Raw genomic sequence first — 61,796 nt, 5'->3', positions numbered from 1 at the left:
TGATGTAAAACACTAGAATCAATACGGTGTCCGAGTTTACACTAGTGAATTTGAATTGGGTACAATAGACATGTATCAATAAATCAAATGTCCGCTAAGAGCCGACTCGGACACCGTATTCAAATTCACCAGTACAATGGCCATCTCAAGATGCCTATTTTTGGTGTCATTAAACAAAACTGGAAGCTTCAAATCAATTAACCGGATCAAAAGTAAGAGCGACATCATCAAGTTTTGAACCAATAAGCAAACGAACAAAAATGCAATAACATCGAATAGTGAATCTAAACTCATAAGAATCAAAAACAAAATGAAAGAAACTCAAAACAGTTTTTGGGTTCATTGATAAGTGTGTGTCAAAGAGAACAAATTGGGAAGGAGACAAATGGACTACAATATCTTTACATTTAGAGGAATCTAGAAATGGGTTCCTAGAGTATGTCTTTGTTTCAAGCTACAATTCGTCCATGTGTTGGTTTATAATGGTTGGTCCAGCCTAATGGGTTTGGCATTGTTTGGGCTCAGTTTTCGGCTTGGACTCTATTTATCATTTATGTTTCATTATGAATTGGGCAGCTTGGGTTGGGTTATGGCTGATTGGGCTGGGCTATGGCTGATAGGAAATAGTAGTACTAATTTTTTTTTTTGGACCTGGGCTATAGCCCAGGTTAAGCCCACACGTGGTTCTGCCCCTGTTGGTAAGGCTGTGCACCTAAACTCAAATGTATAAATCTAATTTGAACAAGAACCAATATATCGACGTAAATATATTGTGAATTAAAACACATATATAAAATTAATTAGTATTTATCATGTTGATTTATTTTGAGAGCTAATTAATATTCCAAAAATAAAACAGACTATTTAAAGGATTGGAGAAATACTGCCTTAATTTAATTAGTTTTAAGTGACTGCCAATGCCTCCAAACATCAATATACACACACATGGAAGATAAACCAACATTGAAAGGATAGTTTTGCTCTTAAAAAGTTACCCTTTTAATGTCCAAATAAATAGGAAATATATAATTAATGAACTTTTATGATTGATTTTTTAACCAATCAGAATTGGGCAGTCCTGTAGCCATTGTCCTTACCATTCCTCTTGCAAAATATTAATGGGGGCATGCATTTGGAGTAACTAGTGCACCATCTCAGGTAAAAATATACTAAAAATAAAATAATATAACATATATGATATAAAATCTATACTTGGCCCTCCTAAGAAAAAAAAATTATTTCTTTAATTAGCATTTAACAAAAGATAGTTTATATATAATTTAAAAGAACGTGATATTTAATTGACGAACGTAACATTTAATTGACGACTATAGAATCTCGATTTAATATGATTATCTTAAAATTTCAACTCAAATATCGTTCTTTCCATAATGTTATTATCTTAAATCCTTCTAACTTTAGTACAATTTTTTCCATAACCTTTATTATCCTAAAATTCCATCTCATACATGATTCTTTCCATTACCCTTTTTATTTATTTATTTATTTATTTTTATTGGAATGCTTTTATACGAATTCTATAAGAAGTTAATTTTTACAAAATCGATGATTTAATAATTTAAATTCTTATTTTATTAATTTGTTTGTGTTTTTTTATTTTTATTTTTAATTTTTATTATTGTTATTGTTTTGTTAAATTTTCAATTGTTATTTTTTTTTTAAAAAAAGAAGAAGATATTTTTGTTTTTTTTTCTTTTCGGCTAATAAAGAGAGTTATTTAATTTAATATTTTTTATAATTTTGACATAAATCTTATTTGTGTTTGTTTAGAAAGTAAAATCATTTATTTTAATTTAAATAAATTGGAAAAAGTTTAAATAGATATACTTTTGTATGAATATAGTAAATAGTAAATTTTTGCCTACACATATATTCAAAAGTTCTAACTAGGTGGTTGTTTTTAATTTTGGCCCTCCCAACCTCAAGATCCTGCCCCGGCCCTTGCTTGTCCATGTTGCATACGGTTCAATGTAAAAGGAAAATGGAAATTGATATATCAACTTGGGATTCATATATATATATATATATTTCTCTTTGCAAGCCAAAACACTACTATACAACCATATTACATAAGCCATTCTCGGCTAATATGAGGATACCAATAGAAAAACATTTAACAACCATAACTGACATGAGGTCATTGACTGAAAGCGTGATAATAGCCTGGCTAGCAATAATTCCTGTTCAACAGATATGAAGTCAACTTTTGCCACCGTGATATCAAGAATGATGGAGGAAATTGCGATGAGAGTAGAGGAGGACTCATCGATTGCAGCAATCACATTCGTCGCAGCACTTGCAAAACACACGTCATTAAATGCTACCAAAGCCACAAGAGGAACCTCTACTGTAACTTCAAACACAAAGCACAAATAATTTGCGAAACCCACAATACGAGTGAGTGCAAAAGTATCAACCCAATCAGTTATGTGGTTAATATTTTCAATTTGGGCCGAGAAAATAGCTGAGCCCACCATTTGAGTGATATTAGAAACTAACAATAAGAGAATTGTAGAAAGTATTTATAATAAAAAAGGATGAAAGCTTAAATTCATTATTTTATCCTTACCACAAATCATTTTATATTTTTTGATCGGATTAATTTGTTGGACGCAGTTGAAGAAAGGGAAGATACAAGGGACGAAAAAGACAAGTGAATGATTGAGTGAAGAAAATGAGAATAGAAGATACGAGTGTATATAGACACACACCCTTTTTACAATATTATATATGAAGATGCAATATTCACACCATATATATAAACTTAATTAATTATAAGGTATTATTCAGGGTTTGGTAGCCACTTTTTTTTCCTGGCCTATCATTTGTCTTCAATTGTTGTCAATGAACAGTAGTGCGGTACTAAAGTTTGTTACTTTGTGAAAATCTTATTGATATATCTAGCTATCTTGTTGCCGTAAAAGATGGCACTTGAGCAATTTAATTATGTATATAAAGCGATGTGAGAGTATCTTCTTCTTTTTTAATATTGAAAGAAAGCTTCACGCTTCATAATCTAAATATACAGTAGAATCTTTTATTAGTGCACAAGTCATTTTCAATTGCATATTTTTATGCAGCGGAACTTCACATTACATATTTTATACTAATTAATAAATTATTGATATATATCATGTGATGTGAGAGAGAATTCATATTAATTATTCCTTCATCTCAAACAAAAAGTGTTATACTTTCTTCTCTTTTTTTTTTTGATATGTCCCAAAATAATTGTCTATTTTTTTTTTTCAAAAAATATATTTCACATCTTTTTATATAATTACTTTAAAATTTAAAATTTCAAACTTAAATGTTTAAAATTTAAAATGGCAAGTTAAATCATAAGTCTCACATCTCCTTTTAAAAACTACTATTTTTAAAAATAATATTTAAATTGAAACGGAGAGAATAATATATATATATATATGATTTTGTTAAAGAAGAATTCTCACACAATTCTTATTAGCACGATCTCCTGTAATAATAGGCTATCACACAAAAATCTGTTTTTGAATGTCAGAGACGTTACCCTGATCTCCAAATTATCGTTTTTACTTCCTTGTCGCATTTCTTGATCCGTATATATAGATATTTAATGAACCATAATGTGAAGTACAGATGGCATTTTCGGTTCTTCCACTACAAAAAGCACTTAAAACCTAATCCAAACACCACCAACCTTTCGTAATCTTATTGGAACACCGAAAAAAGTGGAAGAATGTAAATGTGATGGTGGTGCAACGTCCAATTGATTGTTTACTAGTTTCGGTCGGTAGTTTCAGCACTATCATAACCATATGATGAAGAAATTTCATAATTATGTTAGTGGCGCTGTCGAACACGCACCGTGGCACCCACTTTTTACAATTAAATCCATTACAACATATGGAACATAATATTTAATGTATTGTAATAACTATGCCTTACCAACAACATTTATTGACACCTAAGTACATATTAGGTTACATGAATTAATACTATTTGTAACACCCATTTATGAATGGTCTTCATCGCCCTTAAGTTCCAACTGTTACAACCAATATTCTATAACACTCTCAGTTCATTGATCATTGACATAGTAGCAATATATGTTAGTTAGTTCAAGTATAAATATGCATTAATTCCAACAAGACATGTTCAAAGTAACTCACTCAAGCAAGAAATAGGATTAATTCCCAAAAAATTAGAGTTTGGTGATCAATTTTTTTTACTTAAGCAAGAAATAGGATTAATTCCCAAAAATTAGAGTTTGGTGATCAATTTTTTTTTTTAAAAAATTCTTTAAAATAATTATAAACTCACAAAAAGATAAAGAGTAATAGTGCCAAACTTAAAAAATAATTATGCGACCATTTAAGTTTCAATGCCCTCAATCCTTCAAATGAAATATCTTCTCAGTGCAGATTCGGGTGTGCTACGAAAATTATGTTCGAAAATGAAGTTTTTTATTTTGTTTTGGGGAATAGGAATCTCCCAAAGATTGTTTCAACTGGACTAGTCTTTATCAATGCCATTCAAGGCCCTCAAAAGAACGTCTAATAAAAACAGAAGAGAATCAAGTGGGTGGTTGGTGACTGCGCTCGCAGTGCCATGCCACAGATGGACGTGAACCGCGTGGGTCAGATTCCGGCTGAGTGATGGTGGAGAATCATTTTTTCCTTTATGTTGTTTAGAGTCCATTTTTCATTTCCTTTAATGCATCAAAGTTCTAATGAGCAATTACAACTTACTCTTGGAAAATAATTGAGTCTGCTTGATGATGAACATTAGGTATTAGGATCCCTTTTAAGTGTAAATATATTTTTTTTAGAATCACGTCTATGAATATAGTTCAAACTTTACTCGATTCATATTGGAAGGCAAAGCCTTGTATAAGTCTTGTGAATTAATTGGGAACAAATTCTCAAATACCGTGATTATCAAAAAATAAAATTAATTTTTTTTTTTTTTTTTTAATCTGAGTAAGATTGCTCTAAAACAGTTTTATTTTTATTTTTATTTTTATTTTTGACCATCAAAATTTTATTTTTCCATTAATTTAACTGTCAGTGTAACTATAAAAACTTGAAAAAATAATTATGATGAGAAATGTTTGAATATGCGAATTAGTCATTTGTCCAAATAATGTCTATCGATTTGCATGAGGATGATCCACCCTCTATTTGACTTTAAATCCCGAAATTTGAATATTAAGCAGAAGGGAATCATCAGACAGTTGGCATTGGCAAAGCTACTTAGCTAGCTTCCATTGAGTAGCACAAGAAATCATAATTATTTTCGGAATTTTACGTAGGGACTATAATTACAAAATAACAATTATGATAATTTTGTTAAGAAGTCTTAATCTCTCTTTTTATTATTGCTTCTTTTGTAATTTTGTATTATAGTTCTTTAGGTGGGCCCAATTTACAAAACCAAAGAAAGAGAAACAAACAAAGCTAAAACACATCAAAACAAATAAAACTAAGCAGAGAACATCAACATTCATAATTAACCTATACCACTACAAAAGATCACTACATACAGTCCCAACCAAACGTACACATTAACTTCTAAACCTATATACAAATTGGATCAACCGTAAAACACATATGCATATAATGCCATATATATATATATATATATATATGTATGCACTTCTTAGAACACAGAATCACCAAAAACTGTAGATAACAACGATCAATATATATATAACATATTAGAGATAGAGAAAGAGAGAGATGCCTTTGATCGTAGGTTTTTGTGTAGCATTAATTTAGCTTAGAACAGGGCAGTTGTCTTTGAATTAACAGCATAGCTTCTGCTTCTTGGATAAACATCAGTGTTGACCTTGATATCTTCACCAAACTCACAAGCCTTGTCTTCATCAATCCTCCCAATCCCAACACTCTGGCTCCGAGGCACCGCATCCACTCCTCCGGTGACCGGAGAATGTTGTCTCCGTAGAAGATCCAACTCGATCTTGTTGCCAAGACTCCGTGTAGAAGCAACCTTGATAAGCTCCCTGAAATCCTCGTCGTTGCTGGATTTGGAGGAGTTGACACTGAAACTCTTGGGCAAAGAGGAGACTTGGGCGGTAGGACAGCCCATGACGTTGTCGTAGCTGACCTTTCCGGCGCACTGAGTCATGCTTTGAATGTACAGGTCCCTGGCCTTGCTCAACACCTTAATGGGTGCCTTCAAGCACCGACTCAGTTTGGTCTCTTTGCTACTACTCTTCTTGGACATCTTCTCCTAGCTACTCTCTATTAATTGCACTCTTTTGATAAATACTGTAATTAGATTATGATCAGTTATATATATATATTATGTATACAGAGTTGCTAGGAAGTGAGGATTGGAAAAGAGAGAGGAGGAAGAGCTAACGAAAGAGTTTGGCTTATTTGAATGCAATAAATGTGGGGAGAAATATATTGGGTGGAATTGTTTGTTATGGTATGAAAAGAAGGAATTTGGGTATAATTTCTAAGTCTTACAGTAATTTGGAAAGTGATGGGATGGGGCAGAGGGATTTGTAGAGGTTGGATGAACAGTTGGATGTACGAGTGGAAATTGTCAATGTAAAGCCGGTATTGGATTAATTTAATCTAAACAGCCGGGATAAGAACACGACACATATAAAATGACACACACACACACATATATATGGCTCCTGGGGATTTAACAATTCACACCAATGTTGAATATTTCATCCTGATTACTCTATTTTCTTGTACTGATTTTTTATTTATTTTATTTTTTAATCAAGAAAATGAAAAAAAAAAAAAACATAAAGCAATTGTGGTTTATTAATTTAATTTATCTAGTTTGTTGGTTCTTGGTCAAAGTATTGGCAATATTGGAGCTTAATCTAAGTAGATAAGATGGTTGAAAATGATCTTACTGATTGGTGATGATTGTTGATTGTCCATGATGTAAAAGCAATTTTAATCTGCTAGTTTCTTACATTTTTCTTTGTTTGTAGATCCAGCTGAGTGTTTTTTATCCTGAATATTTTGGTCCACATGCAAATTCCCTTATGGTTCTGTAATCTATATACCTTGTTAAAAAATAAGTTCACACATTTTCATTTGTACTCTATGGAAACTTGAGTTTTGTAATATATATATATATTTGAAATTCCAACGACCAATGCTAATATAAAATAATATACTCCTGTATTACGCGTTACAAACTTACAGCAGCGACCTAACAATTAACAAAGACAAAAGTGATGGACCAAGTAACGCGCATTGAACTTGTTGTACTGATTGAGTATTGAAAACATGACACTAAATTTGGTTAGATTTTGGGACCATAAAGGTTTCATCAAATGCCGGTCCTACCAATTGATTGTAAATGTCCGTGGTCCGTGTTCTGTATGTCTATCAATTTGTAAATTGTAATGGTTTAAAGCAAATAAATGCAAGCTTGCATTGAATATGTGTGTTTCCGTACAGTAGGACTTTGTGAATCAATGGCCCCTATCTCACCTCAGATCTACAACAAGTGGGTGGCCGCCCCTCTCCTTTTACCTCTGAAATTAGGGTTTATCTTATCATCAAACATTATTAGAAATGCCCATAATTGTACGCTCAAGTTTACAGATAACTTGAGTTTTATATCTCCTGCATTTTCAAATATACACTTTTATATGGGGTCATTACTTTTATAACTTTAAGAAGGGTAAATTAGGAATATTATAAAAATAATATATTAAAATTTGAATTTTAACACTTATTTTGTTACATCTAAAAATAAAAAGGTGAACATGTTTTTGTAAAACGCAAAAATGTATATATATTAATGCTCCGAATCATGAGATTATTTTTGAGATATGAATCAAGATTTGTCTTATCCGTTAATTTTATTAATTCAAAAAATACTTTATAGAATAAAGCCATGTTAAGTTTTATTTGATTTCATAAAATAAGATATCGTCAATAACCAACCTAAAATCTTAACGGTTCAAGATAATCGAGTACTTTAAAATAAATGTAAAAACCAGGGGAATGCAAACCTAATAAAACTCCCTACAATTCCTACAATTCATGTGATAATATAAATAATTGAGTCTAAAAAGTCCTCGAAAAGTTAGTGATGTGTGTGATGAGAAATAATTAATTAGATATCATTTTCATCAATGAATTAGAAACAATGAAAGCGATAAAATGGTTCTAGATTTGATACTATAATTTTAATAAGGACCAATAAAGCGATTGCAGCCAACATATCAATTTATCTGAAGATAAAACATGTCTTTATCAATCCTACAGACTCACTGTCATTCAAATTTTATTTAACTAGCTTTATCCTCCAAACATTAGCTGGATCTGTTGAAAATCATGATTAAAAATTTTCAGGTCGGTGAAATTATATTGAGAGGCCTAACCATAAGAAAGTAGGTCTGCCAAACCACTCACATGAACACATCCGAAATTCAACATATTACGGTACAATATATCATTATATATATTTTTGATTTCTTTATTTATTTATTTTTCTGATTTTTACATAAACTATGTGTGCATTTATGATTGAACGAAGAGAAAAGCTACCCTGCATATATTATTTCTTCAAAAAAAATTAACAACATTGTTAAGTACTTCTCCCTATAAAATACAAATATACCTTTTTTTTTTTTTTTCTTTCTTTTTTTATTTTTTATTTTTTATTTTTTATCTGGATATTGAAATATCCATATTTTTTTCCATAAATATGAATAAATAATTTTGTCAAAAGATCGCTTCAATCCAATAATCTAAGTCAAATCTGAATAACTCCAAATATTAAGAGTTGTTAATAGCGGGTGAATTTTAGGACACCAAAATGATGATTAAATTTAGTACTTGATGGAGTAATCTCAGTAAACATACCTACAAACAAAAAAAACAAAAAAGCAAAAAGGAAAATTTATTGTGACCACCAGGCTTTTCTTCTTTATTCTTTCATTGCTCATTATTGAAGTTATGGACGACCCCAATAAAAAAAATTAGGAATCAAATAAAAATTAAAGTCAATAAAATTTGAATAATTATGAAAAACATGGACCGTCCAACAACATGGAATATATTGAATTCGGAATGTTGACTACGACCTTACTCACTCACCCAGAACGGGAGCTAACATAGAACCCAAAAAGAAATTACATGCGAGATTAAATTATTAAACCAAATAGCAATATTCTCCAACAAAAACTAGATAATGTACTATATTATATAAATTATTTCTCTTCCTCTTTACTATATTAATAAATTATTAATAAAACTTTTATTGGACAAGATATTTAATTATTATTTAAAAGTCAATGTGGTTCATGGGTTTATTATCATCGTACAGGAAAGAATTATAAAAAATACCACTAGTAATGTTTAACACCAAATCACTTTTACTTTGAGCTGGTCCTCCTCTCAGTGATCAAAATGAAAGACTTCTCTTAATCCAAATGATTAGACAACCGTTAATGATGAGAGCATCTCTACTAAACTATTGTACCAAAATCCACGTGGCATTGTTGGATTATAGAAGCCAAAAGTCAAGAAAAGAAGAAAAAGAAAAGAGAAATAATTATAAGAGAATCACTGCTGCAAAATGGGTCATGATCTATCAATTCATTTATATTAGTTCGTAAAAAAAATAAATATAGATGAATCTTTTTAAAATATGGATTAAAATGGGTGACACATAACTGCCGTGGCAAAATGGGTCATGATCTATCAATTCATCTATATTAGTTCATAAAAAAAATAGATATAGATGAATCTTTTTAAAATATGGGTCAAAATGGGTGACCCATAATGGATTAATGGGTCACCCATTTTGACCCATATTTCATCCATTATATAAGAGACACAATTTTACGTCATTTATTTGACTCAAATTCACCTTTTCTTTTTCTCTAAAATTCTCGATCCCAAATTCTCTCTCTCCCCTGGTCTCTCTCTCTCTTTAAAATTCTTTCTAAGATTCTCTCTCTCCCACTCTCTCTTTAAAATTCTCTTTCATCATCCTCTTTCTCTCTCTAAAATTCTCTCTCATCATCCTCTTTTCCTCTCTAAAATTCTTTATAGTACTATAGTATTGCTCTGCTACGTCCACAATACATTTTTATTCGTGTGTATTATATATATAGGAATACCTGATTTTTTCATTTAATTATTTATTTTATAAAAAGCTTAATAGATTATTTCATATATATAACTTACCTTCATGCATGTCTAGTCATAAAATAAAATAATATAAATTTTAAAAAATATCAAAATAAATTTAAGGATTTACAATTATCGATACATATTTTTACAAGCTTTTATTCATCTAAAATAAAAACTATAATAATGAAATTATCCAAAATAATAGCATTTTTTTTCCTAAAACGAGTCGGTGGGTCATGATGGGTTGACTCGGCCCATTTTGACTTAAACTCATTTTTAACCCATTACAAGCGAGTTGAATATGAGTCACAACCCATGTTTGACCTATGCCAAACCTGACCCAACCCCCTGTTTGCCACCCCTAAGCATCCCCAATGCAACATCTCCACTTTCATTTTATTCTTTCATAAAGTTTAGTGCCATGTCAGCAATTGCGGTGACATGGCTGTATACATTTTTTGAAGATTTATCTTCCTTGTTGTGCAACCCATTTTTTATATTCTATACTTATCTATTTTATTATTTTTAAAATTTATAGAGACACTATTCATACACAATAAATTTATTTAAAATAATAAAAGGACACAAATGTCCCACCATTCTAAAGGGGCCATGATGTTGTTGGTCTGACCAGGCTCTTCTAAATAGTCTGGACTTTTCATTATGGGCTTTTTACCCCACTCATTTTAGGCTTCTGACTCGTAGACACCTCAATGCATGTACAACAAATGAAGGGCCAAGGCCCAAAAATTATGTGTCCAGCTTCAGCACGTGATCTGTTGTCAGGTCAGGTATAAGTATAAAACAAATTAAATTTGCAACATGTCATTGTTTAAAGTTTCAATTGAGATCTCAGTGTCAAATGGAGAATTTTTTCAAGCTTGCAAATGAAGTGAGAGTTAGAGCATTGAAGCGTCGTCCATTTAAAAAAATTATGTGACTTAGATCTCCTTTAATAGTATTGAAGTCCAATGTGCCCATTCATTGTTATCTCTTTATTAATTATTGTGATAACAAATGAAAATATTAGCCTTAAACTTCCAAGCAAAATAGGAGTAAAAAAGAGGCAGTACTTAAAAGTGAACTAAAACTATTCCAATTTCCAATGAGGTTTCATTTTTTGTCTAATTCTTTTTAAGTTAGTCATCATTCATTATTTTTGTCTTTATTCAATATAAATGGATCATACATTCTCTTTTTTAAATTTATTTATAATAAATCATTTCTTTTATTAGATTTAATTTTAATTTTCTTTATCACTTCATTCTATATATATTAATTTTGGTCAATATGTGCCACACCTAATTTCTTCTTAATTGTTAGATTATTAATCTTATAATCTTTCAAAGTTATTCTCAACACCCATCTTAACGTTGTATTTTTGCTACATGAATGTATTATTGTTGTTCTTTTCTATTTTATTTTATTTATTTTATTTTTTATGTCAACATTTTGCTTATATAAACTAGTTGGTCTTATACTTTCTTTGTTAACTTATTTGGTATAAGTTTATTGCATAAAACCTCACTAGCATTCCTCCACTTTATATATCCAATCTATTCCACTTTTATTGCCTACAACATCATCCAACTCTCCATCTTTCTGTACAATTGATCCTGATTATAAAAAATAATTACTTTGTGTAATGATTTGGTATTGATTTTTTATTTATATATTATCATTTTATATAATAATTACTCAAAAACAATTCATTTGACTTAATGTAAGCTATATAAATAGTTGGGATGGGTGCTACGTATTGTGTTGACATAACAAAAATCCTTCCACAAATTAAATTTATTTTCACATTTTTAAATTAAAATTTATTTATTCAAAAATACATATATATATATATATATATATATATATTATCAACCAGTGAGTGACCTAGCGGTATCAAGTCCCTACTTCTCAAAGAAAGTTTAAAAATTCAAGTCTTGTTTTAGTAGGAAACATGGGTGTTTGAATATCAACTAAGAAAAAAAAAAATATATATATATATTAATTGGAATTACATCTTAAAAGTTGTTTAAATATGATGCACACAGTCCTTAATAAAAAATCCTTCAAGAAGTGGTTGATGAAGCTGGAAAGAAGTCAATAAGTTTTCGAGCGGCGGCATTAACCTTACTTACTTTCAAGCAAAGCCTCCACCATGAAAGCGAAGCAATCAAAAATTTATTTATTTTTAAAAATTCATTCAAACTAATTTTAAAATTGTTTAATCAATGTAATACTAGTATTTAGAAGGTTATTAGGGCATGCGATTGGTAACCACTTTTAATATTTTCTTTTAATTATTATTTTAACTAACAAGAGTAAAAGAGAATTATTAAATTTTCATTTGGCAAAACGTGATGATAGGAAGAAAAAATTTAGTACAATAGATTATAAAATATAAACAGAAACCAGTGACTGAGTGACTGAAACCATTGGCAAATTAAGAAGATGTTACAGAAGATCGAGAAGAGAACGAGACTAAAAGTGCTGACTGGAGACTGGGCCTATAATTGGCTCATGAGTGTGTGGAGCCCACAAAAGACCCACGTGTACCCAGAGTTGGGGGTATTACCGAGTCATGTTCGTTCTCGTGCATGCATACAAACTGCAGATAAATTGACCGGGCGTATTCCGCATTCTTAATTCAATTCAATTACTTGTGAAAATCTGCAAATGAGTTGTTAATCACTATAAATGGATAAATAAATACTACGTAGTAGATTATATTACATTACCCAAAACGAACCAATACCATGTTCTTACTTCGGTGATTACCTTAGGAAGTTGTTCTAGACCTTTAATAATGTTAGAAAAATTATATAATAATATGTTTGATAATGTTCAAACTTCCAAATTCCATCTTACTTTGAAAAAGGATTTCTCTCTCTTTTATTACTTGGTAGGAAATAAGCACGTGCATAATTAAAATTTTATATTCCATTCATTTCAAATTAAATTTTCTTTTTTAGAAATTTAATTATTTAAGAATATAAATTTTAATTTTTTTATTATTATAATTATCAAAATATTCATAGTTGGTCGATGTGAATGTAATTGTTTAGTTTTATAACTTCAATGCAAGAAGGTAAAATTGGTCATTTATTTTGGAACGATCAAAAATAAAAAATTAGACTTTTTTTGGAACAGAGATAGTAATAAATAAATAAAGTATATATATTTTAAAATATATATACACTCACAAATATTAAATATTGATACAATATCTTTGTATTAAGCATTACAATTTACAAATATGATTAACACTCACAAAGCTTTTATATTTTGAGGAATGCCAAGGATTGAGTTGATTCTCTGATTGGTTGTAAAATCAATCATATAAGCTCATTAATTAAATATTTTTTATTTATTTGCATATTAGAAATAGTAATTTTTAAGGACAAAATTATCTTTTTAATATTGGTCTTTCTTTTGTGTGTGTGTATATATATATATATGATAACTTTTGCAATAAATTACAATGCATGTATAGATATATAAATATATAAAAAGCTAAATTTCAGCTTCAAATATTTCTTTTTTTTTTTTTTTTTAACTTTTGTGATTGGTTTTACTAGGGGTGTGCCAAAAAACCATCAAATCGAAAAATCAAACTGGACCGGATCGAGTCGGGCGGTCTTATAACGACCTGAACCGGGAGTTCGAATCGCTAACCGGGTCCTTAACCAAACCCGAGGACACACTAGGGTTAAAATGGTCATTTTACAATATGAGAGGATAATAAGACCTTAAATTAGTCAAATGAAGTTTAAAACAATTATTCTAGACATTTCATCTTGTTCGAAGAGGTTCTACAGTCATCGGTTATGAATTCTCAAAAGTATCCTTACTCGGTTTAAGGGAAATTTTGACACTGTTCCACTAAAATAACTATAAATCTCGACACGAATGGAATTTGAAGATGAGGTTCTCATTGGAAAGCTAACTCAAAATTATTGAAAATGGACTTAAGAATGACCCTTCGAAACGAAGAAGTTATGACCGCCTGAAGTCAAGCGTACCAAGCTATCAACTAAAGAAGTCAAATTAACGCACTGGGGGACTTGAACCGGTTCAGTGGGGCTAAACCTATTTAAGATGGGCAGTGTACTCACTGAACTAGTTTAAGATGGGCAGTGTGCTCACCCTTGAACCAAAGGTCCCCCTCTGAATCGGTTCAAGATGCCCAGAACCTTAAAAATGCCCCAAACAGCTTAAAATTATGATCTTGTGCATATAGACACTACTTTGGTCCCTTGATGACCTTACTCAAAGCCCAAACCTGGCCCAAATCTTCCATTTGATGATGAAATTAACACAACTAGGTAGTAATACATTTAAATAAAGCCATACATGAGTCCGTTACACCATTAAAATTAAACAAATCCGTTATATATAAAAAATATGGCCTTAAGGCCTTACATGGATATTGAAATCATAATGAGACAAGAGAATGGTTTCAAGACCATTTTCAACCATGTGATATATACAAAATGACCCCTAATACAATTTTCAATTTAAAAGGGTGAAATATACATTGAGTACAAAAAAATCCAAGTTCGTCAACCCGTCTAAACTGGTGTTGGATTGTCGTCCGCCACTTCTTTTCCTTATCCTGAAAAATGTTAATAATATAGGGGTGAGTAAATTGCTCAGTAGGTGGTGCCTAAGACACATCTCTTGTGACCCCGTGAACCCAAACAATGAATGGAAGTAAAGGTAACGGGATCATGCCATGCCGGGGAAAAATACCATACAATTTTAAGGTCATAAGTAACAATATCGTGCCATGGAATGCAATGCCATGCTATGTTGCTCTCCACTTTCAAAATCCATTCTATTCGTCACTTTTCAAACCATTAACACAACCCGTCCCATGGTGACCCCATGGCGACACGAGAGAAGGATTGGCTATTGTCCTTGATCCATAGTAATCCCGTAGCATCATTTGGGGCCAGTTAACTCAACTATGCTAAGGTGATCTCCCTAGTTCCCTCTAGGTCACAATAACGCCACGAACCCTAGGTAACCACTAGGCGTCCAAGTTTTCGTAAACCCTTTTATCAGACTTTTTCCCAAAAACCCATTTCTTTCCATTTCAAAACAACTTTCCCATTTTCATGCCCAATGTCATACATGAATGCATCATGCTTTTCCAATGACATGTCAAGTGTGGAATTCATGCTTCACAAGTCAAATATTCACCATATAACATACTTTGCAAGGAATTTGTAGAACTACTACTAATCATGCTTTCACATTACTAAATCTAACCATATAGACAATTAGGCATGGAGTATGATCATTTAAGCATGCTTTTGCATATATATATCAACCAACACATAGTCAAATAATTCATTCTCATCAACTAGGCAATTACACAAGAAATTTACTCAAGTAAAACATGCTATATGTCAATCTATAAGGAATAGTTCACAAAAATCAAAGAGGTTATGTATTAGAAACCACAACCTCAAAAAATGCAAAACCCCCCAATTTGAACCCTCAAATTCGAAATTCCTAGGGTTGACCAAATGGTGAATTGCTCTTATCAACGTGTAGATCACAACGAGTTTTTCGTTTTGCTGCAAAAGGCACCCAAAAATTTCAAAAAATGAGAAAGTAATCAAAGATTGAAATTTGATGTGAAAAGAAAAAAGAAAAACAAGAAAATGAGAGGGAGAAAAAGAGCTTACGGGAGAGAGAAAGAAATGAGGCCAAAATGTGGCCTCTTGGCCACTAAACAAAGGAGTGGTGGGTCCCACCACCACAAAAATATCTTTTTAATTTTTAATTTGCCACCACAAAATTGTATATGCACTAATATAATGCAACCACACAATTTAACTTATGCACAAAATAATTATATATGGTATGCAATAGATCCGTGACACAACTCCCGTACACAAAAATTCCAATAGCGGGTCCCACCCGGAATCGTCCGGCCCGAAAAATAAAAAAATGCTGAAATGGTAACTATTGCATTTCCAAGAGTCCTGAACTCAAAGAAATACCCCAACTAACTCTCGGACACACCTAGCACACTCCACGATGTTCGGCACGCAAAACGAGAAAAGACAAAAATGTCCTTGCAAAAACAGAAAATTCCAATAAATGGAAAATGGTGAAAAACAGAAATATTACAGGTCTAGGCCGGTTTCATATCGGTTCGGTCCGGTTACGATTCTAAAATAATAGAACCGTGAATTTTTGGTTCAACCTCGGATTAAGGTCCTACAAAACCGTACCGGCCCAGACCGAACCGTTATAATATGTTTATATATATATATAGTATCATGAGCCAACATTCATCACTATCTGATTTTTTTTTATTTACTTTTCTTGATCCCAATGTTTTGATTTTTGTGTATATTCCAACATTCCTCCACTATCTTTTTCTTGTGTTTTTTTTTCCTCACTTTGCCTTATTCATGTCTTAGTTGTCATCGTCGCGGTATCCAGCTATTGATCAATCTCTCTCATGCAATCTTCGAAATTTGGTCATTACAGTCGATCTTTTATCGCTGCCATCGGTGACATCCTTTCTCATACTCTCTCCCCTTCTCTTTTACTTTCAATTCACAGATTTCTGAGTCTCACAACGTATTTGCGCCTCAAGCACAACCAACAACGACAACGAATCAAGTTTCTTAGTTTTCAACCACGAATTTGTCATCTTTTTCAGTTTCAGCAAGATTCAACCTTATTTTAATTTTTAGGGTTTAGCTTTTGAGTCTATTTCACCCATTTTCCCCTCTTTTTTTCTTTTTCTATTTTAGTCTTGCATTCGGGAATGTGAATGCTTTTATTGTTATTTTTGTTGTATATACAATTCAAGGGAAAGAAATTCAACTAGAGCCGTGGAACCGAACAGAACCAACCTATTTTTTCACAGTTTGGGCTGGTTCTATTTCATAAATGGTTTGGTTCGGTTTCAAATTTTTTGGAACCGTAGGGAGTGGTTTGGTTCCAAAAATCCTTAAAACCGGACCGTGTGCACCCCTAGGTTTTACAACTAATGTGAATGGATAATTGCTACCTTAGCATTTCTACATTTTATTTCTTTTTTCTAAAGAAATAATAACATAAAAGAGAAGACACAAATATATATAGTAATCAAATGGGCAATAACGCAGCTTCTAGGTACAAACTTGGCCCCCAAAGGGGAGGTCAGGGATTAAAAATATTTTACAGTAAATCTTGCAAAGCTAAAGAGAAAGTTTTATATTACCTCCGTCTCATATTAGTTGTCCATTGTGAAAACTTTGATTCACAACTACTTTTTATTTTTAAGTCATTTGAAGTTAATTTTAGTCATATTATTTTTATATATTATCTATATCCCATATTAGATGTCTAATTCGGTAATTTTGACTCACAAAAATTGTGAGTCAAAGAAGTGGACAATTAATATGGGACTGAGGTAGTATAAGATAGGAAGGAAACAAGGAGGGTAATTGTCCAAAATTGAGGGAAGACGAGAGAGAAAAAAAAAGGATTATAACTAACAAATATACAATTTACATTTTTAACCTTCCCAAAAGTTTGTTTATTAAGTCTACTGCATTAATGAAGATATATTAGTATAAATAATTGAGGAAGGGAATGTGTTTCCTTCAGTAATCGATTGTATTACTTGTATACACATGATCTGTAGCCAGTTTCTAACATCTCCCTATATAAAATATACACCTATTCTAACCTGGCTATAAAGTTTCTTATCCCCGTAGAGGAACTATATCTAACATGCTTTATTTATACCAAGTTCTGATTTTAGTTTTTAGGCCATTAGTTATTTCTAAAAGAGTCCACAATCCTTCTGTCCTTCAAAAGTTTTAATGAATGTAACAAATTCAACTGAAATGGTCATTCCCTGAAGTGAACTCACCCAATTAGTCCTTCCAAAATCAAATGGTGCGCAGACGAATTCTTATACAAGTATCTCACACTAGGATGGCAAAATAGTGTAATACCCCTAATTTTAAAAGGGTAATTTCAAAATTTATTTAATTGTTTTAATTACATTTTTAGTTGATTATTTGTTTAATTGAATTAATTGTTTAATTTAAAATGTGTGCTTAAATGGTGTATTTCAATTAATTGTTGTATGAATATTGTTTGTTTAAATGCTACCTGATGATATGTAAATGTGTTAATTGCTGTGTTTATTTGTATTTAAATGTTTATTTGTATTTTATTTTAAAGGATGGATATGGATAGTAGCAATGGACCAACCATTTGGGTCCCATGAACTACTTGAATAGGAGGTTTAATGTGTATGGATATTTACCCATGAATAGTTGTATTTATATATTTATGGGAATATATATGTATAATGATAGTTTTATTATTATTATTGCTATTATTATTTGTAGTATTAATAATAATAATATTATTAGTATTTTTATGGATAGTTAGAATTATATATATATTATAATAAAATATATTATATATATATGTAATAGACTTGGTATATTTATATTTTCTTATTTTTCTTTTTCTTCATTTTAATTAAGGTAATTTGGATTGGGAATATGATTTTATATTTTATAAGTTGGATTGGGAATAGGATTTTATAGTTATCTATATATATGTGTATTGGGGGTTTGTAAAATGGTTAGAAAACTATATTCATGTACAGAATATTAGAGAGAGAAAAATGAAGGTTTTGGCAAAGAAGAAGGTTAAAACAAGGAAGAAGAAGACTTATGTTTTCAATCTGAAAATCATAAGGCAAGTTCTTTTCTAACTCTTCTCATTTGATTCGTGTTCTATACATATCTAGATTAATTCCATGATTATTAAATTGAATTAATCAACCCAAATACATGTTAAAAATCAGATTTATAAAGCATGATTGTGTGTTAATGGGTTTGTGTAATTTTTGTATAGATTTTTCATGTTTTGATGAATTGATGCATGAACTGTGTTCTATGATGTTAAAAATATGTTTATATGATGTATAATTACTATTGGGACATTCTGGGACGTTGATGTAAAGCTGTGGATCTCCAATAGTGGAGGTTTAAAGGGTGTTGCTCGTTTGGAACGGAGAAGAAGAAGAGGAACAACCGCGGAGATTTGACCTACCAGTATAGGGGTTTCGGTGAACCGAAGAAGGGCTATCGGCTGACTGGTAGTAGGGTTTTGGTTAACCGATATGTCCAAATTGGCAGACCGGATAGGGGTTTTGGTCAACCGACTTGGATTGGGAATGGATGTTTAGGATTTTTGAGATATTAAACTGTTGGTTGTTTAATTGCGGTTTAGATCTATTTTAAATATGTTAAAAATTGTTAAAATAGGTTCATGGAGTATTTGTAATGCATGATAAATATTAATATGCTAAGAGATTGAATAATATGGAATTTAAATGAATTTACATGTTGTTAATGGAGAATTTAATTGTTTAAATTAATCTAGCAATTGTAAGGATGTGTATATGATTTTAATCATGTGTTGTTAGAATAATATAATCATGTATATAAATGATTTTGATCATACTTTATTTTGGACTGTTTTGGATGTATAACTATTTGTATTACATCAATTATGGATTTTTATGGATTTATGAACCATTGCTAGGATATAGGGGCATATTATGGATGGATTAATTAAAAGAAGTTAAGTCCTACCTATTTCATGTCAAGCCACAGAATCAATTGGGTGACATGCCGTTGAAATAATATGGTTGGATAGTTTCTTTTTATTGAATAGGATAGACATTATATATGTATAAATATATGTCATAATATGAGTTTGAGTATTAGGATCATAGTTAGGGTGCGTATATTGCTTAGGATGAATAACTGGATACAATTGATAAATATGTGCCCTGGTAGATCTAGGTACTCATGCCCACTTTATGTGTGATTTGCATGTTACCTACTATTCAGGTTGAGGCAAACCTATAATTCAGTGAACGTCCTATAATGTGTATCTATATATATATGGGCTATTTAGTTATTATTGATTTAACTATGATTTATACGTGTATTGGGTTTCTGTTTGGGATGTAATAGATTAGAACTTGTTTATGAGCCTGACCATCCATTATTTTACAGGTGTTTGTCAGTTCTAGACTTAGAGATTGTTTATATTGAGCAGAGACTGTCTATTTACTCTTCTGATTTTTACATAGGAGTTTTAGTTATATTTTGGCTTTCTAGGGATCTACACAGTATGGATTCCCAAGTTGTATTACTGGAGGATTAATTGTATCAGAATAATTAGTTAATAAAAATTTATTCTCGTTTTTAAATATTAGATTATCATTTTAGTTTTCATTTCATCATTTTTATCAATTCTTATTTATCATTTTGCATTTTGTGTTCGTTTATTGCCAATTTGTTTTTGATATCCCCGTGCTTTCTGGTGTGGGCCTGACCAACCTACACGTGAAAATTCGGGGGTATCACAAATAGCCCGTCTTACCTGCCTATTTAAGATTGTTTTAGAGGCTCGTTTAACGGTCATGGGTGGTATGGGTGAATGTCATCGAGCCCAAGCTACATACCTCGTTTATAATGTACAAATACTAGTACATATTTATCTATATATCTTATGTTATATACAAAACTACCCTAATTATTGGAAGGATGTTGATGCGTTTGGTGTGCAGGAATGGAATACCCATTCTAACCATTCTTTTGTTTGGTGTGCAATTTAAAGTGGGAATGACCATTTTATTTGAATGAAAATTCATTCCACAACTAAACTTATGGAATGGTCATTCCATTCCCAAGTAAATTTTATTTTTTTAAAAATCAACTTCCTAAAAAAATCATCATATTCCAAGTCCAAAAATCACCATTACCTTCTACTACAACCACCTCTGCTTTTCACCACCACCACCACCACCAACTTCCACCACTACCACTTCCTTCCACCGCCACCACCACCGCTGACTTTCACCACTGCCGCCACGGTACCACTTTTCACCACTGACATCGCCTTCATTTGCTGCAACCACCACCATCGCCACCGCTATCGTCTTTCATCATCACCATCACTACTACCGCCATCGTCTTTCACTATAGCCACCATCTTTCACCACTACTATCTTTCGACACCGGCACCGCCTTTCTCCACTGCCACTACCTTCCACCATCGTTTTTCACCATTGCTACCACCTTCCACTGCTACCACCTTACCACCTTCTATCACCACCACCGCCTTCCACCGCCACTTCCTTCACCGCCACCGCCTTCAACCGTCGCTATTAACACCACTACCTCCTTCCATCACCACCGCCGCTACCACCTTCCACCATTTTCACCACTGCCGCCTTCCAACACCACCACTGTTTTCCACCTCCACCACCATTGTCACCGCCACTACCACCTTCCACCATTTTCACCACTACCGCCTTCCAACACCACCACTGTTTTCCACCTCCACCACCATTGTCACCGCCACTACCACCATTTATTTTTTAAAAATTATAGAAAATATCATTTTGTTAATTTAATTTATTTGTTACTAAGAGGGATGTTTTGGAGAACTCGATCAATTTAAAATTTATTCCATTCTAAATTTTAAATTAGTCCAAGCAAATACCAGAATGATTATTATTATTTCATTCCTACACATTTCATATTTACAACTAAACAATAAAATGAGAATGGCCATTCCTTTCCATTCCCACTTACATACCATTTAATTTCTGCACACTAAACGCATTAGTTTTTACGGGTATAATTATGTAAATTTTGAAAATTTTTATTTGGTTTATATTCTTAAACACAAGTTTTAAAATTTTGAGTGAAATATTAGGGAAAAAAAGAAGAGGGATTTAAATCGGGATGGGACGAGAAAACTTAAACTAGAGTAAGAGCTGACATAAAAAATTTAATTGTTATTTGATAATTTTTCAACATTTAATTCTAAACTAATTAAGCGTTTGTCTAATTAATTAATTGCGTTTGATAATGAAATTTGAATATCAATTAAAAATTAAATTGACAATAATTTCACTTATCATGCACAAAATTAAAAATAAATAAAATTTTCTTTTTTTGGATTCCATATTTATAAAATTTTAACACCGTCCCTATTGAAATTACAGAAAAATCACACTATTGCCCTTACTTAATTGGTTTGATTTATTTATTTTGTTGTTAAAAATCGCCTATTTTACATAATTTTTTGGGTTCGTCCCAGAGGGGCGGCTTGATTAATGGGGCCTTTATGTATATAGATATTCAGTTTGTACTTTGTATATATGATTTATAAAAACTCTAATGTTGCGTTTGGTGTGCATGAATGGAATGGAATGCCCATTCTAACTATTCCTTTGTTTGGTATGCAATTTAAAGTGGGAATGGCCATTCCATTGGAATGAAAATCCATTCATTAGAATGAAAACCCATTCTACAACTAAACCTATGGAATGACCATTCCATTCCCAAGTATTTTTATTTATTTATTTTTGTACAAATAAACTTCCCAAAAAACCCTCATGTTCCAAGTCTAAAACCACCATTACCTTCTACCCCAACCACCTCTGCCTTTCACCGTCACCACCATTACCACCCTTCCACCACCACCACAACCATCGATTTTCACTATCGCCCACCGCTTTCCACCACTACCACCGCCGCCGCCTTTCACCACCCCCACCTTCCACCACTACCACCGTTATTGCATTTCACCACCGCCACCACTTTCCACTACCATCGATATCGCTTTCCACCATCGCCACCACCTTTCACCATATATAGTCATCACTTTCCATCGCCACTGCCACCACCGCCTTCCTTCACCACCTTTCACCACCACCACTGCTGCCGCCTTCCACTACTGCCACCTCCACTGCCTTCCACCACTACCACCACAGTCACTTCCATTTGCTTCCACCACCACCACCACCACATTACTGCCATCGCCTTCCACTACCACATTACTGCCATCGCCTTCTACCAATACCACTACCTACACCAAAATTGCTGTCCTCCTCCACAACCATCGTCACCACCATCCACCACTACCACAATTTATTTTTTAAAAATTACTATTAGAAAATGTCATCTTGTTAATTTAATTTATTTGTTATTATGAGGGATATTTCGGAGAATTTAATTTGAAATTTATTCCATTCTAAATTTTAAATTGGTCCAATCAAACACTAGAATGGTTATTATCGTTCCATTTCTACACATTTCATATTTACAATCAAATAATAGAATGAGAATGATCATTACATTCCATTTCCATTTTCTTTCCATTCCTACTCATTAAACACAACATAAGTGTGCGTTTGGTTGCACAGAATTAGAGTATTGAAATTGGAATTGAAAAAAAATTTGGTTCAATTTTCTTAATTGTTTTTCTCAAATTCTACAAATTACAATTTCAATGCTCCAAGTCCATATAGTCGAACGCACCCTAAGTTTCCTGCCTATATTTATTTTTTCTTCTCCTCAAAATTCTACAACCTCCTAAGTGTGAAAAAGTGTCTTCTCTATTTCCTCCCCTCGCTCAAACTCTCTCATAATCTTTCTTTCACATGAGAAATTATTGAGTACTATTCCAGATATTGACAATGAATTAATATTTTCTTTCATAAAAAAAAAAGAATGTTGATTGGCTAGGCATATTAAAGTCGGGACACTTGTATGAAGAATTAATGCATACAGCCTAAGCAGGAAGAAGACAATGGCGTCCAGCAAGTAGTTTGAAACTGATTCAGTAACCATAATATAACACCAATAATACAAGCTTATAACAAAAAAATTAAGATGCTGACCAAATATGGTGCAACCTGTAACGTACTATCATTGTCACAGATTAGGATTGTACTCTATTCATTTCTCAAATATACAATTTTCTGGGTCCCATGCACGTGTACGTCATATGGACTAAATTGGACACCGCCCATTAGGTGGCGGCTAGTCTCCCCCCCGCCCAGTTGAGCCTCGTCCATTTTGATTGCCACTGTCATGGCGACTCTCTCTCTCTATATGTATATACTATAAATATATATATGTACCTCTTTAGCAACTAGCAACTAATGGAAGGAAAAAAATCAACGAAAGTGAGTAATTGTTTTAGAGACAATAATGGAGTACTGAATTGTTTAAACCCTAAAAATATGGTCAAAACTTCCAGCGTCAGCAAAGCTATAGCCGACGCTCGCGACAAAATCAATACTTGAATTTCTGCTACTGCCCTCCCTCTCTCTCTCTTGGTCGTTGCCCACTTCGACCATCCACTCTCTCTCTACATCTAACAATCTATATATATATGCATCACTAAACACACATATTCAACCCTACACTTCACAAAAAAAAAAAGAAAAAAGAAAAAAGACTTGAAATTTATATACTACTACCATGGAACCATATTCATATACTTCTTCTTCTTCATCATCATCCACCTACTTACATAAACAAGAAAAGAAATTCAAGCCACCATCTTCTTTTCAATCCTCACTCCACTCGGTTCGGAAGCAACCCGCCAAGATGTCTAAGAAACCCATTGCGCCACTCCCGCCAACACCACCTAGAGTCTACAAGGTTGAGCCCGTTAACTTCAGGGAAGTGGTGCAGGAGCTCACCGGTGCACCCGAGTTCCAATCCCGGCGTCTTCAAAATCTGGCACCTCCACCACTCAGCCTTAATTCTACAACAACGAACACATTAGTGTCAGATATTGCTGTGGCTGATAATAATTCATTTTCCAATCAAACACCTTTGTCGGCCACATTTCGTGAATTGATGACTGAAAGTCTGGAGACTCTGGACACCAAGCCCCAGCCACGGAGTACTTTATGGGATAATAATTCACTGGGTTTACTGAGTCCTCTCGGATTCAACTTGTCGCCCTTGTCTCATGCATGGTGTTACTTCCCACTTCTGAGTCCTGGAACAATGTCCATTTTGGAGCAAAGCACAGTTCCATAAATCTTCTACTATTCAACGTGATATTAATGTTTACTGTTTCTACTACTATTTTCTCTTGGATATTACTGGTTCTCGAGCTCAACACTCTAACCGAGAAGGCTAGTCCGAGAGATTTTTCCCTTGGATGCATTATCCTTCCCGGTTAGAGTTTGTTATAGTTTTCGATCATCCTATGCCTCTCATGGATGTTGCCAGAAAAGAGGCAAATTTTTTTTTTTTTTTTTTTCTTTTCTTTTCTCATATTTTATGTATTTTGGGTAAGTATTAGATCATGTACTCTTAGCTCCACTGCTTCTCGGGGATGAAGCAAACGTACATTAGAAGCACAATTTAGTACTTATGTTTCTTTGTCATATGGTGATTGTATTGTAATGATGGTCAGTGACTTCTGCTGGGCATTAGATAGCATTTAAAAAAAAGAAAAGAAAAAAGTTAAAAAATCTATTCCATTTTCAGTCCTGTTATGTGTTGTATGTACGAATATCTAAAAATATGGTGGAATTATAATTGTTCATTCTTATTTTATCAATTAATAGAGCATAATTACACACACAAACACACACTTGTAGTGTGTTAAGTGTGTGAAGCAACAGATGTAGCTTGTACCGCCTTTGGCTTATTTTATCCTCGTAGGACCTCTTATAAATGCTTATTTTGCTTCTTTTATACGTTTGCTTACCCGTTCAACTAAAAAAAATACTCCGTATATAGCTTAGACAGCAGACAGGATATGGGTTGACCTTAAACATTTCTGCCACCATATTCATGAATCAGTAAAATGTCGCCATTGATCTGCAGTGGATTGGGCCGGAACCTCATAATGCACCACCACTACTAGAAAGCATATGGTAAAACATTAAACTGCATAATTGGCTGCAAAGGCTGATCAAAACAGGTTTAAGGGTTAAAAGGAAAATGATAAAAGATGGTATTATTATCAATTGATGTGTTCATAATTAATTTGAACAATTTGAGAGGAGAGAGATGTGAGATATAAATTTGTAATTTGGTAAATTTCGTTATCAAAATAAGTCCGGTTAAGTTATAAATTTTGGGTTTGATTTTTAAGACTCAAGAACAGAAGTGAAATTGAAGATTGATAGCGTCCGCATGTAGATACACTTGTGATGATAAGAATTACGCATTAGTAAGTGACGACTGTGTGAGGACATATGTATGGTTTTCAGGTTTAGGCATTTAGGAATTTTTTTTTAAGTACTGATGATTATAATTTAATTACCCGTGGATAGGGGAAGATCGTTAAAGTAACGCGCTATCTCATAAAATTGAGATAGGCTCTACAGACTAAGATAAGGACTACAACTAAGATAAGGGTTACAGATTACGATAAGAATTGCAAAATACGATAAGGATTAGGCCAACAGATTATGATAAGGATTAAGGACGACGTGGACGCTACGTAACATCCTGACCCAAGTCCTATAAATAGGGAGGGCTAATCGACGTTTGGAGGTAGGCAAAAAACCCTAACTCAATATCTTGATTTATCCAGAGAGATTATCATTCACACTGACTTGTTCATCGGAGCCTACTCCACCGGTAACACACCGGTGTTTGTAGGATCACTTTTTCTTCTCTTTATTCAGGAAGTCAGATCAGATCCGGGTTGCGCAGAATCCATCTTCAACAGTTGGCGCCGTCTGTGGGAACTTATTTTTGTTCTCTAAACAAAGCATGGTTCTATTGCAATCTGGTCTGGCTGCTGGCGAGGGCGAAGGGTTGCAGGCTTCTGATGCAGGGACTTCAACGGGGCAACCCCCAGTCGTCCCAAATGATCAGGAACGCGTCGCAGCGTTGGAACAACTGGTGAACCAGTTAGTCCAACAAAATGCGATGATTCTGCAACGCTTAGCCGCCCCCAACGAGGAGAGAAACAGTGAAGTACCCAACAATGACTCCCGTAGGGTTAACAACGATGTTGAGCTTAGTCAAATAGGGGGTCAACAGAGGAGCCATCACCATCAGTCCCTTGAACGGAATACCACCAGGCTCCGTGGAGATACTTCTAGTTATGTTGGAGACAAGACTGAGGACGCCACTCAGTTCGATATAGAGTTGCAGGATCTGAAAGCCAAGGTTGACGATGTCATGCAAGCGATGAAAGGGAAGGGCCAGGCTGCAGTGAACGATATGGTACAAAAGACTAACCTAGCTTTTAGCCCAGCTGTTATGAGTTGTCCTCTACCTAGCAAATTCAAGATGCCAACTCTTAAGAGCTTTGATGGGACGCGGGACCCTCTCGACCATTTGGAGACTTACAAAGCTCTTATGTATTTGCAAGCCGTACTGGACGAGATTATGTGCAGGGCTTTCCCTACCACACTCAAGGGTTGGGCTCGTCTCTGGTTCAATAAATTAAAGCCAGGCTCCATTGAAAACTTTGAAGAGTTGAGCAAACAATTCATAGGACACTTCATCGCTGGGCAGAAGCACAGGAGACCAGCAATACATTTACTTAATGTGAAGCAGCAGAAGGGAGAGTCCCTTCGTGATTACATAAGTCGTTTTAATACTGAAATGCTGCAAGTTGAAGAGGTGGACGACAAGGTTGCCCTCACAGCCTTTATGGGAGGACTACAGACTTCTAAGTTCCTATTTTCCTTATTAAAGGAAGCCCCTACAAGCATGACAGAGTTGATGGTTAGAGCGTGGAAGCACATGAACGCTGACGATGCTATGAATGCACGAAAAAACAAAGATGGTGAAGATAAGATGTCGGATAAGAAGAGGCCAGCACCTAGCTCTAGGGAGGAAAGGGAATTGAAGTACAAGAAATTCTCAAACAACCAAGCTGACAGATTGTTTCGCCGCCTAGCGAGCCCAAGCAGGTATAATAACTATACCCCCCTAAATACATCTGTAGAGCAAGTCTTTCTACAGATTCAAGATGACGCATCATTGAAATGGCCACCAAAGCTAAAAGCTGATCCAACAAAGAGGTCTCGAGATAAATACTGTAGGTTTCACCGGGACCATGGACATAACACAGAGGATTGTTTCGACCTCAAAAACCAGATTGAGAACCTTGTTCGTAAAGGTCATTTACGCAAATTCACAACTAGAAATGGAAAATGAGGCTCCAACCCAGCCCAGGAGGGCCGAGATGATCGCCCTCCTCAACACCAACCAATGGGTGAGATCAAAGTTATATCGAGTGGCTTCGCTGGTGGTGGTGAGACGAGTTCAGCTCGGAAGGCTCATGCTAGGAGAATTCGGAGTTTTTCAGAGGTGAATGAAGTTGGAATGACAAGTCCTCCAACTAAATTACCTTGAGTTGAGGAGCCGGTCATAGCCTTTTCTGAAGAAGATGACAAGGGAATTCACCAGCCCCATGATGACCCTCTGGTAGTTTCCATGGTCGTTGCTAATTTCACTGTTCGACGAATACTAATAGACAGTGGTAGCTCGGCTGACATACTATTTCTTAGGGCGTACGAGAAATTAAAAATTGGCTGAGAGAAGCTCCGACCCATGAAGTCACCACTGGTGGGATTTTTAGGCGACAAAGTATATCCACTGGGGGCAGTTACCCTTCCAGTTACTGTAGGAGCCAATCCAAAGCAGGTCACTGTAATGGTGGACTTTGTAGTGGTGGACTGCCCATCATCATATGATATTATCCTGGGGAGAACGACATTGAATGCTATGAAAGCAATCACGTCCACTTACCATCTCCTGATGCGTTTCCCAACTGAATATGGTATGGGAGAGATAAGAGGGGACCAAACAATGGCTCGCGAATGTTATGTCGCTTCTCTCAGAAAAATAAAATCGCAAGAGGCATTTATGATTGAAGGGCTGGAAGGGAAAGATAGACCAGACTTTCATAGAGCGGAACCTACAGAGGAGCTAGAAGAGGTCATCCTTGGTGAGCCCAAGAAAAAAGTGAGTATAGGGTCTTTACTCCCCTCAGGTATCAAAGATGAACTTACTCAATTCCTCAGGAAGAATCAAGACGTATTTGCATGGGTACATGAAGACATGCCGGGTATAGACCCCACTATCATGGAGCACCGTCTAAATGTAAATCCTGACTTCAAACCTGTCAGACAAAAGAGGACGACTTTTGCTCCAGAAAGGAATCAGGCTATATCAGAAGAGGTGGAAAAGCTCTTAAAAGCCGACTTTATTCAAGAGGTGTACTACCCCGACTGGCTGGCAAATGTGGTCCTAGTGAAGAAGGCAAATAGAAAATGGAGGCTATGTGTGGATTTCACCGACCTTAACAAAGCTTGCCCGAAGGACAGCTTTCCTCTCCCAAGAATCGATATGCTCATTGAGGGAACGGCTGGACACGAACTATTAAGTTTCATGGATGCATATTCTGGATACAACCAGATATCTATGTACACCTCAGATAGAGAAAAAACGGCCTTCATCACTGATAGAGGTTTGTACTGTTACAAAGTAATGCCGTTTGGGCTCAAGAACGCTGGTGCAACATACCAGAGGCTAGTGAATGCAATGTTTAAGCATCAAATTGGTAGAAACATGGAGGTATATGTTGATGACATGTTGGTGAAAAGCTTAAAAGCTGAAGACCATTTGACTGACCTGCAGGAGACCTTCGAGGTACTTAGGAGTCATAAAATGAAACTCAACCCCAGCAAGTATGCCTTTGGGGTTTCCTCAGGAAAGTTCTTGGGATATATGGTAAGCAGAAGAGGAATTGAGGCCAATCCAGAGAAGATCCGAGCAGTCATTGACATGAGATCGCCAAGATCAACCAAGGATCCACAACGACTAACAGGGAAGATTGCTGCCTTGAGTAGGCTAATCTCTCGGTCAACTGACAGGTGTCTACCTTTCTTTCGTGTGCTAAGGAAGGCTTTTGAATGGACCCCAGAATGTGAGCAGGCATTCAAAGAACTAAAGCAATACCTTAGTTCTCCCCCACTACTGTCTCGAACCATACCGGGAGAGGAACTATACATATACCTTGCAGTCTCCACGACAGCTGTCAGTTCAGCTCTGATACGAGAAGAACAAGGGGTCCAAAGGCCAGTATACTTCGTGAGCAAAGCACTTAGGGGTACGGAGGAAAGATATCCAAGGATGGAACAGTTGGCCTTTGCTTTAATTGTGTCCGCCAGGAAACTGAGACCATACTTTCAAGTGCATACGATAGTGGTCCTAACAGATCAACCCCTTCGACAGGTCCTACATAAGCCAGAAAGCTCTGGTCGACTGATGAAGTGGTCAGTAGAGTTAGGGGAGTTCGACATTCAGTATAAGCCAAGAACAGCAGTAAAGGCTCAGGTGTTAGCTGATTTCTTAGCTGAGTTTACCCCTCCAGAAGAGGAGAAACAACCCCAATTTTTGACAGAACCAAGTTTAATTGAGCAGATGGGCCCAGAAGTAGTCTGGGACTTGTTCGTGGATGGGTCATCTACTGCTCAGGCTAGCAGAGCCGGGCTTGTTCTTGTCTCCTCAGAGGGAGAAAATATACAGTACGCACTTCGGTTTGGTTTCAAAGCAACCAACAACGAAGCAGAGTACGAAGCCTTGATAGTAGGATTAAAAGTGGCAAATGCCCTAGGGGTTGAGCAATTAAAGGTGCATACCGACTCCCAGCTGGTCGCTGGACAAGTTCAAGCGGAATATGAGGCACGAGACGAAAAGATGAAGAGTTATCTACAAAAGGTGAAGGAATTAAAGAATCACTTCCAAAAATTCTCAATTCATCAAATACCACGAGAAGAGAATGGGAAAGCAGACGCTTTAGCCCGGCTAGCTAATGTATTAGAACCTGAGATCAATAAGAATATACCACTGGAATATTTGGATGAACCATCTATATCTCAGAAGAGACAAATTGAAGTGCAACAGTCAACAAGCGATATTGAGTGTGGAATAGGCAGATCCTATCATCAGATATATCAAGGATGGGGTGCTACCAACAGACCGAGCAGAAGCTCGAAAGGTCAAGATGCGAGCAGCTAGGTATACGCTTATCAAAGGGGTCCTCTACAAGAGAAGCTTCTCCATGCCGTATTTACGATGCGTTTCTAGCGAGGAAGCTGACTACATTTTGAGGGAGATCCACCTAGGAGTTTGTGGAAACCATGTTGGGGGTAGGTCACTTGCAAACAAGGCCATTCGACAAGGATACTATTGGCCCACCATGCAGAAAGATGCACTTGACTTCGTTAAAAAGTGCGACAAGTGTCAACGATTTGCCAACATCCCGAGACAACCGTCAGAGGAGATGACTCCTATGTCAGGACCATGGCCATTTGCTCAATGGGGAATGGACTTGATTGGCCCTCTCGTCAAAGGCAAAGGGCAGACTAAGTATGCCATTGTTATAGTTGATTACTTCACTAAATGGGTAGAAGCTAAGCCTCTGGCCAAGATCACAGAGAACAATATAAGGAAGTTCGTATGGAAATCAATAGTTTGCAGATTTGGGATTCCTAGAGTGATTGTCACAGACAATGCAAAACAGTTCGATAACTCTGACTTAAAAAATTTTTGTTCTGAGCTCGGGATTCAAATTCATTTCTCATTGCCAGGACATCCCCAGGCGAATGGACAGGCCGAAGTCACTAACAGAACAATCCTTCAGATGATCAAGACTCGACTTGATGCTGCAAAGGGACTGTGGCCTGAGCAGCTGCCGAGTATACTGTGGGCTTACCATACTACTGCAAGGACTCCCACAGGGGAAACCCCTTTTCTTTTAGCGTTTGGAAGTGAGGCAGTAGTACCTGTAGAGATTGGCCTAACAAGCTTTAGGACGGAGCACTACGAGCCCAAGCAGAATGAAAGGGAGTTGGAAGTAAGCTTGGACCTAATCGAAGAAAGGAGATACCGAGCCCAGATTAGGATGGCTACCTATTAACAGAAGGTTTCCAAGTATTACAATGCTCGGGTCAAGCCTAGGAGGTTCTCAGTAGGAGATTTAGTACTCCGCAAAGTTACTCAGGCAACTAAAGATTCAACCATAGGGAAACTAGGTCCCAAATGGGAAGGGCCTTACAAAGTTACGCGATGTCAGCGACCAGGAACATACTGGTTGGAGGACTTAAAGGGAAAGCCACTGCCTCACCCATGGAATGTTGAGCATCTAACGAAATATTATCAGTAAACAATTTCAGTTTAGTCTCAATTTATTATTTATTTTTGCTAATACTTCTAGTTGCAATAATTACTTCATTCTCTACGAATGAATGTCTTCAATAGCCTTGTTATCAACTTTGGCTTTAATAAAGTATTCCCTACTTGGATCAGTTATTTCAAATAATTCATTATCATTTTGATATGTTAAGATATTCATGTTAAATGGGTGAGCTGGGTGAAGCTCATAATAATCTACTTCCCTTGTTAAAGGGTGAGCTAAGTGAAGCTCATAGCAATCTACTTCCCTTATTAAAGGGTGAGCTGGGTGAAGCTCATAGCAATCTACTTCCCTTGTTAAAGGGTGAGCTGGGTGAAGCTCATAGCAATCTACTTCCCTTGTTAAAGGGTGAGCTGGGTTAACCTCATAACAATCTACTTCCCTTGTTAAAGGGTGAGCTGAGTGAAGCTCATAGTAATCTACTTCCCTTGTTAAAGGGGGAGCTGAGTGAAGCTCGTATACATCTACTTACCTCATTACATAGACGAGCTGAGTAAAACTCGTCTTAATCTACTTTCCTTATCAAAGGGATGAGTCGACCAAAGATGTCAATAAAATAACATAATGCGGCAGTCGCAATGGCAAAACATAACTGTCCTTCCTACTTATCAACCCTACAAATATAAATGGAAACTGATTGTAAAGAAAGAGAAGTTTCAAGCACAAAGAGAAACATGGGAGCAAATAAATGAATGGCTACACATCTATCCTATTTGAAATCACTCGCTTCATCTAGTTGAATGACAGAGAAGTCTTGGTTTGCAAATTCAAAAGCAGTACGATTCCGAAAATCTTCGAAGCCGTCAAAGTAGGCCTTCGACATAATCTCCTTGAAGGTGGGTGAGGCTTTAAACTCACCCACTGCATTGGCTCTTTCCACCATTAGTTTCTGGGACATCTCCTTGTTGAGTTTTTGCACATAGGATGCATGACAAGTCGTTCTGTTTCTAACTTAGCACGCATTGCTTGTAGAGCGACCTCATGTTTATCACGTTCCACTTATAAATTGGCTTGGTGTTGGGAGCGAGTAGAAGCCAACATATTGGTGTAATGCTCTCCTCCTTTTACAGCTAGACACGACAAGTAATACGCGTGTGTATTCACCTGTACGCACGTGGGAATAAAAAGTTACAATGAAGAGGAAAAGAAAAGCTAAATAAAAACAGAGGATGGTGCGAGAGTTAACCCGTGCGAGATCATGCATGAGTCAGTCTACAATCTTAGTTGGAGGGCGTGAATTCAGATACATCATATCCTCCTTCGACAAAGACTCGCTTATCTTCTTAAAAGCAAGTTGAGCATTGCCTAGAACAGATGCTGCTGAAGAGTAGGGATCTGAGGGGAATACCGCTGCTTCAGTAAGGAGTGGCATAGTCCCATCCACAAGCTGATGAGGGAATTGCGAGTCGGATTCATGTGGAGAAACAACTGAAACAGGTAAGACCCTTTGTGTTGTAATAGTAGGCTTTTTTTTTTTTTTCTCTTGGCGGGGAAAGTAGGTGGGAAGTCACTTGAGCCTTCTTTGAACTGAGCTAGAAGCCTCTTATTAAGTTTTCGGGATATAATTACAGAGGACTTGCCAACTGGCTGAGGACCAATCCCATGGGTAAACAAAGTTTGAGGTGTCACGAGTGAAGACCATTCCCTCACTGGGTAGTTAAAGGCTTCCTTTATTCGTTGGAGATCATCAGATGAAACGGTAATCTCTTTAACGCCTGAAAGAACAACAACTTTGTTAATAACTCAAACAAAATTTACTTTGAGTTTTAAAACATAAAAGGGTATCATTATGGACAACTCACCGGTGGAATTCTAATTACACCACGCATGAGGAATGGAAGTCCCTATTCGTAGGAAAGCACTTTCTTCAGGAAAGAACTCCCAGCCATCACCAGAAACGAAAAAGAAACTGTTTTTCCATGGTTTGTGCTTAAGGGGAATTCCAGAGATAAGAATTCTGTCCCGTGGGGAGAAGTACAGCCAGTCACCCCTTTTGGGAATGTAGCAATGAAGAAACTCTTGGATAGTGAGCAAGGTATTACAACAAGCTCGCCACAGAACTAAACAACCCATCATTGTTTTCCAGGCATTCGGGGAGAGTTGAGTCGGAGCAAGATTAAGGTGACGCAACAGTTCCCTAATAAAAAGAGGGATTGGAAAACGCAATCCGGCAATGAAAGCAGACTCATAGAAACAAATCTCAGTTGGGTAAAAGGAGGACGCTCTATCATCAAGTGAAGGAAGTCTGAGAGCAACACTGTCTGGAATTGAATAAGTTTGCCTGATCCGATCCAGATCCTGTGAGGTAAGGGAGCCTGCTATATCCTATACCAGATGTGTCTCTGACAGAGCCGAATCAGACTGGCGGTGTTCCTCGTCTGACATAGTGTTAGATTCTGGGTAAAACATGCTGGCAGTAACATACGCTACTGTATGCAAGAGCCTAGCTTCACAGTGACCTATAAAATTTTCTAACTTTGGTCTTGGTATACTGAGTTGGAGGAAAAAGCAACAACGAATTAAATAGAAGCAGGAAGAAAACGAAGGCATGGAACTTACCACATCACTACGACTGGCACTACCTGGCTTTCTGGATGATGGAAGTAATTTGAATGAATTTTACTCGAACCATCTCGGTTTATAGCAGAAGAATGCAAACAGATAAGGAAAGTATTTCTGGTGGAATTCTAATAGAAATCTGTTTTGTGAGGGACAAGCAGCTCTCAGCGGGCTATTTTGCGGGCTATTTTACTTTTACAAGGTAGAATAGGATTCGGAGTTCGAATAGGACAACCACATTGGCAGCCCTGCATGAGTTACCTATATGCCAAAAGGTAGGTTGCCAGCATGGCAGCCTGCTATATATACAAACTGTCAATATGGCACCACGGTCTTGCCAATGAGGCACTACGACAAATATTTCAAAGGCAACTACGGTCCTACAAAAAAAAAAAAATAGGAAAACAAAAAATTTTTCCTGGGGGCGCTGCCCCCTGGACCCCCGCAAGCTGACCGATCAGCTCGACCCCCGACTGTATCCGCGAAGTGGCAATCTAAGTCAAGTTAATGGATAAGGCTCTACTATTTCATAATCAAACCAACTTATTGTAGAAATACAGGGTGAACGGTTCTACAATTCCAGCTATTTGTTATTATGTCATATTTGGGAATTAACGTTCCGGTGGTTTGATAAGCAATCCTCCGAAACGGGGGGCAACTGATGAGTATAATTTAATTACCCGTGGATAGGGGAAGATCGTTAAAGTAACGCGCTATCTCATAAGATTGAGATAGGCTCTACAGACTAAAATAAGGACTACGACTAAGATAAGGGTTACAGATTACGATAAGAATTGCAGAATACGATAAGGATTAGGCCAACAGATTATGATAAGGATTAAGGACGACGTGGACGCTACGTAACATCCTGACCCAAGTCCTATAAATAGGGAGGGCTAATTGACGTTTGGAGGTAGGCAAAAAACCCTAACTCAATATCTCGATTTCTCCAGAGAGATTATCATTCACACTGACTTGTTCATTGGAGCCTACTCCACCGGTAACACACCGGTGTTTGTAGGATCACTTTTTCTTCTCTTTATTCAGGAAGTCAGATCAGATCCGGGTTGCGCAGAATCCATCTTCAACAAGTATAAACTTGTTTTCCAAATTGCCTTTGTGGAACTGATTCCACCCCATGGAATTGGTTGCACAGTTGAAGATTTTTATAAATTCTTTAGCACGAAAACATACTAGCCAAGTGGAACCGGTTGCACTCTATAGACCAAAAAGAAAGTTTTATTCCTAGTCTGTTTTGGGTTTTTTTTTTTGGACAGACTTTCGCCATAATGATCATGTACGAAATTAACTTGTTTTCCAACTACAATTTGGTTTTCAAAAGTCTATAAATACATATTTTCTCACTTAGGGTTTTACGGCTTTTTGCATCAAAATTCGGAATTTATTAATTGAGAGCCAATTTTGTGAGATTTTTCTGAGAGCATACATACTATACACACGAGTGATTTAGTGTGTCGTTCTTATTCTGATCGGAATACGAGTTATTAAGGATTACATCAATATCGATCAGAGAAAGCAGAATTCATTAATCCTTCTACATCAAAACCTCATTTGAAGGGTGATTACACTTTGAAGGAGTCAAGGCATTCGTGAAGTGTTTTTAATATATTAGTTAACCTTCTATGGGGTTCAAGGAGTAAGCCTAAAATCGTTAGCTGTTAGACGGGAAGTTGCAAAGTTGGTGGCATTCTGCAAGTTGAGTCTTGGTAGAGTGAAGGGTTGTGAGTCTGACTCAAAGTAAGTTATACTTTGCTTCAAACATAGTGGATTGTTTCGCTTGGGACAACGCAAAAATTCTTGAAATTTTCCAATTGGTTTCCTCGCTAAAATCCAGTGTCACTCTAACTTTACAAGAGACTCTATTCTTATCATTTTTCATTGCACAATTCACAAGAGACTCTATTCTTATCTATTATGGACTAAAAGCCCTTATCGTCTTATTAGACACGGACAATTGGAATCGTACAAAAAATCAATCGTGAAGTGCAACATTACTCGGGTAAAAAAAACAGATGGAATTGAGTGGCAACAGCTGGAAGGCCAGGTGAGAGCATGAGCATTATGTGTAGACAATAATTGGGGTGGTTCTATGTGTTGTTGGACAACCTAGCCCTCATTCAATTAAACAGTACAAAAATTTAACGAGGAAGCTGAGAGGTCCTTTAAAGATGCCCTAAAATTTCACTTGTTGAAAGTCACATTTTTGTCTTAAATTTTGCATGGTTGCTTCATGGTACAACAGTTATTGCAACACGGTAATATCGAGGACAGAGAAGACAATTCAGTCAAGGTGATTCTAACCATTCTTCACATAATGTGGGCATTTCTTGGAGTTTCTAAAAGCTTCACTTGTCCACTTCCATTTGTTGTATAACGTATGATTTGGGTAAAGAATAATAATTAAGTGCTTAAAATTGAAAACTTTTCCTTGTTCCTTTTTAGTTGTGTTTGATAAGAACAACTAGTCATCACTAAGTTTCCCTTAAAGGGGTATAAAATATCAGGCAATTAATCGAATTCTAATGCAGTTAATGAAGGACGATTTTAGAATTTAATATGAATTTAACAAGGGACAATACTTTGTAGTTAGCACTACTAAATCAGCAGTAGAATCTTTAGTAGTTTTCAATTAAATTGAGAGTTATATTTAGACCGGACTCATGTTTAAGTTTATTAATTATATTAGTTATATACATCCATTAGAGAAATATGACAAAATAGCATTGTTCTTTGAGTCATGATATGATATTTAGCCAACTAGTTAAGCCTATTTGTGTGAAAAAGGTCATTGATTGTCTAGAGTGGATCCCGTTGTAGAGTCCACTTGGAACCGTTAATGGCATATTTGTTTCATTTTAACAAATAAGCCTAACAACTAAAATTGGATATCTATTTTCCTTATTTATGAATAAAGTAGCAAAAAAAAAATGTACCATGCCAATTTCGCTAAAGATTATCGGTTTGGGAATCCAGTGATATCAAATCATTGAGAAGAACTCTACAGTTTCTCATCTATCTTTTAATATACAAAAAGAACACGACTGTATAAGCGGTCCTTATTTGACCACGATTTTAAAATGAAAAATGAATGTTTTTCATTTGACATTTTCTAAATCAGTACAAATTGTTGCAAACAATGCTTCGTCTTCATCTCCAGAAATTATCATTACTTTGAACACCTGCCGCATTACTCAAAACAAGTAACATCATTACCAGTCCGTTATGATACATAAATCACATTTTCTCTCAACTCTTGTTTAGGATTCAATCATTTCCAACAGCTGAACAAAACCCTTAAAATGATGGTGCGTTTACAATGTATTTATTTACACAGTTATAACTGACTCCGTAACAAAAAATCATGAATCATTAGGTAATTGGCGAGACAGGAACACGACGTACCTAAGCGGGAAGGTGATAAAAATGTATAATTTGAATAGTAGCATACGACATCAGAAAATCACTAACGAGAATTCAAACTTGGACCATCAGAAAAGTTTGAAGCGTCAAAAAGAAAGACCAGAAGGAATGCAGAACTGCAACAACTTGTGAATTGAAAGCGCCACTCCTAATACGTCGGAAGCAGCATTAAATAGACAAGACCAAGTCAAGAATAGGACAAGAGAGGAAGTGCTTCTTTAAATAGGATGATAATGAGGGTTTGCTTAATTCAGGTTTCAACACCGACAATTGACCCGGTAAACTTGCTAGATAAAGCAAACATTGATTTCAGTGAATTGAATATGTTTCGAGAATAATGTACAACACAATCAACTAGATAGATAGATACAGAGAATTTACATCCCACCATGAAACAAAATTACAAACTTCAGTTGGTTCATTTGAACAGGTCCTCTGGATATATGATACAATATCAGTAGATCACTAATTAGCAGGTCCTATCAAAATCTTGAGGTTATGGCATTACCTTCTCCAAAGGAGAAGACATCACAAAATGTTCCACCAGGCTCCTAGTTCTCCCAATAGTTCTTCAGTTGTGACATATGCAAAAGGAGGTCATCTCTACCCAAACCAGTGACACTACTAGTCATGATCCACGGAGGATGCTCCCTGTAGTTTTCTCTGATCAGCTCCTGGAAATTCTTGATGTTCTCATCAGGTCTTTTTCCTTTACCCGCCTTCACTTTGTCACACTTTGTGAAAACAAAAGTCATTGGTATCTGCAAGGTAATGCAAAAAGGCAGAAAAACAATTAGAAAATATAACAGTTAACATTGTGCCAGTGGTAGCACTGGTGACCTATGTTACATGGGTTCTTCAAAAGTAGTGAAGTACCCGTGTCGGACACATATTGCTTGGACATGAGTATGAGATATGTGTCCGACACATGGATGCATACCTATGTCCGACACACATACCCGAGTCCATGTAACATAGCTGGTGACAGAAAGAGTATCCGAAGGTAAAATAAATTAATAAAAGAAAATGGCAAGAAGCATACATTGTTCCGACCGAGCCAATTAGCACAGTCAAGGTCAATTTTTTGAGGTGGTACACTAGCATCAATCAGAAGTAGAACAGCAACTAGAGTATCTCTGTTCAAAAAATAGCCTTTGGTGAATGAGGACCAATCCATCCGAGCAGAGTCTGGGACATGAGCAAACCTGTAAACAAAGTGAACAAATTAAAGACACAGAGCTTAGCTGCACAAAGCATCCAATTGACTGCACATATTCGATTATGTGGCAAGGTATCAACACATGACGTCAACAGTGAACGAATGAGGCGCTTAACGGAAATATGGAATATAATAGCAAATCAAATTGCTTGTAACATTTATTTATCCTTTCTGGAGACACAGGCCAATGTGACTGCAAATTATTCTAATTGCCTGGACCGTAATGTTTTATTGAAAGTCTTTAAAAAATCAGAGTAAAAATGAAATTAGACAAAACTGAGAGAAAAGTCCTGGGAAAGTGAGCTACCTATTAACAAAAACATCTCTATTTTATACCTGAATAACTAATACAGTCCATTGGCCAGTCCAAATGATTTAAGTTCATCTGGCCATTTGACTATTTTTTGGATTAAAAAGGCCTCAATCAAATCAACATGGGGGAACCAAAAAGGCATTTTTTTCTCCAATGACAGTACTGACCTAGTTGAATAACATGAGAATGCACAATTTTTCTTTATACACTTTCATTTAAAGGTTTATCTTTCAAAAAAAAAAAAACACATGAGAATGCACAAGGCAGTGTTCAAACCAAGGGTGGATCCAGGAATTGTCAATGGGGTGGACTAATAATTTTTTGGGTGGGCTAATACTAATAATAATAATAATTATTATTTTTTTCACGCCCTTGGTTCAAACTCTCCTGACATTCCATACAAATGACATCCACAATATAGTGTATCTCTCAATCAGGAAGCCAAATTTCAAGTGAAAAAAACAAGGGGATGTAATAACCACTGAAGTGGTTTGGGAAATTAAATGATCAAGAAAATGGACCAATTACACACGCGTTATCAAAACATAAGTAAAGGAATATTTCATCACATATGCATAAAAAAAGATATTTACAAAATATCCAACTTGCATTGACCCAAATACTATTAACTGTCGGTGTGACCGTGTCTCTACAATGGATGTTCTTCTCTACATCGAACTATTATGCCATCGACAAAGAATTCCGCTGATCATTTTTTTTTTTTTTTTTATAAGTAAAGAATTCTGTTGATCATTGATTCAAAATTTTTTTGACCAATCGTGAAGCCCTAACTGAGTGTTGGTCCCCACCAATGTAAGGGCATAAACTTAACTTTTGACATTATTTACACAAAGTAACTGCTCTCATACTTGAATCCACATTTTCAAACTTGATGAGCATTCTACCATTGCACCAAACAATAACCTTGTTATTTGACCAATCGTTTTACAAATAAAAACTGACCTGTAAAAAGATATCCATTTAAAAAAGAAAGCTACATTGTTAGATGAAACAGGTAGATCAAGAAGTATGTCCCATTGCCATGTCTAATATCTTATACTCCCTCCATCCCATTAGAAGTGTGGCTACATTCTTTTTTAGAATGTCCCAACATACATGTCCACTTTCCTTTTTGAGATGTTACAAATTTCATAAAAGATTTTTTCAAAACAATAAAATAAATGTTTAAATTTTGTTGGATCAATTTTGTAAAATTCAAGGTGCAACATTTGTCATAAAATGGAGGTAGTAATTTATAGCATCACCACGCTAGCAAAAGGATAAATGCATCAGGCAGGCAGTCGATGTAACTCTGGCCTTCATGAATGAACTTAATATCAAGCCATCCCCAAGAAGCCTATGATTACCAACAAATTATGATCATAGGTGGAACTGAATTGCAAAAGAATGAATGTCAATGACCACTGAGATACTCAATCTTGATTAATGGTGCTCCAGGGGATTTCTTTCAACCACAAAGAGGTCCCCCCCCCTACAACACAAGTAGTAAAGGTAGCTCTACGGCACCCACAAAGGACTGTCACAAAGAAGGGGAGGTTGTGCGTGTCTGATTTGGCCATCGAATCGGAAAATTGCATTGAATAACAAACAAAAATAAAATTCTAATTATGTTTTCTAAATTATTATTATTTTTTTCATGCAAATTAAACAAACCACTAAACAATGGCTGAGCTAAATGGACAAAGCTTTATTTCTAGTGATTTACATTCTCCCCAATATCCCAATGGAAAAAACACGAGAATATAAGAAAAGGGAAAATATTGATTTACTGCCAACAAACCCCCATCGTGAAAATCACAAATAAGTATTGTAACCTAACACTGGAAGGATCCAATAGCTATATCGAGAAAGTATGACGGCCTGCATGTCTGGACACATTGAGTTGGAACGCCAATTGTGTGAAATGCTAAGTTGTAATGACTCGTCATTTTCCTTTCTTTCCTTTTTCTCAGATTTTATGGATAAATTTTTTCCGTTGACTTTTCTTTTTTGAGTTTGGTTTCTCGTCGCTTAGTGTCGTCTCGAGTGCTCGGGAATGGTTTCCGCGACTCTTTCCTTTATATTGACAACTTTCTTAAAGGACCGAATCATTTCCACATTTTCGTTTTTTCGACACTATTCACTTTTCGTCTTTTCCCCGTTCGTCACTTTTTTTTGCGTAACCTCACTTTTCATGTTCGGAGTTGGAGTTTTCATTCCAGTTGATTTTCTCGAAACGCGTAGCTTTACTTTTAGAGAAAAGCTTGCTGGTTGTTTCTTTTTCCTGTAGGGGCGTGGATGAAAGGAATCTTCAGAAACATTGATATTTCTTGGAGTATTTTTCATAAATATCTTTTGGAGATATTTTGATTAGGGGTTTTTAAGAAAATATCTTTTGAAAGATATTTTTATTCTGGGCCAGTTTTACATTCATCCCTTTTTGTAGGGGCCATTGTGCAATTAACGAAAGTTATTGCAAAATGCCTCGTTTTGAGCCTGGATCCTCGTACGGGATTCATTTTTATTTTTCGTCGAGTCGCGTATTTTTAGAATTGTCTTCTGGTCGTTTTCTCTGGTTTTAGGGTTTCTGACCCTGATTGCCGCCGAACTTGTTCGGGGCATATCTTTCTGCACGGGACTCAGTTTTCGACGCCGTTTCTTCCGTTATTTATTTTTTCTTATTTTGGTTCTTTTCATTCACGGTGTTTTACTGTTTGAGCGCGTCTGCGTAGATTTCACTTTTCTGGACCTGACAGAACCCATTCGGGGCACTTTTTGAGATTTCTATAAATAGGGGGTAGGTGAGAGAAATTTTAAGTTTTCTTCTCCACCTCCCATGGCTGCCACCTTCTTTTTTCACTTTAGGCCCTTTTCTTCTTTGATTTTTGCCTCGATGACTTAGACTTTATTGTCGGGCTTGGCAAGATCTTCGTTTTCCCTCTATTAGAATCCGGTTTCGACCATTTTTGAGTTCGGGTTTGGATTTTCGTGGTGCCTCAAGGGTGATTGTTGTTCCTCTCGTTGTCCCGTCATAACCCCGAAGTATCGTCGGATTCGGGGCGGTTTCCTTTTGGTGGCTTTTGAGATTTTCATCTCAAATTGAGGTAGGGGATGTTTTAGGTTTATATATGTGTTGTATTGAATGTTTTTCATACTTATACAACTTGTATGCATGCTTTTATATTAATTCTAGAAAATTATTTTCTATGTATAAGATTTAATTTTCATAGTTGTATATAGCTTGGAATTAAATTGTGGCATGACCAACAGGCCTGTGGCCTAGCGGTACAAGGCCCCTACTTCCCAAAGGGAGATCAGGGGTTCGAACCTCAGTGGAGGCAGTATGAGTGAGTACCCAACTAGGAAAAAAAAAAAAAAATTTGTCGCACGCTATTAAATAAGTCATTGATATGTTCATTAACATATATTAAATTTGGATTATTTGAATAAGTATTGAGACTTTTATTTAATAATTTTCTTGTATGAAAATTTAATTCACATGGTTGTAACTAGCATGAAATCAACTTGCAATGTTATAATTAAATTAGGCCTTGATATGTTTTTTAACATATGTTAATTTGAGAACATTTGAAGTTGTTTTAAAATTTAGAAAAAATTAATTAATTAGATTAATTAATTTTATTTTAAGTGTTCTATTCATTTAATTGGATTTTTAACTTGATATGGTTGATGAGCTTGACATGTTCTATCATATATATTAAATTGAGAATATTTGGATAAGTTTTGAAAACTTTTAGTTATTTTCTTGGCATTGAGTTTAATTTACCTAATTGTAACTGGTGTATAATTAACTGGTAATGTATTTTTTAATTAGGCCTTGCTATGTTCTTTACCTTATATTAAATTGAGAATATTTGAATGAGTCTTGAATACTTTATTTAATTATTTTCTTGTATGAAATTTAATTCACCTAGTGACACCTAGTGTAGAATTAACTTGTAGCATGAAATTAAATTAGGCCTTGATATGACCCTTGACATATATGATTTGTAGAATTTTTGGAGTTGCTTTGTAATCTTGAGAATTTAATTATTTAAGTTAATTAAATTCCCCTTTTATGCTTCCATTGAGGTTATTAGGTATTGATGTAGTATTCTTGCCTACTTTATAATTTGGAACTTGTTTATATGATTACATGATAATATTCCATGAGTAAAAGTTATAAATTAACTTGTTAGTTTACACTTTTTACTTATATGACATTTAATATGCCATTGTAGGTTGAATGTCTAGAGCATATCTTGTGTGTATTCCATGACTTGGTTGTGCATGGTAATTGATATTGTGCATTGTGTATATGTGATATACTTGTTGCACAAGTTGATGATTTCCTGATGATTTTAGGAAAGCTTGTCTGGACATTGGAATATGTTACGGCTTAGGCATGGCTCTAGTACGGGGGATAAGAGTTCTCTCTATAACATATAGTGCGCAATGGGTGGTACCCTGAGGGCTAGTAACCCAAAATCACCAACATCTCGGTTATATTCTGGATTTAGTGCGCACTAGGTAGTACCTTGAGGGTTAGTAACCCGGAATCGCTTGCTTGGTCATTGAGACCTTATGTCCTTTGTCTTTCCGCCATTGGTTGATTTCGCATTCAATTCCTAGTTGTAGTTGTGGATTACTTTTAACTTGTGTGTTGGTGCATGATATTTCATTATAACCTAGTATACTTGGATTTGTATACTTGTACGCCTTCTATATCAAAAATGCTTAGTATACTTGAGTTTGTATACTTGTATGCCATGTATGTTAATATTGCTTAGTATACTTGTGAATGTATACTTGTATATATGTTGCATTTCCATTTTAATATTGCTTAGCGTACTTGGTATGTACACTTGTATATTGATGATTTAATTTCAAGGTAACCTAGTATACTTGTGTTTTGTATACTTGTCTTACGTGCATTTCAATATTGATTGTATACTTATGTACGTATACTTGTATATTGAATATCTTGTTACGTTGTACAGCATGCTTCTATGTTGCTTAAATTGCATGAATGATGTGGTTTATGCTATAAATGCTTTAAAGTATCTTAGGATGCTCTCTGAGTCTCATCTTTGACATAGACACTAGGTGACATGGACCGTATGTATTGACTTGTATCAATTTAATGAACAGTAAAACGTTAGGTCTATGCATGCTTATCTCCTACGAGTAGCTTTATGTTATTCACCCACGTAGTGGGGATATTTTTCAGGTACAGGAACCATGATTTGGGATGCACATCATGCCTTAGATGATATGTAGACTTGAAGCTTTAAATTCATGCAAACGTTAGCATGAAATGTTATTTTTTGTTTAAAATGTCAAAACTTGTATATTTGGTTATAAATATGTAATAAGTACACATTTTGGGATGTATTTGACATGTATGAGATGAGGCCATGGGTCAAGGACATTTATTTTGGAATTTATGTACTTTTCCTTTCAAGCTATATTATTGAAAAATAGAAAAATAGTATGTTTTAGCTTCACTACATTTGCATGAGTGGTGGGAAGTGAGCTTTAGCAATTCCATAGGGTCTCTTGATTTATGCATGAAGTGTGGCCAAGGGCCAATCAATCATTTGAAACCATTTTATAATTTTAAGTTTCAAATTTTCTTTTAGAAGTCCATTTTTTAGGCATTTTTGAGCTTTGATAGGTCAATTATTGCATTGGGCATTTTTGGGGCTCACGGGTCATTCCCGCGCACTTAAAATCACTAAATATGTTTGCATACATAATTGTTTTAGCACACAACATCATTTAAGGTCAAATGAACACTTGGTGCAAAGTTGTATTTTCATTGTTTTTGACCTAAACTGATCTAGGGGCACTCTGGGCATTTCACAGCGCATTTAAAAATTTTCGTTCGACATGGTCGGGTAGAAAACTTGATTTTAGGGGGGGTTTCTTCTTTGTGTTTTTCCAAAAAAGTTCATCTTAAGGCCCTTTTGTGCTCTCAGTTGCAGCAAAGTGCTGCTGTCATGGCATCAGCCGTGGGCACAGCCACACGGGGGCACGCATGAGGGGCTGCCTTGTCGCCTCTTTGCCGCGTCGACGTCAAATTTTCAAATGATTGTTTCTCCTTCATCGGGACTCCGTTTTTGGCGATTTTTGAGCCTAACTTGCTTAATTTTTCGTCGTCTATCCAACGGTGTACTCAGTTATACTTGGATCTTTCTGAAAAATTACCAGTTTATCCCTAGGGCTTAAATTGTCCATTTTTCGTCGTTAGGCCATAACTTCTTCGTCCGAATTCCGAATCAAGCAATTTTTGAGTCTGACTTGATTAATTTTTCGTTATCTATCCATTGGTGTACTCGGTTACACTTAGATCTTTCTGAAAAATTACCAGTTTGCCCTTGGGGCTAAACTTGTCCGGTTTTCCTTTTTATATTGCCTTCGCTTGTTTTCTTTTGGATTCCGTGACTTCGTGGGAAGTCACAGATGTGTCTTGGGAATGATGTATATTTCTTGAAACGTTGCTTTCATGTAAAAAGATTATTTTGCCCTTGGGGGCTTCTTTTGGTCTTTTTCTGATCTTTTATTCCGCGTCGGTTCTTGTGAAGTTCCATGGCCTCATGGAAGGTCACCTTGGCGTCCTAGGGATGTTGTATATCCCTAGAGACCTCGTTTATGTTTTCGCTTCCATATTTCGGATCTATTATTGGGTCAAACTTCGGTTCATCACAGGACGCACTGGCTTGAAAAACCTGGGCCGTCTCATAAGTTCTGGTAGAATAGCTGTTCTACTAAGTGATCTATATATACGTTCAACATAGTCTTGAATCTGTCCTTAAAAATAAAAAAAGAGGACAAAATGGTCTTTTTAACTAAGTACAACATTTTTAGCAAGGTTGTCAAAATCCAGATTCTATGTTGGATCAGTATAGATCTTCAAGGTTGAATCGTACGACTAGATAAAGAATTCTAGGATTCTACAGAATGAGGGAGCAAATACATAATAATATTTTTACACGTGATACATAATTCATCACCTATCATAAAGGATTATCAATCATCACCTGTCATTAACCACTGATCTAATGTGACATGAAATTTTATTTACGTAAGTGAAAATTATGTGTTCAAAGTTCAAACAATTGGCATGAAAAGCTCCATAAAAAAGCCTATAACATTGACAAGAAAAATGAGCTGTATGACCTGTGCGGTTAAGAAATAGATGGTTTGCAACAAAACTATTGAGTTTGAGAGAGAGTGATCGGCTGGCCAGAGGCAACCTTTATGAAGCAAACTTTTGTTTCGTTTACTTCTTACATATTATAGTGAAATAACCAACCAATATAAACTAAAAAAAGAAAAAGAAAAAGGGAAGCAACATCGAACCCTTCAAAGACAAAATGAAGAGCGAAATTACCTGAAATAACTAAGTACATAGTAGTCCGAAGAACACAAAAAAGCCCCGGTCTCTCATCTCATTGCATTAAAAAATGAGAAGATACTAAAGTTTAATTGTTTTACTTAGAACATTTAACTGGTTTTGATTTTAGTGTTAATATTGCTTTTTAAGCCACTGGTCCTAAAGGGCTGCAATTAACATAGGTACTTCAGCTCCACTATTCCAGCTGTCAAAAGGGATTCTACCCTCCTTAGGTTTTTGTTACGAGAAATGCAGCGAACCAATAACAAATCGCGAATCAAGACAGAAGAGTAAACACGCCACGCAAAGAACACAAAGATTTAGCATGGTTTAAACACAAGTTATATCTACGTCCAAGATGGAGATCCGGCCAAATATTTCACTCTGCGAAAGACATGATATTATAAGTTTTAGCTTCCAAACCCTAGCTCTCACTCTCACTCTCTTCTCTGCAATTTTCAGTGTTCTCTCAATCCACCCACTCGAAACCATAAGTGCCCTTGTATACCAGGCTACAATAGAGTACTAAATAGGATCCACGACCCATAAGCAAAAAAGGGTCAAAATGCGACCTGGGCCACAACTTCACAGTTTTAGTAAGCAATTCAATGCTTTTGGACGGCAAGATTATAGGATTCTAGATCCAAAATGTTATTGAAACAACTATGATATTCAGCAGTAAAATGTCCTAGATGTAGCTACATTTAGAATTCTCCTAGATTTTTCAACTTTTATGCAGTCACTCATGAAGAGCTTAAAAAATTTATCACCAAAGTACACCAATTTATTTATTATGAATCCAGATGTGTCGCCCAACTGTTTTATACAAATATTATAAAAAACTACTGGCACACCTAAATAAACCCAGAAATTGTATGATCAATAAACATACAAATGCATGCGTCTGGTTGACAAATTCATCACTTGAAGTTCAATAATCTGTCTGAATTCACATGTACTCTAATCAAATGCATAAAAGGACAGTCCAGAGAGAAAATTGAGAGTAATACTGCTGTGAAGTTCCAGTAGCAAAGGAGAGTAAAGCTTACCCATAACCAGGCAAGTCCACAAGGTACCAACTTTTGTTGACTAAGAAATGATTAATAAGTTGGGTCTTTCCTGCACAATTTAGCACAGAAAATAAACACTCAAAAAGCTCAAAATTTAACAATCTGAAACGCAATTAAGATTGCACCCAAATGATTTGAACCTGGTTTCTTCGAAGTTAGGGCAACTTCTTTCTTGCGAACGAGAGCGTTAATCAGCGAAGACTTGCCAACATTGGACCGACCCAGCATCGCAAACTCGGGACGGTGGTCCTTGGGGCAATCCTTGGGCCGAGGGCTGCTCTTGACGAACTGGACCTCCTTTATCTTGGCATCACCGGCGTAGGGTCCAACCACGATGTTAGAACCGGGTAGGACCATGTCGTCGGTGACATCGTCCGGTTCGACCCCGGGCGGGACGAAGAGGACGGTTCGGACGAACTTGGCGACATCGGAAACAACCGGTTTTGTGGCGGAGGCATGGGGAGGGGAACGAGGATTGGAGTGAGAAAGAGAGTTGCGGAAGGAGAGAGAGAATGGAGGATAAGCTCTTTGACGCGGAGAAGAAGATGAAAACAGGGAAGCGAGTTGGAGGTTGAAGAGGCGACTTCTTAGTAGCATTGTTCCTGTTTGGATCCTTCGGATTTTTGGGGGAGGTCGTCAAGCCTAGTTGTGCTGGAGGGGTTGAGGCATTGATAAACTAAGCCAAGGTCACCTAGAAATCGAATTTTTTTATTTTATATATTTTAAATTTTAAATGTGTTATATCTATATTTTTTTTATTTATTTAATTTCATAATTAATACTTTTAAATCTTTCTTTATCATATATTAATTAGTTCAAGCATTAATATACTGTAAAATTGTTTAATTTTCTAGAAATTATTTGCATTAGTACAACACAACTACTGTTGTCTTCATTACTATTGTACATTTGATCTCAAACGGGGTCGTTTGAAGTCTTTTCATCCATCCAACGACTTGAACCTTCGGACAAGTTTCTTCCGGTGATCTAAACCTCGTCTACGGACAATGTCGTGGTTTGCTCGATCGATCGCGAACTCGCTCAGACCCGACGATGATGATGACGATCACAGTGAAAGTAACGAAAATGTAGAGAGAGAAGTCGTCGAACAACACAATCACATCGATTCATCGTCACAACCACCACCGTCTACACAGGGACGAGGCGTCAAAGAAGACCTATCGGAGCTTTCCAAAACCCTAACTCTTCAATTATGGGGCGTCGCTTCATTTCTCGCTCCGCCACCTGCCGATGATTCTTCTCCGACGCCAAAGCCCTCCGATTCGAGTCCTCGTGAGGGCTCCGATTCGGAAGTCTCCGACTCGGCGGGAATCTCCGGGATACGCAGCGACTTCGCCGAGATCGGAGGGAAGTTCAGGAGTGGCATTTCTAAGCTGTCGAACAACATAGCGGTTTCGGAGATTACGAAGATTGCCTCGAATCTCCTACAATTGGGATCGGACGAGGAGGAGGATTATGATTCAGGGGGAGGTGGTGCTGTTGGTGTCACCGAAGAAGTGGTAGGCTTCGTGATGGATATCACAATGCATCCTGAGACGTGGTTGAATTTTCCATTGCCTGATGATGAAGATGCCGATAGTAAGTAGCTTAGAAATTTACAGCTCTGTTGCGTTTAGAAGCGTAGAATCGGCGTTTTGTAGTTGGAATTTGAGGAAAATTAATTCAATGTTTGAAATATACCCACACACACATATAGGAGTAGTATTTATTTTTTTTATTTTTTCCGATTCCAACTCTAAGGCTTCCAAACACAGCTTAATTGAATTTATTATCTTCTTGCTTTATTTCTCCAATAAGTTATGTATGTCTGTCAATTTTGCTGCTGATGGGTATTGATGTGTTTCTTTATTGGAGAATATTTCCTTTTAAATGTAGCTACTTTTGGTTTGGCAGTGTGATATGGGAGACTGATGGAATTGGACTTACAGGACTTAGCAATTTAGATTATTCAAGGAAATTATATTAATGTTGCAGTAAATGTTGATGATATTCATCTATGAATGGGGTCTGCTGCCCTGTCGTAATTATTGCATGTTCTTGGAGTCGAGACTTTGCTTCCAAGTTTTTGGTGCTGTGAAATAATAAGGTGTAGAACTGAGTCACCTATCTTATTGATTTGCTAATAGTCATCTTAATAAATAATTAAAAATAAATAAAGAGATAGTCTTGTTAACTCAGTTTGTTTAATTAGTATTTGGTTAGTCATGTAAATTCAATTTGTTTAATTAGTATTTGGTCTTAAGGTTAGAAGTTAAGGAGTACAAGCTAAATATGAAATCTCTTTTGGCAAGATAGAAAGTAAGCTATCAACGGGCCGTGGCCTAGCGGTATCAACCTCTTACCTCCCAAAGGGAGGTCAGGGGTTCAAGTCTCATAAGAGACAAGTGTGTGTGAATACCAACTAGGAAAAAAGAAGAAGATAGAAAGTAAGTTGTTTAGTGAGAATGACACAAGATATGCTATTTTAAATGCATTTTGGACACATATGTTCTTACATAATATTCCAACTATTTCCTCTCTACACACCAACATTGCAAAGAAATACGAATACTTCAAGTTTGTGGCTCAATGGGACATTCCAAAGCATCCTCATGGATGCCATCGAATTGCTGGCTAGTTTTAGTGCCAAACTCCCATCCTTTATAATTCATTTGTATAATAGAAACTCTATCCTCACCATTATAATTTTATTGGATGACTGTTTTAAGTTAATTAATTCTACTTCCACTGACAACACTTTTTCATTAGCCCGTTTCATAGATATTTTTTTCATTATTCATGCTGTTATAAATGCCCTAAGTGTTTTATCTCTGCCTCTAGATTTTGACATGTCTGATGCGCAACAAGAGCATGCTTTGGCCGTTGAACATCGTGCGCCAAGATTAGCTGCTCTTAGGATTGAACTTTGTCCAGGCTATATAAGTGAGGGTTGCTTTTGGAAGATTTATTTTGTACTTCTGCATCCTAGACTCAACAAGAATGTTGCTGAACTTTTGTCAACACCCCAGGTAAGTTGGATCCATGCAACAAATTTTTTAATTTTCAATTTGTTGGAGGGGGGCTGTTTTACTTATTCTATTTTTCTCTTCAATTATGAGAAAATTCCATGAGCCCTTCTATACTTTATGGGCCTGGGAGACGCTACCCATCCGTGGAATTCACTATATGCACATGCACTTCTCAAAATGTGTTAAGATGGTGCTGGAACTGATGACAATATACTGTGATTGTGAATTACGTTTTATGCAGTTGTTCTAGGATGTGTGCGTAATAGGTATGTCAGTCCAACAAAGGAAGAGAACCTAGTTCAGTAGAAATTCTCTGGGTATAATTTGGTTCTAGTTACATAAAAAGTTAAAGATAAGTGAAACATGAATGTTGAGCATGGTAATTTAATGGGGACATAAGGATATTTAATTTATTTAGGGGTACAGATAAGGACAAATTTAGCTGGGGTAATATTTACTGGAGCCCCTTTGACAGTCCACATACGAGCATTCTTTCCTGATAGGTAGCCCACTGGTTTAAATCTTAGTTTGAGTCATACATTTGAATGAGAACAGCCTTCGTACTAACTATTCAGGAGTTTGTTAGTCTGGCAGAAGTTTTACGTATTAATTTTTTGCTTGTTTACTGACCTCATCGAATATACAGGAAAATGATAATGAAGTTTTTAATTAGAATCATATATGTAATGATACTGATGTTCCATTTTATCACCTGGAGGTATCTCTCTCTCTCTCTCTATTTTATTTTTATTTTTTTATTACTACTTTATTTGTCTTGATGTCAATCATGTCGTCAAGGAAACAATTTTAGAAAGTTCCTCATTGTAAATTAGGATATTGTGCAACTTTATAAGAGGACTACTGACTGAGCTAAAAAAAAAAAAGAAGTTAAAAGTTGTATCGTGCCAAATGATTAATTTTGTTCAGCGTGGTTTGCCTTATTTCCTTAACAAGAGAGTTTATCATTTCAGAAGCTTTTTGATTGCAATATTTGTTGGGCGTGTTTGGTCATAGGTCACTGAGTGATTAAGCTGGGAGTATTTGACCACTGTTCTTAGTGGTTATTATCTGGTAACAATTGTCAAGGATTTTTCCATTGGTTAGGTGATGAAGTATATCGTTAATTACATGTATGTGCTCCTAGATTTGTGTCTGTCCCGTCCTTATGAAAATGGACCGGAGTAAGAAAGTTTCCATCAATTCATTGATGCATATGAAGTTCAAATGTTTCTTTGCCTCCAAGGGCTGTAGACCCGTGGTATCTCATCTCCCTCCCAAAGTGGAGTTGAGGGTAAGTCCTTATAAGGGTAAAATGGGTGTTTGTTTTACTTATCAAAAAAAAGAAGAAGGGTAAAACGGGTGTTTGAGTTTGCCAAGAAAAAGGGAAAAAAAATAAAAAGGAAAAAAAAAAATCAAATGTTTTTTTACTTTTACTTTGAAAAGTTAGGTTGCTTTCCCCCAGCACTAGAACTTGATGTTCTGCATGCAGATAGTGAAAGCCAGAGCCCTGTTGACACAGGATTTGCAGAATCAAACTAAGGCAAAGCCAGAGCAAGACATGTCTGGAATGGGTACTTCTTATTCAAAAGATGCCAGTAACTCACCACATGAAGAGTCTCTTTCTGTAACATCCAGTGTTCAATCTGAATACATGCCCCTTGACACATCTGCCATCCAAACAGCCACTTCCCAAGTGGCAGAGGATTGTGAGACAGAGAAGAACCCAGTCCTAAGTAATGAAATTCCAATTATTGACAAGTCAGTTGTTGAGGAGGGGCCAGTGAGTTGGACTGATGATCAAGTATTGCATTCTAGTTCCTCCCCAAGGGTTTTTGAAAAGAAAAATGAAGATGATACAGATGATTGGTTGAAGGAAGAAAATTCCGAGATAGTTGGCAATGGTGGAACTACCATTACTATTGAGAATGAAGAGGATGTATCATTCAGTGATCTTGAGGATGATGATGGAGGAGACATCTCTACAAGTTATAAGAAAGCAACTTATGGCTTTGATGCATCAACAAAAGATTCACGAGATTGGGTCCAGTTGAGCACAAGCTCTGTCGACTCATCTAAGGATATCAATGTGATTAGTATTGAACGTGAAGGATCCGAGCAGGTATGTGCCCATAACCATAAATCTGAGACAAAGGAGTCTATTGACTGGCTTAATGTTGATGACATTGATGTGGTATGATTTCAATGTTAAGGCCATCTAAGTTATGATGATTATGTATTGCTTCTCAAAATCCATGTTGTGAATAGATTGTTTTCATTTCTTCGATCTGCATCCAGACTTTGAAGATTATATGTTAATTGTTTATATATAGAGCCCAATATAAACTGGATGCCTATTTGCATTTGAAAAATGAGATTAAATGTGTAATGCGATGTCATATAAATTTGGAATCTGGTACTGTACAATAATCCATGTCATATTCCTTTGACCATAATGAAATTACATTGCAGTTCTGATAGCAATGATGGTAGGAATGCCATGCTTTGATCTACTGTGTAGACAGGTTTTATATTTCCATGGAAGAGACTGATTTTCTTGGGATTTTATTTTTTTTGGGAAGGATAAAGTTGGAAAAAAAAAAGAATGAATAAAAAAACAGGAAAGTTCTCATCTAAACATCAAAGCAATTCCTAGCTATAACAAGTGTTTAAAAATATTAATTTCCAAATTAATATTGGAGATGTAAATTTTTACAAGGCTAGACAGTGTGGTGCATGTATTATCCTAGTCATTTAAGTATACGTGTGCACAAAATTTGAGTTTTTAGCTTTATCTAAAGAAACTTAATCTTTAGATAAACCGTATATTGATTCTCAACGTCTCAACCCCTTATCGATTTGGTTTAACTCTGTTCCTTGTTTTTACTGTGCAATATAATTCCATTGACCTTGAGTATCTGATCAGTGCACGTATATAACTTTCAGTACCTGCAGCGCATGATTCAAGTTTTCTGCATTATAAGAAGAAGGTTATCAGTTACTAGAATAAACCTATATGTTTCGATGTGGTTATTAATATTAATATGGATTAATGTGGTCATTCGGGTAAATTGGAACGGGCAAATTCTGAGCATTTCCTGTCAAAAATAGATTGCAACGATAAATCAACATTGGTGAAATTAGGAACCATGAAACGGAGTTTTAGGCTTCAACTCAAAACTTTGCAGCCTTTTAATTGTCTCTGTTATTCTTTGTACTAAACTGTACAGAATCTTTTACCAATACCTTGATGACAATTCCAGGTACTAGCCTTAAAAATAGGTGCTTAACTTATATAAAGCTCCACCGTGCAATTGACCTGCCTTAAGAAAATATCCCAATTTCTTTGTTGCTGTGAGAATATGGAGAAATAGGCGATGGAAAGCAAAAATGACCAAGAATAGGAAATACACTTTTACAAGTGTCATTTGTTTTACTACAAACATGACAGGAAATTGATAGAGGTCAGCAGAGATGCTGGTACAAGCCTAGGGCTTTCAATTATTGTTGTTTCAATTGTTTTTTGTTTTTGTGAGGCTTGGTCTTTAGAGTGTCATCCCGGCAAGTTTAGTATGATGAGATTATATGGTAAAAACAAGAAGATAATCACTCTTTTTTTAAAATCACCTTCTATAATCATTTCTTGTCCACATAAATCATAAAGGATTGATAGGAATAGTAGTCATTTTCCTTTTTGTTTTGAAAGCATTTAAGGAAAGGAAAACCAGTATCTCTTACATATGCAGCGGAGAGAAATTGAAAGAAAGAACTTCAAAGCATTTTTGATGCCTCACAACGGGCCTTATGAAATTTGTCTGCTGTCAAAATTTCAGGGCAAAATTGGATGATGTTTTCAGACGCTGGCACTCATTTTATACATTAATTTATTTATTTTATTATATTAATTTTTTCTTTTTTGTGTTGCGAGTTTTTCCCTTGCGTTCTCATGTGTCACATCCTATTTTGCATAGTGTGCTGCTTTATTATTTTGAAATAAAATTTAACGTAATGCTTGTTTTCATGTGACCAAATGAATGCATACTCTGTCAGCATGTGGTGCTACTCAAATTGATTTTTTCCATCATGACCTGTGCATAAGAACAAGTCAGTGGTTCATAATGAACAACTTGTTTGCGTAGAAAGAACCACTTCCCCGTACTCTTAAGCAACTGATTAGTAGCCATGTCAATGCTCTAGTTCTCATTTGTTGATGTTTCTAGTAGTTAAATTTTATGGCTGCAGAAAATTTTCCTTCTTGTTAGAATCTCTTTAGGTCTTATTTTGAATTTGTTTTTGAGGCCAAAATGGTGGATTATGGTTTATGGATGGTGGTGGAGCCAAGTAGTAGTGGTCTAGTGGATTGTTGATGCAAAACGGTGGTGGATGCAGTCAGGTAAGTACTGTGAGTTGGGTGACCGGTGCTTGATGGTGGTTCCAGGTGACGAGACTGAGTTTCGATGAGAGAGCTTTAATATGTGTTGTTATGAAAAATTCTTTTTGGGGGGAGAGAGACGGAGAGATGCAAAAAGCGGTGTTCGTGGTTGAGGATGCTGGAGGTGGTGTGAGTTTGGTATAATTGCTCCACAAATGATCAGTTGTTCCTTTTTTACTTTGTAGGTAAACTAATCTTTCCTTTTTTTCTTACTGGTGCATGTCTACATTGTATAATTTGTATGTGTCTTTTTACCACCTAATTTTGTATTTCTTTTATTTTATCATCAATTGGCACTACCCTAGCAATCCCATCACTTCTAATCATTCCTACCATCTATCTCGATATTCATATTTTAGTTTCAGCTACATCAACGTGTTGTTTTTATTTTATTTTGTGTTCTCACTTTATACGATAAAATAACCAACTAATGTTTAATCTTAACTTGATATTCTTAGTGTTGTGATGCTTTTACTTTTTAGGACTGTTGATGATGCACTAAGCATTATCGATCTTCAAATTCTGATAGAAATTTGTTTATGCGTGTAAAGTAAAGCTAAAATTATTTTTATTCTAATCAAATTAAGATGGTAGATGTTTCTGTAGAGCAATAAAGGAAAAGGATTGAACTATGACATGATATCATCGTTGGTGACTATATTGTGAAAAGTGTGTTTGGTTTACTAATTTTTTTATAATATAATTTTTTGTATTTGATTTTCAAAATAATCTTACTCCAACTTATAATCATAGACTTTCTGGTGAATTTAGATGATTTGGGTCAAGTCTGGATCCGGGCATGAATTTAGATGATTTGAGAGGCGTATGTATGATGATTACGGAATTGCTAGACCTGGACCTAAACGTACACTAAAAATAGACTATGTAGCCCATAAATCGATGGAGTTTGATATTTTTGTTTGTATCCTACATGTGAGAAAGAAGAGTTTAGGAAGATATTAAAAAGGCTTCTTACGGTCATAATTTAAGGGTTTTGTGCAAATCTCGTCCTTTCACTCGTTATAATTTAAGGGTTTGTGTAAAACCGAGAGTAATATAAAACACTCCACTTCAAGAATGAAAACATATACTACGTGTGGGAGCAACACAACCAGATATTAAATGGCTTCTTCTCTGATATTTTATTTCTTTCCTGTTTAATTTATATTTCATGGTGTTAATATCATTTTTCGTGTCACCAATTCCATCATAGGCATAAACAGTTTTTCTTAGGGTAAATCATACTTGGCTTCATTAGAAGTTATATTACTTTGACCTTCCATATTAATTAAAAAATCACATTCACATCCCATATGTCAGAATGAAAGTTTTTTTTTTTTTTTTTTCCTTCACTTAGTGATATATTTTTCAAAAAGGTATATATATATATATATATATATTGTCATTAGTAAGAAACTCACTCACACCACTTTAGAGACTCCGTCCACTTTACATTCACATTTAATATATTTAATTAAAAGTTTGTGTTTTTAATGTCAAGACATTATCCAACCCATTTAATAATTTTATTCATGTTACAAGAGTACTTTTTTTTAATAGATTGAAGTAGGTTTAGTCCCGGTTAAACATATTTAATAATTTTATTCATGTTAAATGTTCACTTGATCATAAATTTAAGTAAAAAATCTCTCATATATTTTTAATAGATTGAAGTATGTTTAATCCCGTTAAACACATTTAATAATTTAATAATTTTATTCATTTTAAATGTTCACTTTTTTAACAAATTTCCACCTGAAACACCTTAAAAAATTACTACGATGCTTAACAGTCTAATAGTAAATGGTGCACAGAATACGATGCTTAACAGTCTAATAGTAAATGGTGCACAGAATACATATTTCTTCTAATTTCTTTCCAAAAAAACAGTAGTGTATTTTTATTGTGATAATTCGACAAGCATTTAGTCAATCACTCTCTAAGCTAAAAATGAAATTCTCCCTATATATATATATAGGCATTCTCTTTCACTATTAAGACGAAAGAGAATTCTCTTCATAAATATATTAGAATTTTCAATGCCCCAGAACTCTCAACGCTCCATAATTAATTTAGAATTCAACTTTTCACATCCTCCAACTCTCTCGACAATCCACAATTGTTCTAGAATCGTTCTTTTAGCTCACATGTTCTTTGTGTGGCACAATCTGCTATCAAATTTACGAATCTTAGTCACATAATTCGTGGGACAGGGGAAAGGTTTTGCGCACGTGTTTTAGCGGATTGGGAGCGAATTCGGCGACAAATCGCGAATTATATTTTTGGAATTCGCGAACTCAATTTTGCAATGGCTCAAATCCAATACTGTGAGATTCTGTGCGGTTGAGTTTTAAGTCGTCCATATTTTGCCACATTATTCTTCATTTAATAGCTCTTGAGGCAGAGTTTGGGTGCACCAATTACAAAAAATTAAAAATCTTTTTTACCACAATTTATAAGACCATCTCCAATGCAAAATGTCATTTTTGCATGCCAAATTTATATTTTGACAGGAGTTACAGTGTCAAAATGCTATATTTTAGCAACTTTGCTTTAATGGTGCATTTCATCCAAAATGTTATTTTTTAAACAACAACCATTTTTTTTTCTAACAACCAATTTTCAACAATCATTTTTTTTTTTTTTTTTTTTTTGAGTTGTATTTTATTTAGCTTATTTGCCTGATTAAAAATATAAAAAAAATTTAATTATCAAATTCAATGTAAAAGATGTGAATGTAAATTATATAAATATGAATGGATAAACTTGTCATTTACATAACAAGCAAACCCTACCAAAAATCATTTCAGCCTCCCCAATCGCCTCAATCTCTATTCTCGTTCTTAACTCTAAACTTGCCCCCCCCCCCCCCCTCTCTCTCTCTCTCTCTCTCTCTCTCTCTCTCTCTCTGTGCAACTGCAAACTACAAAATCTACAAGAATCAGAAGCTTTTTCTGCAACTACTAACTTGTATGTATGGGTTTTGTTTTAAATTTTTTTTTTCTAAATCAACTAATCAAGGTATGTAATTCTTGCTTTGCAAACTAAATCCTATTCGGTGAAATTTTTTATGTTGTAAAAATATATATATATATATATATATATATATATATATATATATATATTTGAACCCCCCCCCCCCCCTCTCTCTCTCTCTCTCTCTCTGAACTTGCCCCTTTGTAACTGCAAACTACAAAATATACAACAATCAGAAGTTCAAACCCATATCGTTATATCATTTCAGATTGTTCAAAAAATCAAAACCCATATCTTTCAGTTTCCATCGCCCGCTATTCCAATTCAGGTTCGTCATTCGCAAGCTTCAGCCATTGTCTCTCAACTCTCAAGCTGGCTCTCTCTCTCTGCAACTGCTAACTTGTATGTATGGGTTTTGTTTTAATTTTTTTTCTAAATTAACTAATCAAGGTCTGTAATTCTTGTTTTGCAAAATAAATCCTATTTGGTGAAATTTTTTATGATCTTTTTAAATATATATATATATACACAATATATATATATATATATATCTGAATACCCCCCCCCCTCTCTATCTCCCTCTTTGTGCCGTTCTCTTTCTGAAATAGCAGTAGCTATTTGTTGTGCCACATTTGGCACCAGATTTAGCAAATTTAAAAATTGGCAGCCCATATAGCACATCATTAGAGAGCCCATTTTAAGCCCACCTACTATATTTTGAAAATGACAGCCAATATAGCACACCATTGGAGATGCTCTAAGTATTTTCACCCTAAAAATAAGGTATGCACATAATGCAAACTAAGTAATGTCACATACAAACATAACTCAATTCAACATACTGTGTTTGACAATTACACCACCATTTATAAATAACATCACAGGAGTCTCAAATTAAGGTATGCGCATAAATGGTGATATTACTTTTAGACTCATTTCATGTAACTTATAAATGGTGGTCAAATGTTACTTATAGATAGTGGTGTAATTGCCAAACACGGTCTCAATTGTCAAATAGTGGTGAATGATGTGGCCAAATATAAACCATATAGGAACTCATTGCAGGGGACCGCATGGGAATCCGCAAATATTTTGGAATTCACAGATTCATATGAAACTCATTCACTCCTTGCATGCACATCATCCATTTACCTCCACGTGTCATTAAGCCCCACTTCCATTCAGGCACGTCATCTATTTACCTCCACTAGGCCAATTTCCCTCCATGTGCTTTAGGCTAAAAATAGCATAATTAAATAAAAAAACGCAAGGAGCTAGGCTTCAAATCTAAAACTCAAACAAGCAAACTGAAAAAAATAATCATTTGGCAACCCATTGAAGTGAATATATTTGTTCATTCACTTTATATTTGTAGAAATGTTACAATGCAATTTATATTAAATAAAAAAATCCAACTAAATAAGATAAATAAATTGATATAAGGGCAAATTTCAAAAGACTCCCCTCGACTATTGCTCATTTGCAAAAAACCCCTCGACGTTTAGCAAGAAACCCCTCTCAATTATCCTTGGGGGGGGGGGGGGGGGGTGTATTTTAGCTGAACACCGTATAATGATTTTTGAGGCAATTTTTTGGACCAAATTACCCCTCAACATTGTGAATTGGGTCATTGTTCAATCCTCCATTAAATTTGGTGAACACGAAATTCAATTAAACCCAAATTTCTGACGATTTTCTTCTACCCAAACAATACTAAAATTTTGTGCTTCTTGATTTCTAAACTATTGTAACGATAAAAATGAAAAATAACTTGCTAAAAGTTTCTCCAAAAATGGTTGTCAATGCATTTTTTTTTTTTTTTTTTTTTCGAAAACAGAATTGGGCGAACACTTTTGTTTCGTAAAGATCCAAACTTACCATTTTTTGGAATGTCCTAATGTTTGCAACAGCCATATCTAGTGTGTCTCCAACTCTAAGCCTTAATCTGACTTGTACACAGCCAATTCTCTTCCCAAATCCTCACTAAGCGCGAATCTTTCTATACAACTACATGCATCTCCCTAAGGCCCAGACCACGAGTTTATGCTTCCTTGGCACAAAGAATTCCTTTCTATCTACAATCACTACTCTTCTACGGTGGGCAAACTCACCGATGCCGTTAACCCCTCGCAGATCATCACTAACTCTCTGCCGCCGTCGCCCCCTGCCGCTACTCTCTACAAAATTTGTCCTTTCCTTTCCTTTTCCCTTTTCACTTCACAATTTGTTTTGGGCTAACTTAACGGGTAAAGTAATATGTGACCAAGTTTAGTGATGAAAAGAGTGGAGGGATAATTACTGAAAAAAAACAAAAAAGTTGAGGGATTGAATGTGATCGGACACAAGTTGTGGGGGAGGGAGGAAGGAAAAAAAAACCTCCAAAAAGGATGAAAAATGATTTTACAGTGGTGGTTTGGCATGTGCATCTCTGATCATTACACTGCTTATCACCATCACTATCTTTTGTGTTCTTTCCAATATCATCCCAAACACCCCCTAATAATAGCTTAGAAATCAATAAGCACAAAATTTTAGTATTGTTTGGCAGATGAAAATCGTCAGAAAATTTGGGTTTGACTGAATTTCGTGTTCACCGGATTTAACTGAACAATGACCTAATCCACAATGTTAAGGGCTAATTTGGTCCAAAAAATTGCCTTAAAAAATTATTACACGGTGTTAAGTTAAAATACCCCCCTCAGTATAGTTGAGGGGAATTTTTTGCTAAAAGTATTCATAAGTGGGGTTTTTTGCAATTCGCCCTTGATATAATAATATTTGTACAAAACTCGCTACACATACATAAAACATATAATATATAAGAGCTCTCAAGTAATTTTAGACTTTGAAGCTCTCGCGCCCCCACTCTAGCTCTCGCTCCCGCTCTATATGACTCAGATTGTAACATAGAGTTCACTTGACTGTGCTTTCTGATTTCCTTAAAAAAAATAAAAAATAATAATAATAATAAAAGGAGTTAAGTGTAGAAAAACCTTGTAATATACATATAGTGCAAAAATGTCCATATGTGGTATAAAACACCCCTCTACTTTTAATTTGGTGTAAATATCCCTCTGTCTACATAAAAAGACTATAATACCCTTTTGCCTTTAAAATAAAATAATATTAAAAATATAAAAGAAGGTAAAATTACCAATGTAGATGTTTA

General features: G+C 35.4%; 5 protein-coding genes across 5 annotated transcripts; 3 read left to right on the top strand and 2 right to left on the bottom strand.

The window, feature by feature from the left end:
• Positions 1-5,485: 5,485 nt before the first annotated feature.
• LOC132285858 (uncharacterized) lies at positions 5,486-6,622 on the bottom strand. Its single transcript, XM_059788091.1, has one exon. It carries the CDS (start codon positions 6,247-6,249, stop codon positions 5,782-5,784), a length of 468 nt encoding a protein of 155 aa, XP_059644074.1. The 5' UTR covers positions 6,250-6,622; the 3' UTR covers positions 5,486-5,781.
• Positions 6,623-24,406: 17,784 nt separating this feature from the next.
• LOC132285763 (VQ motif-containing protein 29-like) lies at positions 24,407-25,633 on the top strand. The gene has a single exon (XM_059787974.1). The coding sequence runs from the start codon at positions 24,482-24,484 to the stop codon at positions 25,049-25,051; it is 570 nt and encodes a 189-aa protein (XP_059643957.1). The 5' UTR covers positions 24,407-24,481; the 3' UTR covers positions 25,052-25,633.
• A 1,113-nt stretch (positions 25,634-26,746) lies between these two features.
• On the top strand, positions 26,747-28,147 carry LOC132282045 (uncharacterized). Its single transcript, XM_059783676.1, has one exon. The coding sequence runs from the start codon at positions 26,747-26,749 to the stop codon at positions 28,145-28,147; it is 1,401 nt and encodes a 466-aa protein (XP_059639659.1).
• A 10,329-nt stretch (positions 28,148-38,476) lies between these two features.
• On the bottom strand, positions 38,477-48,918 carry LOC132286877 (GTP-binding protein At2g22870). The gene is made up of 4 exons (XM_059789293.1): positions 48,334-48,918; positions 48,173-48,242; positions 39,235-39,397; positions 38,477-38,953 (listed from the first exon to the last, which is right to left on the bottom strand). The coding sequence occupies exons 1-4, from the start codon at positions 48,788-48,790 to the stop codon at positions 38,744-38,746; spliced, it is 900 nt and encodes a 299-aa protein (XP_059645276.1). The 5' UTR covers positions 48,791-48,918; the 3' UTR covers positions 38,477-38,743.
• A 127-nt stretch (positions 48,919-49,045) lies between these two features.
• On the top strand, positions 49,046-56,095 carry LOC132286876 (uncharacterized). The gene is made up of 3 exons (XM_059789292.1): positions 49,046-49,792; positions 51,035-51,222; positions 52,712-56,095. The coding sequence occupies exons 1-3, from the start codon at positions 49,201-49,203 to the stop codon at positions 53,417-53,419; spliced, it is 1,488 nt and encodes a 495-aa protein (XP_059645275.1). The 5' UTR covers positions 49,046-49,200; the 3' UTR covers positions 53,420-56,095.
• The last annotated feature ends 5,701 nt before the right edge of the window (positions 56,096-61,796 follow it).

The sequence above is a fragment of the Cornus florida genome, unplaced genomic scaffold (genome assembly GCF_030987335.1).
Source record: "Cornus florida cultivar Cherokee Brave unplaced genomic scaffold, ASM3098733v1 CherokeeBrave_3.0.0_Hap2_Chr11, whole genome shotgun sequence".
Classification (NCBI taxonomy): domain Eukaryota; kingdom Viridiplantae; phylum Streptophyta; class Magnoliopsida; order Cornales; family Cornaceae; genus Cornus; species Cornus florida.
The sequence above is the reverse complement of the archived record's forward strand: the minus strand, read 5'-3'. Positions and strand labels throughout refer to the sequence as shown.

Coding starts and splice junctions, on each gene's coding strand:
- LOC132285858 (XM_059788091.1), bottom strand. CDS start 6,249: ATGTCCAAGAAGAGTAGTAGCAAAGAGACCAAACTGAGTCGGTGCTTG.
- LOC132286877 (XM_059789293.1), bottom strand. CDS start 48,790: ATGCTACTAAGAAGTCGCCTCTTCAACCTCCAACTCGCTTCCCTGTTT. Junction 48,243..48,333: donor CCTAACTTCGAAGAAACCAG/GTTCAAATCATT, acceptor TAAATTGTGCAG/GAAAGACCCAACTTATTAAT. Junction 38,954..39,234: donor ATTGGCTCGGTCGGAACAAT/GTATGCTTCTTG, acceptor ATTACCTTGCAG/ATACCAATGACTTTTGTTTT.
- LOC132282045 (XM_059783676.1), top strand. CDS start 26,747: ATGGTTCTATTGCAATCTGGTCTGGCTGCTGGCGAGGGCGAAGGGTTG.
- LOC132285763 (XM_059787974.1), top strand. CDS start 24,482: ATGGAACCATATTCATATACTTCTTCTTCTTCATCATCATCCACCTAC.
- LOC132286876 (XM_059789292.1), top strand. CDS start 49,201: ATGTCGTGGTTTGCTCGATCGATCGCGAACTCGCTCAGACCCGACGAT. Junction 49,793..51,034: donor TGATGATGAAGATGCCGATA/GTAAGTAGCTTA, acceptor CTCTGCCTCTAG/ATTTTGACATGTCTGATGCG. Junction 51,223..52,711: donor AACTTTTGTCAACACCCCAG/GTAAGTTGGATC, acceptor TTCTGCATGCAG/ATAGTGAAAGCCAGAGCCCT.